Genomic DNA, 62,027 nt, shown 5'->3' on the forward strand with positions numbered 1-62,027 from the left:
TTTAAATATTATAATATCATTAAATTTAGAGTTTTTGCTGAAGCTGCTTTTTACGCATGAATTTAAAATGCGGTCAATTTACTGATAAATATATAGCTTTGATTTGCAATTTAACACATGTATGTAAATTGATAAAGTTATATCAAACAAAATTTAAACTTGTGTGCATTATTTTTTGTACGTGTCAAAAGTCATCGGACAAAATAATCTTTTTTATATAATTATGATTCAAATATCAATATATGAAAATATGAAATTGAGAGCCTAAATTTCGAGATTTAAAATTAATACTTAATTATTCAATTACTATTAAATAATCAACAATATTGTATAAAGAAGGTGTATTGTACATTTAACTTGTGACGCTTCCTATTTTTGTATTAGTCTTGCGGCGGAATAAGCCTGATTAGATCCTCTAAAAATAGTTAGAGCGTTTACGGATTTAATGTATACAACAGTATTTCTAAGGTCGTTATCCTACGCACGTTTTTTATATTAGCAACCAAAATTCTTTAATTTGATATATATTCTTTAATTGAATATAGCTTACGCAACATCATTTATTTTTTATAAAGCAATTGATTTTTATACAAGCTTTACTACATTAAAAAAAATAGTTCTGATCAGTATTTATTCATTTATTTATTCATAAGCAAGCCGTAATCAATAATAATAGATATTATTTCAGGCTTTTGTCATGCTTATTCATAATTAATATTAAAATGATAGTAATTTTATAATAATCATAGTAGCTGCACGAATTTCGCTTCTGAAAAAAAAGAGCTGAAAAAAAGCGTTCGAACATTAAATATAATGTTCATTCATTATCATGGCTTATAGATTGTTTTTCTTATTGCTATTTAATTATTGTATCTTTGGCAACATCTCTTGTTTCAAATAAATATTTAAAATTGAGTTTCAATAAGAATAAAATGAAATGAAAATATATGTTGTGAAGTAAATCTTTTCAAGTCTTAACCTTTTAGTTTTCACTATGAGCAAATAAACCGCCCAAGTACACAAAATATTTTAAGATTTTCCAATCCCTATCGATAAAAATGTATTAAAAATTATACTTCTAACAAACTAAAAACCACAATAACAAATTAGAATCCTCAAAAATTAATTCAGAGTGTTAAATAATGAAGCAACATGTGTCACACTGTATGTAGTCTATAGAACATCGATCGAAATTGTTTCCATTTTTGTTCGTTATTTTGGCTAATATTTACAAAAAATTAAATAATATAGAAGAAATTATTTTAGCATTACTGAAAATGCTCCTAAATTTGTAGCTAATGGAGTGGTTCACGCACCTAAACAAATTTTTGCAATGTTATGATCGGCACTATGAAAATAAAAACAACTAATATAATTGCGTCAATGAGTTAGCGTGTGTTATACTAATAATTTATAAATAAAAAACATTTATAAATTATTCAATATAATATTCGTGACATAATATCGATCGTGACCATTGAATAATATTGCAAGATAAGTTCTTTAATTGTATAATGAGCTGTTAAAAAGCTTTAAATCAAGCATTGTATTTTATATCCATATATTTATTTACATGCTTTGTAACAATGTAGAGGTGTTCCAAAATATTATCGTGATAGCAAGAATGTTAAACAAATTTTGAACATTGCACATTTTTTTCGCGAAGGCTTACATAAATCGTATCGATTTTTTCAGGAAAATACTTATAAACAAAAGAATATATCTTTATAAATAACAATTCAAAGTCAACAAAAATTATATAATATTTCATAAAATTCAAATTAGCACGGCTAGTTAACTCATACAGCACTTGTATAAACACATATGTTTGGCACATGCTGATAATATTATTTAAACAAATGTACGTTATATTTATCAGATGTAGCAAAATTGTGTTTTTACTCTATTTTTAATGCTAATTCTAAAAAGTTTGAATATTTATTATTTTCGACGTGAATTAGAATAAAATCAAGGTGACAAACAAATGCTTAGTAATTATATTGAAAAATTATTATTTGACAAATTATTGACTACACAATCAAGTAATCGTTTGAATTATATTCTTGTTTTTATCGTTAGTCTTTAATAATTTATTTTATGCAGTAATGGCTTAATAAAAAAAACAATTTTTTATACATTTGATTACACGAAAGTATCCTTCATCCTTTATAGCATTTTACCATTGTGTCTATGCAATATATTTTTAAAGATTTTCCAACAACATTCAATATTTTTAATATTAGTTGTTTAAGATAGATATGTTGAAACGAATTATGTCCAGATAAAATTTTATTTTTGTAAATATTTTTTATTGGTACGTTAATATGTTGATCTATGCTAGATTTTACTATATTTATAGTAATTTTCCTTCTGTACTAATATTATTCTAGTACTTTCTGGGGCAAAAAGTGCTAAAAACGGTAACTCAGTTTTTAAGAGAACGGAGCGTCCGATTAGAATAATTCAAAAAACATTTTACTTGTATTGACAAGATGAAAAACTGATTTTTGGGAAGGCAGGTCCAGCGTTTATGGATTCTCAATAAAAATAAGCTAAAAATAGGTCATTTGGCGGTCAAAATTGTTTATTGGACATATGTATGTACATCAAATTATCAGATGTTTTATAGAGATTTTAATATTGTGTACACATTTTTTGTGTAAATTAGGTTCTGTACCAAGATTTTTTATTACGGTACGGGAAGTTCCAGCAATTTGCCTTAAGGGGCACAACTAGTGCGAAATTTTCAGAAAATCGAATTTTCAATTTTTCCTTATTTCGATAAGTTATATCTTTAAAAATAACATACGAAAATTTTAAATCGATATCTTAAATAGTTTTTGAGTTACAGTCATACAGAGTTTATATATAGTATATAATGTAATGATCATTTTATCTTTAAATGCGTTTTTCTCCAAACAGCATTTTCCGAATTTGCTGCAGCAATTACTCAAAAACAAATGATCCGATCACTATCAATTTTTTTTTACATGGTCTATATATAGTTCTCCGTAAAATGAACTATCGATTTTTTGATTGGATCAAAAATCGAATTTTGGCATTCCAAGAACGGCCAAAATTTTGGGTAAAATTCGACTTTTTTTAAAAAAAAAACGCCGCCATTTTGTCAATTTTTGATTTTTTTTTCTTTATCGTAGTTCATTTTACAGACAATATTATCTAGTTTAACGAGATTTTTTTTTTTAATTTCATCCACGTAGAAGACTGGAATTACTGCAGCTGTGAAGGGCCTTTTTTTGTCGCGCCATTGGAGTTCGACAATAACTTGAAAAATATTTAATTTTTATCTTCAAAAATGTCACTATGTATTCTTGAAGCATATATAAATATATTCATAATGATTGATAAAGTAGTTTTTTCAATATAAATTCCCAAAAATCACTTTTTTAGGCGGTTACACTAGTTGTGCCCCTTAAGGCACGATGCCATGCACCCCACTAGTTTTAACTTAATATTTAATTGTATTTTCTTATTTTATTGTTGTAAAACATTGGTAGTAATTAACTTTACATGATAACCATAGATAAACAAGAAATAACATTGCAGCCATTGTAGCCGCTTCATAATCGAAACGGATGTGCTTTTTTCTAATGTGACCCCTGTCTTTTGAATCTAGCGCGTTCAATGATTTTCAACGTTCCGCCGTATGTAGCGCGCGTGACTGTGTACATCGCACGCGAGTCATATACCCATGCATTCGGTTCTACACGCATCTATGCTCTGTTCACTGAAAAAACCGGCTTCGTGTAGTGCAATGCTTGAAAAATACTAATATTTTTCAGGAATATCATCATAATTTTGTGTTATCAATTCAGTGTTAATTTAACAAAGTATTTTTGTTTGTTTTACTTGTAAAAATCTTGTGGTTTATGTTGTAAATATCGCGAAGTAAATTTGCCGTGTGTTTCACCACGTGGTAAATTCCAATGCCTCAGCAATATGGAGTCGTAAATGAATTGGTATGATTTTTATTTGTTTTTCTTATTTGTTGGTAATTTTTTTGTTTCGCTTCTCGAAGTCAGCTGTTACGAGATTTTTGTACAATGTTGAATTGATATCTTAATAAGTATTTATTGTATTTTCAAAACAAGTTTTTAAGGTTATGGTTCGATGAAAAATTGATGACATGGGCATTTTAGTGTTTTGAACGTAATGTTTTGTGTTCTCTGCAAAATAATTACGGGTGAAACACATGTTGCTTGTAGATGAGAGAATTTGGAATTTGTTTTAATTCATGGATGTTATAACATATGCTCAGTATATATTGCATATGTTTATTACTAAACGTGTTATGTCGCCATCAGGGTCATTTGAATGAATTAGTTCTTTCCTCTAATATTGCGTATTCGATTATACCTTATGAAATCTGAACTATTAAATATCATCAGGCATATTATATATCCGTGGCCGTTTTTGCTGACACCGGGCATAGATATTTTGTGCGCAATTGCTACAACATAGTACTTAGATTACGTTCATGTATAAAATGTTTTATAGCTGTACATTTTGTTTATATGTGAGTGCTTGTAATCATAATAGTTGCGTAATCACGTAGCAATATCGCAACTAATAGAATAATGTTAGAATCAAATAATAAAATGGTATAAATAATTATTATTTATAAAATTCACCATTCTTTTGCACAAGCTGTATATAATACTTATGCATATTAATGTTGATATGCTAATAATCATTTAATTAGATAAAGATTGGCTTAGGCATACATCACCTTTTATATTATTAAAAATGTATATTTATTAAGTTATTTGTTGAAATTAGTATAATATTCTTTCTCATTATTCATGATATTAAATTATAATTCCAAAACTGATCTATTTCAAATGATTCGTATACAATATTCTATGAATTTTTGATGCTGGTAAATTTACTTTGATTTCAATATGTTTCAATTTTACAAACCAAAAGTAACATTCAATATATATATATATATATATATATATATATATATATATATATAATACTAATTTGCTACTCATGGTTGTATCTTGCAATTCACATAACTCGTATTACTAATTACTGTTCCTTTCATACATAATTCGAACACTTGCAAGTTTTGCTATGACCCTCTGAGTATGAATGTGTGTTATTAATTAATAATAACATTCTTTCTCATTATTCATGATATTAAATTATAATTCCAAAACTGATCTATTTCAAATGATTAGTATACAATATTCTATGAATTTTTGATGCTGGTAAATTTACTTTGATATCAATATGTTTCAATTTTACAAACCAAAAGTAACATTCAATATATATATATATATATATATATATATATTATATATATATATATATACATAATACTAATTTGTTACTCATGGTTGTTTCTTGCAATTCACATAACTCGTATTACGAATTACTATTCCTTTCATACATAATTTGAACACTTGCAAGTTAACCTATAACCGTCTGAAAATGAATGTGTGTTTCAATTAATAATAACATGCTTTCTCATTATTCATGATATTAAATTATAATTCCAAAACTGATCTATTTTAAATGATTAGTATACTATATTCTATGGATTTTTGATGCTGGTAAATTTACTTTGATTTCAATATGTTTCAATTTTACAAACCAAAAATAATATATATATATATATATATATATATATATATATATATATATATACATAATACTAATTTGTTACTCATGGTTGTTTCTTGCAGTTCACATAACTCGTATTACGAATTACTATTCCTTTCATACATAATTCGAACACTTGCAAGTTTTGCTATGACCGTCTGAAAATGAATGTATGTTTTAATTAGAATTAGTAATAATTTTTGTTATAATTTAGAATGCTTTATAAATACAGTTCCTATATATTATTTTGAAATATATTTGACTAGTTTATTTTCATTCTCAAGTACTTCGTAAAAAACATTTATTAGAAAAAACAAGTTTAACACATAATTATTATGCTATTGTTGAAAACCTAGGACAGTTTTATAGTTTATTAAGTATAGTATTTACCTTCGCAGCATAATTGATCAGTCATAATCATGTAATTTTTATTATTCTTTACAGCGACACCATAGGTCTCAATTACTATGTCTGCAGTGAGATCCATAATACTATTGGGATTGCCAGGCTTGGCTATTGTTCTGGGTATTTTGTGGTACAGGAAGAGAAATCCACATCTTTCAGATCCAGGTGGATCAAAGAAGAAACTTGACAAAGAAGTAGTTGAAAGCATTGCTGAAAAATCATTCGAAAGCGATAAATCTAAACAACTAGAGGTTATCATTGAGGAAAACTTAGGTAAAACTGAAAAACCAGAATTGAATAAGTCTTTGCCTATAGATATACCTGTTGGATCTCCAGTTGAATTGACTGACGACCAACTAGATATTGAGATCCTTAAAATTCAGTCACAAAAATCACAAGAAAAGGATTATTGCTTCAATCGTGTGCCAAAATCTATCAGCTTGGAAAAGAAGGAAACTTTATTTGAAAGACCTGAAGAAATGACCAGAGAAAAAACTAACAAATCTCAAGTAATTGATAAGGCTGAAGCGTCATCAGAAATTAATAAAGCAGTAGTTGAGGCCAAAATTGAAAATACTGACAATCAACCAGAAATTAAGGAAGAAGTGTCAAAAAACATTGAGAAAGAAAATCTTAAGGAAGAAGTAGAAAAAGTTGAATCAGAAATAGTTAAAAGTGAATCATTAAAACCTGAATTGAATATTCAGAAAGAACAAGCCATGGCTGAAGAGAAAGAAGATATTTTCACCAGCAAAACAATTGAAAGTCTTGAAAAAATCAATATCTCCGAAAAAATGACTTCTGTGGAATCTGAACCGAATAAAGTGGTTGAAGATAATGAGAGAAATGATTGGTCAGAGGAATTGTGTGAATTAGAATGCCAAACTGAAAACACTGAAAATATAAATACTGAGAACATTAGAGATTCAGCGTATCACAGCCCTACAGAAAATATGTCTAGCAGTCCTCAACTAAGTGCATATTCTGATAGACACAGCGAGGTAAGATACTACTATGATCTTTCAAAAGCGTTTCAGAGTGCAATTTTTATGTTTTTTATTTATTGCGTATAGTAATTTTATTGTTCTTATTCCAGCATTCTGAGGATAGTGGAAAAGGTTCTTCACCCAGAAGTGAGCTTGCAACAACTTATGAGTTTATTATACCACAGACTTGTGTTGGTCGTTTGATTGGAAGAAATGGTGTTTTTGTCAACAAAATAAAAAGTTTTACAGGAGCAAATATACTTATTAAAAACCATCCAGAAAACTTATCAAAATACAAGATATGTGCCATAGATGGTCTTCAAACAGAAATTGATGCTGCATTGGTTATGATTAGAGAGAAATTCCCTGAAAAGAAATACCCCAATCTTACTTTACAAAGAGTGAGTTTTCCTCCGGCAGTATTAACACCTGAAATATCACCTGAATGCGTTTCGGTAAGAAGATTTATATTTGTAAACTATGTATTGTTTGAAGTTAGATCTTATACTGAGAAAAACATTACTTTGTTGTATCGAATGCTATGTTTAATTTCATATATCATTTTAGTTGCAACTGATCGAGGGTGTAAATAATGACTGTACAGTGAGCTGTGTTTTAAATGGTGGAATAGTATCTTTGCAGCAGCCTTTACATCCATCATTTCCTAGTTTAAGTTTATTACAATGCTGCATGGCACAAACATATTCTCAAAATGATAATCCTAGACTACCTCTACCAGTTAAAGGTAGATATCAATTCCTTTTTTTTTTCTTGTTTTATATATCGAATATACCTATTTACATAAAATGACATATTTTTTAAATTACCTTATTTATTATGGGAATATCCTTTTTGAATTTTGTGTTAACTTGAAAATCCATTTTAATTCTATAATTTAATTTTAGCTGGTATGGTATGTGCTTGTCCATTAGATTGTCATTGGTATAGAGCTCAAATAACTAATGTTTTTGAGCCAAAAAATAATGATTTGAATGAAAAGAGTGAGCAGACTGAACAAACTGAGCAGACTGAAGATTATCAAGTTGAATTAAGATTAGTTGATTATGGAAGCAGAGTTGTAACGGAAGTGTCAAAATTAAGACAAATTCGAGCTGATTTAATGATGCTACCCTTCCAAGCTGTTGATTGTTTATTAGCAAATGTTCAACCAGCAAATGGTGAGTTGGATAAATAGCTTTTTTCATATTTATTATTAATATTAATATGACTCAATAATATATATATATATATATATATATATATATATATATATATATATGATTTAGTAGTTAATTTATTATAATTTATTGTAATTCATATATATATAAATATATATATATATATATATATATATATATATATATATATGTATTGTATTTTACGTTTTGTAACAATGTATTAAGTTCAGCATCTGTTTTCATGTTTCATGTTTTCTAATGGTATAATTTTGAAATTAATCATTACCACATATTTAAAGAGCTATAATTAATTGTATATCTAGTCATAATATTACTAACGAACATCTTTCTATTACAAGGTTCTTTACAATGGTCAAATGAAGCAGATGAGTGTTTGCGACATTTAACATATGGTCGCTTGTTGCAAGTTCAAATTTATGGTTTTCTTGATGACGTCCCACTTGTGCACTTGTATGTTACATTAGCAACAAATGTAAGTAATATTTTATTTTATCACACCTACTCTCTAATGATATTTAACTCTAATAATTTTATTATATAATTATTTTTTTCAATTTAAGAAGAATATTTGTTAAATTTCATTTGTTCACAATATTGAAGTAGTAATATATTTAATACTTTATACAACTATCAAAAATAATAATGTATAGTTTTTGCTATAATGGCTGGAAAAGCTTGATTCATTTCAATAATGAGATTATTTTACTTGCATAATAGTAGCGCTACTTTGAGTTAGTAAAAATTAGTTTGAATATTTCATTTTTTTTGTTACCAAATATTTTATAATTGTGTTTGTTTGATCTGCAGCAAGTGATGTTTGTAAATCAAGAATTAGTTGCTCGTGGCTTTGCAGAATGGGTTGAAACGGATGCATAAGAATTCTGTCGATTTTAAGGAAATTATTTATAACTTATTTTAAAACGCATTGTGTATGCTGAAATATGTTGATTTGTTACACATAAACTTTTATAAGTTTTTAGCTTAGGCATTTTTTGGAATATTTTACATTCTCAGAAAATGTCATAATTGCATGTTTGATACATTATATTTCTTATAAAATCAACAAGCACCTACACAAGAAGTCATGTAATTAAAATTGTATATATTTTAATGAATGTATAAATTAGGTAATATATTTACAAATAATATAATTAGTTATTAATCTGTAATTGAGTACCCAGTGAAAAATAGATCAATTGTAAATAACTTATTTTTCATAACAAAAACTATTTTTATATATTTTAAAACTGATGAAAATTCTAAGTAATGGTTTTGATTCAAAAAATGCAGTGAAGTTTCACATACAGCCTATGTATGCCTTCATTGCACAAAAAAATGAATGCTACCAATTATCAAGTTTAGTGGCAACATTAAAGTGAATTAGTTAATTTAAGATGAAATGTACATACATATTAGATAGATAAGGTTTCTGATTAAGGTTTAGTCTAGAGTAAGGCAGTGAGGATTTGTTTGTCATAAAATTAGTTTCTTAACCATAAAACATTTTAATATTCATCATTTGTTACTGGTAGGAACTAGCCTTTTATTAAACGGGTTGTAGTTTGTAGTTTTTAAAATTATCTTCAAATTTGACAGAACTTTCCACATATGTACATGTGTAACTAATGTTATATTTGTACTTATTGGTTATATGCTATGTTATTTACAAATCCTAACATTATTGACTTAGATTAAACTATAATTATGAATTATACTGTTATGATAATAGATTAGCGCAACTGTAAATATATTTATATACTATTTTGTTAATTTCATGATTTTATCCTATATATATAAGGTTATTGTAAAATTTTAGAATGAACAAAATCATATTTTATTACATTTTATACACAAATGAAACTGCATATACAGATATTAATTGCAAATTGATAGTAAAACAAGATATTAAAATTGTCCCTCACATGTCTATATCATTTTTAATAGTTCATATTTTGTTTTAACGAGCAGAGTTGTGAACTTTCTAAAGCTATGTTTTTGTGTTTATATTATTTAGTTCTAAAATAGTATTGTTTATGTATATGTGAGTGATAAAGTTCACTACTATTTGGTATTTTTATAATTGAAGTGTTAGGTTTTATTAAAATTGTTTTAATATATATATATTTCTTTTTATCATGTGTATCTAAGTCAATTTGCCATTCTTTAATTAACATAATTCTTTGTTTAATTTAGAAAAGTTGTGAAAAACTAGTATTAAGTGTTATTTATGTGAAAACTCGGGTAAAATGCTAATTCATTCTAAAACAATTCGTGCACTGCGTCATCCATATATACATAAATATATTTTAGTATAAAATTTTAATATAACATTTGTCATAGACTTAGTAATAATTTTAATATTTTTGTGAATTTAAAGATAGTAAATTAATGATAGTAATTCATGTCAGATATATGATAGTGTATTTTGGCTTGTTTTTCTGTGAAGTTTATTTTTTATATAGATTTTTGAGTTATATGTTAATAGACCTATAATGATTCATATATGCATATATAGCTTTTTCTTTATTAATTTGGATTGTAGTTTTTTTTTTGAAATATATCTTTTGTAAACCTACATACCATTGTTTTATAATCTAATACATTTCATATATTAAAGGTAAATTAAAATTGTGAAATTTCCAGCAGAATGATCGGCCAGGAAAGGAGAAAATATCTGCATTAACCAGAAATGCATTTATATTAATGTTACGGAAGAAACATTAGTGTTTTGCTTCATGGATTAAATGGATGGAATGCTTTTTTAGGTAAAAATGTGATCAGAATATATATAAATTTGCATTTTGATAAAATACATTTATCTTTAGCATTCATAGTATAGGTCTAAAAGCTACAAGTTACTTGATAATCATTAATAGATTTATAATGCTAAACAATGTATATTCGAGGTGTTGCTTTTTTTTATAGCTAATTAATTTCTCGACAAACCAAAATAGTTGTATATGGGCCAGAACCAATAATTGAGAAACTACTGCTACACGATTACTGGAAGATCACAGGGAATGGTGGATTTGCAATTTGGTTTCAGAAAAGTTGGCAACTGGTCTATCCCATGCATTCTAACTGCTTTGAAAAACAAAAAAGAATTGGCATTCCGCACTTGTTTCAAAGTAAAATCAAAGGTGAGACTTTCGCTAAATTTCACATTGCGTCTCTATGTTCATAAGAAATAAGTACTTAATTCTTAGTTCCAAAATTATCTGGTCATACTCCAATTATGGCTTTTACTCCTGATTTGATTTTATGGCATTGTCAAAGGGCTTAATATTATATTTACTTAATTAGCGCTTGCAAACTACGTAAATATAATTCACAGGCGACGAATCAAATTTTCACTTATTTTTACAAATAACACAAATCCATTTGGAACTCTGCCTAGTCCACAAGTAAATGACTACAGAAAAAACAGGATAATTTTTTTATTAGCTTTATTATTATTTTTTAATTGTACTATTTCTATTTAATACTCTATAATTGTTTTCTTTTATTTTTACTTTACTGTATAACTTTTTTAATTGACACAAATATTTTGTTACAACCTAAATAATTTCAAATCCTAAGATAATTTTAGAATCTAGTAATCTTATGCTTCAAATAAACAGCATGATCATGAAGTCCAATTTCAAATTCCAACAGAATTAGTAAAGATACCGCAGATCTAGAAACAAATCGTAATATTTGTTTATTAACGAAATCGAAATCATTTTATAATTATGAAATATATTCATGCAACTGATATTTTTTCGTCTTGTTACTGCAGTTATTTACTCGTAAAATTCGTTGTATTCATTATAGTAGCTGTTTATAGCGCATATAAAGTAGCACACAACGTGTAATTGAAAATTAATTATTTACAAATATTCGTACGTTTCGAAGAAGAAACTAAATGAGTCTTTTAAAAATTTATATAAATTCATTCGTATTTAGTATACTTGTAATAGGTTTTAGTTCTAACCCACAAAACGTTAGGAAATTCATTAACTGTTACATTTGAAATGGTTTGAATTAGTTGCTTTATCGTAAAGTGCAGTTAAATAAATATATTTGGTATAAAATGATTTATAAATTCGCTTTGAATGTCTCATTAACAGTCATTATAATATTATCAAATACAAATGAAATTTTTAGAGTGATCGGGTAAGCCTAATATAAGTAATTGAATAAAATATCGCAATCAATTGCGAAGGTAGTTTGTATACCAAACTAGCTCAGGTTTCTTCAACTTTTCAACATGTTCTACTTTGGAATAAGACAAAATTTTGGGAAGTATAAGAAAAAAATAGTGAATTTCGAATAATATTAACTAAAAATAGTCTAAACAACAGCACTGCCCAAAAATTCAAAACGAAAAATTATTTTTTCGCGCTAACGATAACTCAGAACGTTATTTGGTATGATGAATATAAGAACACCGTGAATTACAACCTTATATTTTTTTCCTAAATCGCGTTTATATATTTCAGGTTTCTAAAATTTAATCTAAAATCAGAGTGTGGGCAACGTAAAACTTTCATCAAATTACGATACTTTCACGAAAAGATCATGAAAAATTATTTACTATACTTCTTTTTTATTATTGTTTTTAAAAATTTTAAAAATATTAATAATACATTTCGAGCTAATATTTAATTCGATTGGTTTTTAGCTCATCCAAAAATAAAGTCAAATCAATATTGTCACAACTTGAACACAATTAAATTTTTTATCTTTATGAATTGCAGTTGCAGCTGTTTTCTACAATTCACTGAAGATTACTCTGAAATATTAAATAATTTGTATTTTTTAAACGTACGTTTACAGAGTATTACAAAAGTTCTATAATGTAACATTCTTAGAACGTACTAATATTTTAGAATATTACATTATAGAATTTTTATAATACTCTGTATTTTTCAAAGTAATATAATTCTAATAATATTAGTCGTATCAGTTCTGTACTATTATTTCTTTAAATATTTTATAGTTTCTTTTCTATATTATAGCCTTAAATTTTATTAATCAAACTATTTTATTATAAAAGTGGCTTTGAGATAACTATAGTATCTCATTATCGCGGATATATATCCGCTTTCATTTGCAGACAGTCTACGATTGATACGAATTTATTTTTGAAAAAAGAAAATAAAAGATTGAGAGAAGTAAGAGATTTATTAATTGATATTTCGCCAAAATACAGTAGAAGGGCACATTGTCTAGCATTATTAAGCGACAAACCGCATTCTCGCATTTTTACAAGAGAGCTTATGGATACTTATAGGAGGCACACTTACTTTATGGTAAATAAAATAGATAAAACGTTGAATAGAAAAAAAGATTACTTAGACATAAATTTATTTTGCAGATAGTTGTAAAACATGGTGAGGATCTTCTTTCTCCAAATGATGATACCGTTGACGCTATAGAAGGTGTTAGGCACGATGGTTGCGAAACTTATGTTATCTTACTTGGAAATCCGTACCAAGCCGTGAGATTATTGATGTTTGGAGACAAGTTAGTATACTTTAAAATTCAACGTGTATAAATACATTAATTATATTTAAAATTATGTTTGTTTTATTCAAAATTACAGAACCCGAGTGTTGGATACAAGTGCGCGATACATCATGCTGCATGATTACAAACTTTTAGCGCCAGATGCACATTATCTTTGGTATAGAATTGTTAGAGTTATTTTCATAAGGCGTTTTAGTAAAAAATCGAAGTCGCATTCCCAAGTAAGTACCTCTGGTAAATTATTTGATCTTATTTAGGTATTATTGTCATGTGATTATTTTTGCGGCGATATATATTTATTCGTTTTTATTTACTGTTAAACAAACTTAACAATTCTATAACGTAACATAAACTTCTTGAGAGAGATTGGCTAAGCCGATTTGACCAATCTTTGATTGATAGTAGAGGTCGATCATGTTCTTAACAAACGTTCAGAACAAAAATATTATAGGCCTAAATGTTTAAATATAAAAATTCAGTAAATTTTGAAGTAAATTTTGGCCATGTTAAAATTTCAAACTTGTAGCGTCGCAACTTTAAAATTCGGTAGAATCTGAGTCTCCAAGTCGATTGGATTATTGATTATTGATTATATTAACATGATTTTTGAAATTGTATTGCAAGTCATATATTTTATATTGTTTATTAATATAGTTAATTTTGTAGATTTCTGTATTTAATTATTTTTAGTCAGGAGAAACCAGCGCATGGTATGAATTGAGCACCGTACCTTATCCAGTAAAAGTCAAAGGAATATTGGTTTTGAAAAAGCTCGATTATTGGCGTAAGGGAAATGGTTTGAGAAACAAGTAAGTGTAAATTTAATCAAATTTTAAACAACCAAATTTGCAAAATTTCAATTTCAAATTTATAAAATTGTTTTTATTTATAGCGTGGATCTGTTTCGCGATAAAACGCGCAATTTATTGGGCTTACCAATGTCTGTAGCGATATTGAATCATTTACCAGCTGTGAAAAGATTGTCAAAAACTGAATACATAGGTGAGACATCAGTCAAATTACATTCAAAATTAATGAATTATAATTTAATTAAAATTCAATAACAAATATTATTATTATTTTAGTTTAAAGAGTTTGTTCAATGAATCCACGTGTTTTTACGATAATATTGTTGTTGTTTATAATACCATATTATCAAAAATAATTTGTTATATATCAATTTGTGAACATTTTTTTAATGATTTTAATCATAATACTAAAAATAAAGTATTTACTGAACATTATTTAATTTCAAGGTAACACTAGGGAAACAAAAACTATTACCGTTTATACGGGTTTGGAAATAGAGGTATGTATTATTATTTTGCTAGTAAAATAAAGTTGTGTTAAAATATTTAAACTTTTCTTTCATTATTTAGTTAGTGCGAGCTTTAGCAAGAGCAATGAATTTCACTTTGCAATTGTATGAACCCGCTAATGCAGACACTGAAATGTGGGGTAGAAAAGACGAAAACGGTACTTATTCTGGAATATTGGGCGAAATGGTAAAAAGAAAATTATTTATATTTTTTCAAAAAATAATTTATTTATTTTTTTATTTATTTATATTGTCTACATGTTCGAGATAGGGATATCCCATTCATCAGATACTATAGAAAAAATTCATTTGTATACATTCTTAAATTCATTGTAAAAATAATTTATATCTTTTATTTATAGTTTTTTCTTATTTTTTTTTACATTATAAATATGAGCCTTTATTTTTCAAAAAAAAATTCATTTTGCATTTTTCATCATATTACGGACATTATTTTCATGTAAATTCTATCCTTTGCACTCTTATTTATTTAAATTTATGTTATTATTTATCAACATTACTGGATGTTAATTATTTAACAGTTGTAATAATTATCGAAATTAAAAAAAATTGTATAATTATACCAAATATATTTTTTGTCTTATATATACTCGCAACCATCAACTTTAATTTTATTAATCGGAATTAACAAAAATCACACCGATAACAATGGATATTTATATCAAACATAAACTGAAGGGAACAATCGGCCCAGTTACTTTAATATTCTGTATTGCTTGTATTTCAATACTATTGCTATATATATTCTATATGTCTAGAAATATATTTCTAGTCAATTAGTAATTATAAGTTAAATTATAAATTGATCATTACACCTATTATAGATATAATACCCATTACCCATTTAATAATAAAAATATCATCTACGTCTCATTGTGGAATTATCATAGCATTTTATTTTAATATTTTATGCAGGTAGGAGGTTATGCTGATTTTGCTGTAGCTGATTTGCATTACACACAATACAACCTGCAATACATGGATCTTAGCTTACCTTATGGCACCGAATGTCTGACTTTTCTAACACCAGAAGCTCTTTTTGATAACTCGTGGATGACTCTGATTTTACCATTCAAGTTAGATTTTGTTGATAAATACAGTTATATAAGAAAATAAAATAATAACCATTATTTTTTTCTTTGATTTTGCAGGCCAATGATGTGGCTAGCTGTAATGATAGCTCTGTTCTTTTTGGGCTTTATATTTTTCGGATTGGCTAAATATCAAATGCATTTGCAAGTGTTTGTTCAAAAAATGGACGAAGACGAAAAAGTGGAACTGAAAGATGAAGGTATGCTAATATTATAATAGGTTTTTATATTATTAATTAATAGGGTAAGGTTGCAAGTAAAACGTACACGTACACGTAAGTTGAAAGAAAATCTTTGGCGTTTATTGAATCTTTATTCAGTTGGTTTATTATCAACAATAATTGAAATTTTCAGTTTAATATTAAAATCTTTGTATTTTTATACTTTTTAAAAATATGCTTTCGTTACTATTAATGCGCCTAATCGCCTTAGTCATACCACCTACAGCCTTAGTCGTATCTGCAATTAAAGCACTATATATATAGAAAATAGTCTTGGGTCAATATTATAAGTTACTAGTGGAACCTAATTAATAAAATAACATCTAAAATAAAATAATAATCTTTAAAAATAGCGGAAGTACTTTTAAAATTATGTTCTCGTTCTTTTATATTTAAGTAACATCGATTTTAAAAGCAAAGTGGTGATAATATTTAATACATGATAATATTAGAGTATTAAATTCGACTAAAATAGTAATACCATTTTTACTAATTTTAAGAGGAGAAAAGCAGATAAGTAAATTTAAAAGCAAACATTATAGATTTTATAAAAAGTTACTTAAGATGAAATCATATGTTTAAAATAAAACTTAAAAAAAGAAGCGTGTATTATAGAGCGTATATTTGTAAAATCTTCACAAAAAGCTTACATTTTAATTTCTCTATTTCACAAAGTTGGCAATTGTGAACGTTTCCTTTACTGGGCTTGCTGGTACTATTTAACTTTACCTAGGCAGTGGTACGACTTGAGCAACCTTACCCTAAAACAAAATCAAGCACTAAATATTTTAATAAAAGTAATCAAAACCCTTTCATTATGAAGAGGTGAGTTGATCGATTGTTCAAATTGCAGATGAATTAAGAGGACTTTATGTTTTTGGAGAAATGGTGAATAGTATTTTATACACATTCAGTATGCTTTTGGTAGTGTCGCTGCCAACTTTACCATCCGGATGGTCATTGAGAATGTTGACTGGATGGTAAATAGCATTTGTTAACATTTTAATGAATAATTTAATATACGAGTATATATATAATTTGATTATTTAAATTTATTTGCAGGTACTGGTTATACTGTTTTTAGTTGCTGTATCTTATAGAGCTAGTCTCACGGCTATATTAGCTAATCCAGCTCCTAGGTAATTGAAATATTTTTAGAATGTTCAGAATAAATTGTTTTTCAAATAATATTTTATATTAGATTTATATATATATATATATATATATATATTTATAATTGTTGCATATATTTCTTTACAACTGACATTTTTTCTCTACCTATTTTTTTCTTGTGCTCTTTTGGCTTTAATATTAGATATCACTACTTCTTAGTTTTGATTGATAATTTTCGAAATGTTCAAACCTTTGAAAACATTTAAAATTAATTTTTTTAAGAATTCGCATAGACACGTTGGAACAGCTATCAAAATCACCAATATCAGCCGGTGGTTGGGGCGATCAACATAAGCAATTTTTTGTCACATCTTTGGACGAATACGGCAGAAACATTGGTCGAAAATTTGAGGATGTAGACAACGCAACTGAGGTAATTGAAGTGCATAATTTCTTTATAGAAATATTTTGTGAATAATTTTAATTTCATTTTTAGGCTGTCGATCGAGTCGCACGTGGGGAGTTTGCATACTATGAAAACAAGCACTTTTTGCGTGAGCTGATCGTGGAAAAACAAAGATCTAATCGGGAGCTTGGAATCAGTAATATAAAAGAGGTATGTTTAGATAAAAATTATAATTAAGAATATTGCGTAAATGTTCTTCGAACCAAATTTTGTATTTTATAAAAAAAAACGATTTTAGTGTCCGAAAATGCTGCACTATGGTATTAAAAGTTGTATCAGTTTAGAATATGTTAGATGCACAATTTTATTAAAAATTCAAAAAATATAGTTAAATAATAGTCGGATTATAGATAGATCAAACCGATATGAATAACCATGATACTTTTTTTTAATTGGCATTTCCGTTGGAGACTGATTTTATGTTATTAAAATTATATATTTTGCAACTGTCTTTTACCATAATGAAGCAGCAAGCATACAAAATTCAAAAAATTAAATTCTCAAAATTTACATGGTAGAACTTTTATAAGCATTATCATTTCTCATAAGTAAAGGAAATCCGCAGAATGCTTTTGGAAATTTTAGAATACTTATATTTCTGTGTTAATTCAAAAAAATAGTAGCTTTATCGATCTTTACTAGAATTTAATTAACCTGATTACCAGCTGATCTCTTTAAAATACATTTTGATTTTTTTTTTAATTTAATCGTTAGTGTTAATTAATTACGAAGAAACAGTTTGTAAAATAGCCGTTCTATTACATTACAAAACATTTAAATGGTTGAAATAATTATTTACTTTTAATTACTTAATTAGTTGCAGCCGATTTCGAAAAATACTAAAGCAATGTATAATGTGTGCAATCACTTACAAACACATATTTTCCAATTTTTAAGTTCAAAATGATCATAAAAACTTTATCTAAAACTATTTTCATGATATTGTTTCGCAAATTGTAGGCAAATCAACGGTCGCTGCATATCATGGATAACTGCGTGATAAATATGCCTGTATCCATAGGTCTTCAGAAAAACTCACCTCTTCTTCAAAGATCTGATCGATTTCTGAGAAGAGCTATTGAAACAGGTCTTGCTGAAAAATGGTTGAGTGATGTAACGGAACCGCTAAAAGCAGCACAGGTATTTACAATAATTTTTATTCATTTTCATTATCGTTTCTTTACTTTAATAATATATAATATCTCGATGTGATTTTATATAGCGTGTGATATTGGTTAATTTATAATATTTTCAATTGCATTTAATTTAGGCTTGCAACTTGCAACGAATATTCAGACAAATACCGAACACTTAAGTAATATGCTTTGGTAATAGGGAGGCAATTGGTCGATTTAGTTTTTCATATATTTATTTTATGTAGTCATTGATACATATTGATCTTCTTTATAAGAATTTCATTTCTAGAAAGTAGTTTATTTCTTATTTTCGTAGACCATTTCAGCTTTAGAGAAATGCTATAGGAATTTAGAGCAATGCGCTCATCAATACTACATGTTTCATATTAAATTATTGCCCAATAGTATATTAAAAATATGTATAATCTTTTTTTGAAAAAAAAAACTTCCCAATCACTTTGCAATATATTTTTGAAATAATGACGACTTGTTTTAGTATACCGCTGCAATCAGAGAACTATCGCAAAATAATCACTTCTGTACAAGTTTGGCATTAAAATTTGGCCGAATAGTTTTACCTAATATGAATTCGGCTGAATATTTGGTATATTCATTGTACTACTGAATATACCGGCGTTCATTGCAAGTTTAAATAATAACGAATACCAACCAATTTTGTACAATATTTGTTTTCTTCAAAGCACCTTGTTGGGCAAAGTGCTCTTCGAAAATGTCGAATTTATGAAAAAAAGAATTGAGGTGTTATTTTAAACATATGATTTTATCTTTCCCAAAAAACTTTTTATAAAATATATAACCATTGCTTTTAAATTTACTTATCTGCTTTTCTCCTCTTAAAATTAGTACAAATAGTATTAACTAAAGTACATATTTCAGTCGAATTGAATACTCTAATATTATCATATACATATTATCATCACATTGCTTTTCAAATCGATGTTTGAATTTAAAATATAAAATTTGTAAAATAATTTAATAAACTTTTTAATATTTAATTATTTTTCTCAAACAGAAAACTGATGACCCACAAGAGGCTCTAATGGACTTAAAAAAGTTGTATGGAGCTTTTATAGCCTTGGCTGTAGGTTTTTCTATTAGCTCTATGGTATTAATTGGAGAATGGATCCATTGGAAATATGTAGTGCAAAAGAAACCAGATTTTGATAAGTATAAAATAAGAGAATACTATGCAAAAAAGTAAACGTTCCAAACCTAGTTGGACTATATATAGCAGGTATGAATTTAGTAATTTTGTAATTGTAATTATTGTAGAAGAAATTAATAAAATTAGTAAAATCATGAAATTCTAAATTTATTATAGAAATTAGGAAAATGCATTAACAATTTAGGAATCAAAAGTTTTTTTTATTAAAAAACGTTTGGTTTTACACCAGACTTTAGATATTTATAATTTTTTTTACAATAGATGATTCAACCTTATGTCTTAAATCCTGTAATTAACCAACGTATATAAGGTACAGAAAGTATTGAAATTATGTAGAAAACAAACAAGTGAGAAAATAATGCACATCAATCTTTTTTTCTTTAATCTTTTTTTTTTATCATACCATGATGTAATTCATATTTCATCATGGAATCATTTTTATAAAAATTCACACAAAAATAATTCATAGACTAATATTCTTTTATTAATAAGTTACATATAGTCAACAATATTATAAATTTTATTGCGGTGTTACAATGAATTTACCTTTAGCCTTTTTTTCTTTAATCTTTTTTTTTTAATCATACCATGATGTAAATTCATATTTCAATATGATGGAATCATTTTTATAAGAATTCACACAAAAATAATTCATAGACTAATATTCTTTTATTAATAAGTTACATATAGTCAACAATATTATAAATTTTATTGCGGTGTTACAATGAATTTACCTTTAGCCTCTCTTTTTCTTCAATTTCTTTTCAGCTTTTCATTTTCATCATGTAACCTACGTTTCTTCTTCAATAGCCAAATTTCCTTAGCTTTTTCTTGTCTACTTTGCATCATGCTCTTATAAAGATTTTTATGTTTCTTTTTGATCATTTTTTCACGTAAACGATATTCTTGCTTCTCTTGTCTTTTATTTTCCCATGGATCTTCTTTGTGGACCTCACCAGTTTTCACAGCCATTTTCTTTTTCTGTTAAAGAAAATTTCATATTTCATAATCACTTAAATAATTATTTATATGTGGTCTTAGTTGAAGTCAACTTAGTTGTATTTTATTACAATTACAATTATTAAATAAAAACAGTGTTGTATTGACACTAAAAATGTAATAATGTTGGGCTTAATTATTTACCTTTTCATTTCTCAATTCTTCAGGATCTAAAATCTGCTCTTCAGACTTGGTTTCTTCTTGGTCTTTAATAATATTTGGAGTTTGTTTTTTATTTTTTTCTTCGACTTTGTATTATCTACCAACTTTTTATTAGATGTTTCTTCTTCCTTTTGGTCTGCATCTGAATCCTCTGATTCACTTTCAGAAGCATCTTCCTTTTCTAAAGGGAATACAATATATCAAATATGATTATAACATAAGCTTATAAATATTCAACAGATTTAATATATTGAAAGTAAAAAATATGTTATTATTTGTAAGTATATTTACCTTGTTTTTGTAATAACTCAGGATCCAACATAGCTGCTTCTTCTGGTGGCACATAGTCTCTTTCTCTATTTTTATCAATAAATGGAGACAAATGAGGAGGTAATTTAGCACCCATTAAATAATCACTTGTTGGAAGCAAAGTTCTGGCATTCACACAATCGAAAATCCACTGTGGTTGAACATAGTATCTCGAAATATATTTTTTATCAATCGAAGGCCTATCTATTATTTGGTGAGTGATAGTTTCATCATCTTCATCAAATGTGCTTCCAACAAAAAGTAATTTATCCCAACTTACTTCACCTGCAACAAGGATATAAGACCAAAAAATTCTGCAAGTGTAATTATGTAATGAATAAATAAAAATACATACCGCCAAAACTTCTTATCAGGAATACTAAAGGCTCCCGTGGTACCTCACGATTGATATATATTTTTAATCCTTTGAATAAAGTTTTCAAATTTTTAACTTTTTCAAATTCTTCTTTAGCTTCTTCCATTTTTTGTGGATCTTCAATTTCAGGGAAAGTATCAATATCCACCTCATCAGTTTCATTTGAATTTTCACCAATTTTAGATAAAGGTACATTTAATGCTGCTACTCTTTCAGCAACAAAAACATCTTCATCAACAAGTGATAGATCATTATCCGAAGGTGACATATTTGAAAACTTTGGTGGATAAAACATATTCAGCATATGGTATAAGTGGAAATTGACAAAACCGAGCATAACGGTATAAAATTCAACAAATGTGGACATGACTTTGAAATCTACTTCATTTTTGTGCTGTGGCTGTAATAAAAGAAGAGTAGTTTGAAATGTTGATCTGTGACCGTAGACTAAATGTTTTTATTATGTAACAATTTCATTAATATATTTATGTTCATACAAATTCATAAAATATGAGTTGATTAAGTGAGAATGTATGCTCATTAATTTAAGATGCAATTTTGCATGTTGAAAAGTTTTTTTTAGGCAAATTGTTTATTATTAAAAGTACTAAATGTGCATCTAAAATGTTTGGAAATGTACTGAATAAAAAGCATAATGTGAGACAGTCATCTAAGTCACGCAATGCATCCACAAATGTCGGATATCTCTCCTTTACAATGTGATCTAATTTTATAACTGGATGATTTGCAAGGTATCTCTTCATTGCCGCAAAGTCACGCATAGCTTTTGCTCTGCCTACTTTGCGACTGAATATCTGAAATAATTTAAGATATTATATAGCACTAGTTGAAAACAGTTATTTTAAATAAAACTGAACGTAATATACCAAGCTACTTCATGTTTACTTGAATATGTCATGCATTTTATGAATAATTTAAAGAACATACTTTATATTCACGTAATTTCCATATTATAGGTTCGTGCATTAAAAACTGTATGTCCTTCTTGTGATATAAGGTTTTGATGCCAGTACTGCCTTTTTGTGCCCTCTTTCTGTTTCTTGGCTCTCTTGGGTAAATACCTTTGATTATGCATAATCTTCTAAAGTCTTTCAAAGTTAATTGTAATTTCCTCAAAGCAGCTTTCTTGATATAAATAAGGAACCCTCTCCTGATTCGTACTAAAAATAATATAATCAACGTAAACACGTGTATCCAAAATATAACCTATAATTGTGATGTTACCTTTTTTTTTCGATTTGCCACCATTTTAAATAAATAGAAAAATTACGATTATAATTGTTATTTTGTTAATTAGCAGCTATAACTTTAAAGATCACTATTTTCACATCAAAAGTTGTCTATCAATTTTTCGGTACTGACAGCATGTGCGTATCGTGTAACCCCAAGATAAAGCTAAAGGTCGAAATGACTGATGTCTTTTGTCACCAATAAATAGAAATTGCCATATTTAGTTTGTAATGCAGGCAATCAATTTGCAGTCTCCTTTTAACATCCAGTAATTATATTCATTAACTAATGGATTATTAATAAATTGATGTAAATTTATTAAGGAAAATCTAGTATATTTTATCTAGTTGGTGTGCCTTACTTTCTTTTGTTCTACATTGCAATACTTACAATACTTTGTTTTTACGAAATGCAAAACTATTTGATTTTCTACATTTGTAAAAGTAAAATGTGAATAATATTTGTAATTTGTAATAATTTTGTTTAACTTAAGCTTGCATTATTTTTTTTAAACAAAAGTTCGGGATAATTTGCTTTGGCAGAAATCACCGGTGAGTTAGAATCTAAATTTAATTTTTCAGTTTCCTAACCTGTGCCGGTATTAAGAGCTTTCTGCTCTACAAAATTATATTTTTGTAAGTGTGTGCATCATTATTTATTCCATTAAAAATAGTATTTGACAAATGTTTAAAAGTGAAGCCAAACAAAAGTAATTTTTTATTAAAGGTGTGTATTCAAGTATTATTATATAATTGAATAAATGATGGGATTAAATATAAACTTTATCTAATTCTTTTGTAAATTTTATAGTGGCCATTTTTTCTAAATAGTTTGTCTGCATTATTATGTTATTATCGGCTTTCCTCAAAAGTAGATGCTTGCAGATCAATGTTTTGCTTTATAAATAATCATCAATTTGTGAAACTAGAAGAATAAATAATTAATTATAAAACATTTGACCTCTCAAGATAGTTATGAATTTTTGATTAGGGAGTAGTTGTCAAATTTATTTAGTAATATTTAATGCATGCCAACCAATGACTTCATCAAATATTTTGTAATTATTTAAGGTAATATGAAAATTTAAATTGATGAAAATGACACTATTATATATTTAATTCTCATAATTAATCGGGTCAATTTTTGTATGGCTTTGTACTATTGCTTTAAGAGCTGCTTGATTTGATTTAATATATTATTGTTTAGTTTGTTGCGTTATGCTGAAAATTTATTCAGTTTATTTATAAAATGCATGAAATGACCTAAAATCACTTAATGCTGGGATTCATAATCATATATATCATTATTGATACAAGTTACGATTATAATAATATGTTTGTTTATTCATATATAACGTCAAATAATTTGTGTTATAATAAGTTGTGTTATAAAATAGTTAAAGTCTCAACTGCCATATAAGAGATCCCATAAAGTTGACAAGTGAATCATGTTGTGAAAGTGAAATGCATCAGTCCAATATTTAGCAGAAACAACAAGATACATTGTCTGCCTTTATAAAATTATATCAAATTATTTATATTTTTAACTGGTTCTGATCTTTTATGGATTTTTATTTATTCTCATATATATATTGAATTACCTAAATAATTCATTTGATTTGATTGATGTTTTGATCATAACTTTTCAATGTTAATGTTTTGTTCAGATGAGGGTCTTTTTGTATTATAAAAAATTGTTGAAAAGTAAGGCACAAATTTTTAGTTATTTCTTCTGAAGTGCTACTTTTATTACAGAGAAAAAAACAAGCGGAACGATGTCTTCGAGTGCAGGATCGAGCGGCAGCTCAGGAGGTGGCCGTGGAAGTGGTGGGGGTGGAAACGCAGGCGGACGTGGAGGCAATGAATCTAATGCTGCACCGGTAGCGCCCAAACCTGAAACAAAAGAGTCTAAACCTAATCCTAAAATGTCAAAGGTAAACTTTTATTTACTTATGTTCTATTCAAATTTATTACAAAACTCGAAGCCAGTCAGAAATGTTTGCTTAGGTTCTATTTATTTAAGCAACTTATTTAACAACTTAGCAAATAAATGACGGAAAAACCAATAATGAAACAATTTGCAATTTAATCATGTCTGTTCGTAAAGGTCTGTTTGCTATAACATCTGTGAACATTATTATTAATTTTAATACTTTAATACTTTACGTTTACATTGTTACATATTTTAATATTACAAATTTATTTTTATTTTGTTTTACTATCATTGTACATTACAGATATAGATATAATTTATAGTTTATAATGACATTTTGACAAAGAATATTTCAAATGTTCATTCTGCTCGTTGATTTCATGTTTGTTTCTTCTCATATTTTTTCTGATTTTCTGCTGCACAAAGAGTTTTCTTTCTTGTTGTATTACATTAATTGCACATATGTTAATTGAAGTTTTTTGCTGTTTGTGATATAGTGTAGTGATATAATTAATTTTTATATTAGTCATTTAAAATGACTGATGAAATAAAAATTGCATAACGGATATTTAAAGGATTTTTTTATAAGAAGACTCTCAAGATCTACAAGGCTTAATTAAACTATTTGAATTTTATCACATTTTTCTCTTCAAGTTATTGTATTAGATATTACTAATGTTAGGCTTAATATTGTTTAATAGTTGTATTTTACTGTAATTAATTCAATTAAGATAATTTATTTTCTGTAATTATTAAATTTATTCCTGTATCCGTAATATAAATATAAATATATATAAATATAAATTGAATGCACTCTGCAAAGAAGCAGCAAATAGCAATTCATGAAATTATCTGTTGTTCTGCCTTTAATTTTATAAGCATAAATTTTTTATTTAACTTATTTCCTTACACAAAAGGCTCTTGGAACTTCTGCTAAAAGAATTCAAAAGGAGCTAGCTGAGATTACACTTGATCCTCCTCCAAATTGTAGTGCGGGCCCGAAGGGAGATTCTTTGTATGAATGGGTTTCTACTATACTTGGGCCACCTGGTAGTGTGTATGAAGGAGGGGTGTTTTTCTTGGATATTCATTTTTCACCAGAATATCCTTTTAAACCACCTAAGGTAAGGTTTTTTTTGTTATTAATAAGGAAATTCAAAAAAATAGTTTATGGATTACTTCCTGTAATGATATTTTACGAAAATTGACTAATTTGTTTCTTGGTAAAATTAACATACACACACATACATAAATAAAATCTTCTTGTTCTTAGGTTACATTTAGGACAAGAATTTACCATTGTAACATAAATAGCCAGGGAGTAATATGCCTGGACATATTAAAAGATAATTGGTCACCTGCTTTGACTATTTCAAAGGTTCTGCTGTCTATTTGCTCTTTGCTAACAGATTGTAATCCAGGTAAGATCTTATTACACATGTTTTAAATAATAATTTTAATGCCTAAAGGCAAATATTTATTTTATCAGAATTTTTCACCATTATTTTTCAACCTTTGCTTCTATGCACCTATATCCAAGTTTCATGCAGAGGACAATGATGTATTGAAAACTGGTTTCTTTTTATTTTAGAATGCTTTATTTATGTCAGCATTGTTTAACTACATAAATTTTTGACCAAATTGCTCTTGCGATACTTTGATTCTGCACTACTAAGTTATAATATTTTTTTTCTATGTTTTATATATTATTATATTTGCTGATAGTAGTTTTTCAATTACATTATAATTTTTTAAGATTTAATTGGCTTTAACTACATTGGTATCTTCAATATTAATTTCACATAATGTTTGAGGCAATCTGGATTTTTATTCATATCACTTGTGTATACAATATGAGGTGAAAGTGATATCTCAGCTTTATAAGGCACCTAATGTTTTTTTCTTGACAAATACTTTTATTTATATTATACATATTTTCGTTTGTGTAACATTTCACGCAAATGATTATTGCTTTACAGCTGATCCTTTGGTTGGCAGTATAGCCACACAATATTTACAAAATCGAGAAGAACATGACCGCATAGCAAGGTTATGGACGAAACGCTATGCTACGTGATTGAATAGATTTATGATATTAGTTCTCGTGTTTTTTTTGGTTACTATGCTTTTTAAAGTTTTTTCTGACATGTGCAAAAATAATTTTGAGTTCAAACAAATAAAGCAGTTGTTCATATCTAGAAATTTGATCACTTGTATATTTTTTTATTATTAACCTGACCTTATATTTCTTTATTATTTGTTCCTTGCCTTTTTAATTTAGGATCATGATTACTAAGTGCTATATTTCACATATATAATATATAACCTCAATAATTAAAATATTTTTATTATATTCACCTTGTACTAGATTTTAAGTTTTTTGTTACATCTTATAAATGTGAAATGTTTGATATTCTTGATTCTAAAGGCTGTGAGAAAGGCATGTTAGATAGCTGACAAAGATATGAACATTTGTCAATCATAAATTAAAACTTTTGCCGCTATACAAAAATATAACTAATAACTAATATTGGTCAATTTTCTAGAAAAAGAACTCTTTATTTTGCAAATATATATGTTTGATTTATCGTCTGTTCGTGCTTGTATGATTGTGTTTGTCAAAACACACTGGTAATAATTTTACAATTGTATGTGTTTTTTTGAAAAGGTTCGTATACCTTATAATGATGATACATTGTAAATTGGAAATATTAAGGTTTTATTTAAGACCTATTATCATAATTGTTATTCAATCTCTGTGTGTAATGTCATAAAATATTTAGATATAGTGCAGTGATCGATACATAATAGCATATTAACATTTTAATGTTATATATGTTGTTTACATATAACTATATATTAACTATTATATTCATACTAAGCATTACATACGAGTATGTGTTCAAAATCTGTCATTTTTAATAAAAACTATAATTTCATTGATCAATCAGTTTTTTGCCTCTAAAGGCTGTAATATTTAGTGTGTTGCTCCAGCTACAAATAAATGTTTTATACTGATATTATGTATATTCATATAGAATTTAGCTGATAAACATATATATATATATATATATATATATATATATATATATATATGTATCGGTAATTTATTAATGAATTTTATTCTTTCAACACTAAATTTAAAGTTTTAGGTAAAATTTTGTGATAGATATACTACTGATATAGTAACACAATAATATTCAATGAGTTTAATAGTACATTTTTATTTTAAGAATTATGTATGTTAAAAAGTCCTCTTGGCGCAAAAAAAAATCTGTGTCAAAATTAATATTAATTTTATAAGTTAGTTTTTATATTTTAATGAAACATATCCTTGTAAGTTATATATGTATGTGTTAAATAATAAACGAAATATATATAGCGTGATTTTGTATTTTTGCCATCAACTGCCATTTGCTAATTTTGTTTTCTCGACATTTTAATTTATTCTGAATCAGTTGATCCGTTTTCTTAGAAAATTATTTAACTAGTGGGATGGGTGGCATTGTGCCTTAAGGCAAATTGCTCGAACTCGAAATGGCTGGGCCTACCTTTGCCAAAAACTAATAAACACTTCTCCCAATCATTACTAATTGAATGTTTTTTAGATCATTCAAATCGGATACTCCGTTCTCTCAAAAAGTCGATTTCTATTTTCTGCACTCTTTGCTCCGTATCCCCGAAACGGCTGGACCTGCCTTTGCCAAAAACTAATCAGCTCTTTTCCCTATCGATAGGAATCGAATGTTTTTTGAACCATTGAAATCGGTTGATCCATACGTGACTGGAAATTTGTATCCATACATACATACACACACACACACATCCATTTTTTCTGAGGTATGCCAAAATGTTCAGAAACCTTCAAAATGTCGAGAAATGTAAAAATTTTCAATTTCAATTCCGATTTTTGGCCCATTACAATAACTTACCCTACGGGAAGTTAAAAATTCAAATATTGTTCGATCTCGTAATTTATCTGTTAAAAATCGTGTTGATTAGTTTTTGGTAAAGATTGAGCGGGCGGTTTCTTTGAAATTAATTGTAAAAAAAAATTTGATTGCTACATATCTTTTATGTGATGATAGAGGGAATTTTCTTATAAAAATTCTAAACTTTGGAATAATACAAGAGCGTGTTTGCGCATTATAATTAATACAATTACAAATATATTGCTGTCTGTTAAATCGCATTGATTAACAGTTATTGGTGAAAGGCGGGAACTTTTCGAAATAAATAGTCGCAAAGTTCGTGCAGTTTCCAACAACCCTCACCAGAGGGTCGTCAGTGCTCAAGTTCAATCGCTCGTTTTAAAGAACTGATCTTATAATTATAATGCATCATGCATAGTGCTCTCATTCTTTCTGTATATGTATATCTACCTGTGTGTATAATGTTTCCAGAAATTGTACAATAATAGTGTTTATAAAGTTTTTTAGTGTAGTATTTGTGAAGCCGAGTTTGTGCGTAGACAATATGTGCTTGTGATTTATTTGAAAATATATTTTATATATTCTCATCGCCGAAAACAAATTGAAATAATGGCAAACAACGGGCTGGAGCGGATCGTATGGATCTGGTGAGTGCTTTCATTTTAATTCATTTCTATTATAATTGTAAGAACGTTTTAGAAAATGAGAAAGATTTATTTTTGTGTTCTTTCTCGATTTTTATGCACGTGCAGACGTTTGTCGATGACAGTTGACTGATGATATTTTTTGCCGCCAATAATATAATAATGGATCGGTTTTATCGATTGTATTGTATAGAATTTTCATAGTTTTTATTAATAGTCGCAGGAAATCGTTGTACAATTCTAACTTTTCGATTACAGAATAGAGATTGATACCAATATCTTACATTTGTAGTCAATAAAGATAAATTCATTTGGGCCGTGAACACATAAGAAACTCTTAATTTAGAAACACCTGCAACTGAAACTGACTGGTAGGCTAATTCAACTTGGTGGAAATTACAAGTTTCTACAAAAAATAAATTTTTGTCAAACAAAACATTCATAAAACCAATATGTTCTTACGGCCCAAGGAAATTGTTCGTTCTTATTTTTTGATGACAGAAGAGAGATTTGTACGATTATCTAATATTTAATTTAAGACAATTAGTTTATCGTTTAAAATTTTGATTTATTTGAACTGAACTGAAATTGTGAACACATAATTAGGAACTACTAACTACACTAGCAACTGGAACTGACTCGTAGGCTCTTTGTATTGGCTGTAAATTACATACTACAGAAAATAAACTCCTATCATACAAAACATTCATAAAACCAACATGCTCCTAAGGGCTAGTAAAACAAATATAACAATTTTGCGGATATATCAATACAAAACTTAAAACAGAACATCCCAAACTCTGTTCGGAACTCTGAATGTTGTTCATATGAACTTTTTGTGTATTCAATGGCATAATTTAAATAACTTTATCATAGTTAAAATTATGAAACGATTGCATAAATATCATTTAAATCCATTTAAATGTTTTAATACCCTAATTCTTCTCATTAATCGTTATATATTACGGATACAGGTTTGAATTTATTGTTTAAATTACATTTCGGTAATAGGTTTTAAAAAGTAAATAATTGTAATTCAAAGATTATATACATATTATGGCGTATGGAACATTTTATTTTAATTTTTTTGAAGTTTCATACTGTAATTAATTATTATTACTAACTATTAACACTTACAATAAAGATACGTAGCTACAATTTTAAAAAAGGAAAAGATGAATGATTTAATTCTCTCAGTTAAAGAAAACTCCAGACTATAGTATATAATGACTATTGCTTATAATGATATAACTGATTATTGTTTATGTTTACATCCATACTGAATTTAATCAATCAAATTAAATCACTAATCAATTTCTATCACTAAATCAATATTATAATATTCAATCATTAAATGAATGTTTTTGCTCAAAATGAGATTTTTAACAATTATACTCTGTAATATAATGGAACTAATATAAAGAATGGTAAAAAATTTAATCATATTATTATGAAGTATATGCTCAGTTATCTGAAAATCTATGCATTACTATTATTCAAGAAAACTTTGAATTAATTATTAACTTACCCTATGGGAAGTTAATAATGTAATAATAATTTAAATTAATAATAGGAATTCATAATGCATATTCAAATAATATATATTCATTCAAAAATATTGTACAGCTATTTTGTATTTGTAAACTAGCAGGCTAGTTGACTTCAGCCTTTGATTCAACTTCTTTTTCTATGACACCGGCGTCATCTTGTTTATTTGGTTTTTTTAAATCATATTCTTTGCTGACATAATTAAAAGGATTGATTTGGAATGCTTCAGCAGATGGCGGACTCGAAACCAAACACCTTTAAAAAATGAATTCAATTAAGTCCAATATTTTAATAACTGATTAAAATTATTCATTTATTAACCTTGTAATAAAAAGACCATCCCTTTTTGGCCTCACACTGTTGACGTCTTCTAATAAAGCATGTAAATTTTCTTCTAATTTTTTTTCATCCATATCTAACTGAAATAATGAATATGTGTTTAGTAAGGTCTTCAAAATTGTTGATATATTTCATTTATAGGTGAAGTTTTAATATACTTTTCCAATACAAGTATCTATATAGCCATAATTCATTTGGTATTCATCTTTTAAAGCATAATATTGTATGCCTGTGTAGAATTTCCTTACTAATTCTCCTACTTCAACTCCCAAATTTCCTGACTGGATATTGGGAAATTTTCTTCTCATTAAACCTAAAAATTGAATAAAATAAGATCTGGTAAAAAAATGAGTTTAACTCAAATTTTGGAAGAAAAGTGTTAAACTTACCTCTAATAGCTACAAGTTCTGGTAGAATATTTGGATGAGCTATTACATAATTGAAATTAGCCAAATTGACTTCTCCACTTTGAATATCTTTGATTAATTCAGGTCCCCCAACGAGGGTGGCACCAGCTTCAGTGGCTTGTTTCTGTGGGGCATCTCCTTTGCAGAATACAATGATAGTTCTTTCAACATTTTGATCGAAAGCATGTGGTATCATTGCAATACGTTGAAATTTATCCATAAATCGGGTCTAGAAGTATTTTATGAATTTACAATAGATGTTTTTATGACATTTTTGTTTCTATGTGATGAACTGAATAGATTCACAATTAATGTTTGTTCAAATAAGTGTTGACCAATCTATTTACCAAAGTAGTAAATGATAATCAGTCAACTGATATTTGATTTCTTAAATCCCATCTCAAATATTTAAGTTTAAGTTTAAAATAATTGAATTAAATTTTTAAATTTAATATTTACTCTTGGTTATTTATAATATAAATAAACTACAGTTTTTATATAGATATACTAATCATTTGTTTGTAATATTTACTTGAACTGTTGCTTTCATAAATATGTCACGTAACCCATTTAATTTATTTGTGATCATTTTTGATCAGTAGAACCCAAATTGTGTTACACGAATAAATAAATATGGCATACTTACAACTTTTTCACCAGTCATGTTTAGCTCAATTTTAACATTTAGATTTGCATCTGGAACATTGTACACTGTAGGATGATGTGTTTGCCTATGAGCAGCTATTGCTTCTGCAAAATCGTAAACTTTCATTTTGTAAAACTTAGAGATGAAAACATTGTCGCTTGAAACATGTTTGTAGCTATCATTGAAATGCTTGTCTATTGTGCTCACGGCTAACCTGAATAATTAAACATATAAATCAATTAAGACAAAAGACAAAAAACTGTTCACTTTATTGGAAAATATGAATAAGCTGATTTTGATTACAACTGAAACCCCAGTAAGAATATTCTATATATTTATATATTTTTTTCAAATTAAGTAAATAAGAGACCATAGTTCAGTGACTGTAAAGAGAAAAAAAGGCAATTTCTTACTTCATCGAGTGCAGTATAAGTTGCAACTGTGAAATACAGTTTTGAAATACTGTTATGCTCCTAAATTATGTTATGGACAATGTGATATGCTCAAATAACCTTTTTCTTGAAAAAAAAAACAAAAAGAACTCGATCTTCATAAGAGAATTTGGTTTATCAGGCTTGGAGTTAAAGATGCTTTACTCCGTTATATAATTTTTGTTAATAATTTTGATGTGTTTAATTAACAAGACGTAAAATTGTTACAGCAGAAGTCAAAGTTAATGCCAAACATAATATTAGTAAAAATATACAATCCTCTTTTGGGCACAGGATTCCGACTAAGTTTAAGTATGTCCTATACATTTATTGTTTTTTCTATAATGTTTAGCAGGCGTGTATATGGATTGTATTCAAGCTAAACTAGATAAATAATGAACACAGTGCTTTTTGACCTTTAGTATGCCAAAAAGCATTTGGTTCAGTGTATCTCCTCGAACACATTTTAAATTTGCCAAATGCTGTATAGTTCATAGTACGTGAAATTGTGGGGCTACTAAGGACTTCTATAACATCAAATTATGGCGTAAATGGTTGGTCCAATAGAGGGTTAATGAGTGCCAATGAAAATGTTAGTTAATTAACATTAACTTATTACATTTTACTTGTTAATTAACACTTACTTATTTTTGGCACGAATATTATGTGGGATGAAACCAACTTTTTTTTCTTCGACTTTAACTCCTTTCTTCTTTCGTGCCTTTTCTCTGGTACCTTTTCTAGCAGCAAAAGTAACACATGATTCATGGAAAGATCTCTTATTACTTAATTTATTTAAATTCGTTGATATTGCATTTGCTCGAGCTATGCTTGTACATACTGATAACATTACACTGAACATTTTTAGAATTTATTATATTGTTACTATTATTATAAATATCTCTATTTTTTATGTTAAAACAGTTGCTTCACATAGCTTTTATATGGGTTTATTCTCAAAATTTAACATAACCTCCAAAATCGATGTCAAAATTAGATCATTATAAAATATGTTCGCTTTATCATTTTTTATATAACAGATGGCACTAGGGTAAAACCGCGCCGTTTTCAAAAGCCCGAATATTGTACGTTTACATGTTTTTTTTTTAACTTTAATACTTTTTCTTACATGTTAAGATACTTATCACTTTTACTAAATACTTTATCACTTACATACATAATACTTTTCCTTACATACATATTACATGATTATTACTTTTTCCATTTTATTACTTGAATTTTAACTTTTCCCGAAGGTAGAAGTCGGTGTATTAACTTATTCTCCAACTCACTCTCGGTGCACAGTGTCAGAGTCCTTGTTTTTTCTTTTTGAGTAAAGGGATACAATCCGAGTACCTCTTACTTGTAAGAGGTATGCTGCTACGACAACTATTGCCCCCTCTGCATATACGTATGCTGCAGCAATGCCCACGAAAGGCCATTTTCACTTGAGATCATATTCGAAATCTATGATTTCAAGTGAAAATTCAGTATCAAGCTGCTTTGATACCGAACCGACCGCAGTTGGATTGTTCAGATCATGTTGAGATTGTCTTAATAATGATTTAAATCAAATATACATAATCAGCAATATACATTTGTCAAATTTGTTTTCTCGACGTTTCAATTCATTTTGAATCGAATGAGACCAAATTGGACAAAGCATGTGTGTGTATATGTGTATGCATGGCCGGTCATGGCGGGCACTGAGGACCGCATGCCATTTTTTTTTCTAGCGCCCCCCCTCCTGTTACATTATTTCTTTAAAATACATTTTAATAATTTTGGATTTAGTATACACAAAATTACATTGTACATTGTACATTGAGTTTAAAGTATTTAGAAGGTCGAGGCGATTCGCGGGTGCTCATAATCAAATTGTTGTCGCATAATCAAATTGTTGTCAACTTTTTAGCACATCCAAAAATGACAGCAAGTTTATTATTGTATGCAAGACTATTTTTAAATTTTTAATTTAAAAATTCTGACCTTCCATTATCAAACATAAAACTCGTAGGTACTTCACGTTGGATTTTTTACATTTTGTTTTTCATTATTTAAAACATCAAAAATTGCATCGTAAATATCTCCTAATTGATATCGTTAGGGCCGAATTGTATGTATTCAGTTTTACTTTCACATCGTGTATAAGATTGTTGTTTTAAAGTTACATTTTTAACGTATTTTAAAATATTGTCCAAAGATGAGTAAAAGATGCAAAGAAATTATATATTCCTTGAAAGATATTGAAAACACTATATTATAAATTTTATATCCGAATCCCGTATTGGCGCCCCCTAAAGCGTGCGCTCGCATTTTTCGCATGCATCGCATTCAAGGTTGGACCGGCTCTGTGTGTGTATGTATGTGAACCGATTTTCGTCGACGTTTTTTCAAAAACGGCTGGACCGATTTTAACAATTCAAGCCATTCGGTGTATCTCGACAAGGACTAGGATCCTAGGATTAATTTTGTGCTACGATCGGCCGAGCCGCTTCTTTGTAATTAGCACAAAAGGGTAAAATTTATCGCCCACAATATTAAATCGATTTTAAAAATTCAAAAACTGTTCAAAAGATATTGATTGGGAATCACTTTGATTTGTTTTTGGTAAAGATCGGACGAGACGTTTCTTCGTAATTAAATGATCTGAATAACATACTAAAATGTTTTAGGCCTCTATAGGCGATTGAATTATAAAATTTTATCAATGTTTAGAATTTCGTTGGATTCTCAAGCGATTCTAATCAGAATTCTATGCCGAAGTGTTCTGTGCTGTTTTGTTTGTAGCTACAGCAGTGATTTCCAACCTGTGGGGCGCGCCCCCCTGGGGGGCGTCTTACCGTTCCAAGGGGGGCGCAAAGCTGTTTCAAAAATATTATTTTTAAATGCTGAGTAAGTGTCAAAAACAAATCAGCAAAATACTTAAAGTACTTTTAAGAGTGTTTGAACTCAAAAAAGAAATTGCTATATTTCTTGCTGATAACAAAAGAGACGGAGCAATCTTGTTTTAGGACACAAAATTCCTCGCAAAATTTGCCTATTTGCGTATTTAGTTGATATTTTTCAAAGACTTAGCAATTTAATTAAATCAATGCAAGGATCTCAAATTTGTGCTTTTGTTCAGAAAGACAAGATTACGGCTTTAATGAAAAAATTAGAACTGTGTATAGCTAGTATCAAATAACTTTATAACTTTAACATGTTTCCCACTTTTAAAATTACTTGTGTTACTGATGAAATAGAAGTAAGTAAAGATCTTATTATTATGTCAGTCATATGACTAGTCTACGAAACCAATTTTCGCATTACTTTGGTGATTTTGGTCATTCAAAAGCAGAGCAGAAAATGATAATTGATTTATCTAGTGATAGCACATTGAAGCAGATGTTTCAGGATGAAAATATATTGTTAAGTTTTGGTTACCAGTAAAGGACGATTTTCCTACTTTGGCAAATAATGCTTTAGACATTTTATTACCATTTATGAGATCTTACTTATGTGAAACAGAAAATTCTTATAATAAATAGTTATGTTTGTATGTATATTTTTTATAATACTGTGTATTATTTGGCATAATTTCAGTTATATTAAGTATATTTAAATTAAATTGTTAGAAAAATAAGAATGGGAGGGGGGCGCAATATTTTTATCATTCGAAAGGGGGGCGCAAAGAAGAAAAGGTTGGAAACCGCTGAGCTACAGATTACCACACATGGTCCACACTCAAATAAAATACATTTTCAGAACACGAAAAAAATGAAACGAAATATGTCAACAAAATAATTTAATTTTTACCATTACAGATATTATGTTTCAAAGATATCCATTGAAAATCGTTTTTAACCCCTTAACTTAAACTGTCGGGCCAAAGTTGTTCAAGCTGGCGCAGCGTTTGTGACTGTTTTCTTACATAGTGTACAGTTTATTACATTTTTTTTTGTTATTATTTTTGAACAGCAATCAGAACCTTACGTCCTATGAGCTGTTGGGCTGAAACTTCTCTTTACTTCGTATTTTTTAGATGGTAACATTGGTAACCCAATGGTTAATCCATCAATATTTGATGATTTTTTGTTATTAGAATTAATCTGATGAGGCCGACATTATTATTGGTACAGTAATGCCGGGCAAGGGCTATTTTCACTTGAAAACATATTGCTATCTATAATTTCAAGTGAAAATCGTTGTCACTGCTGCCTGACAACAGGCTGTTCGAAGTATGTATCGAACCCGGGCCTCTGAAACAAGTCGCGTCTATCTATATGTTAAAATTTTGATTTTGTTTCAATGTGAACTCACAGTCTGACGCATGTAGTCTTGTTAAAAATATTCACTCGTGTAGCTGAAGATCAACTACTGAACAGAATATATTTTTGGAGTTATACTTCTAATTCAACATTCAAAAGGTTGCCTTAAAAGTCATGTTTTCCATAAACCATAATCGATGGTATTTTGCTTATTAAAGTGATATTTCTAATGAGACTTAAATACAACCAGTGAAGTAACTATGAGGTGGCAGATTTTAATCGACATCGATTATTTTACTTTATTGCGATTAAATTCAGAGTGATAATTTGTTTTAAAAGAACTCTCGTAAAAGAGAGTAGGCCTATGTTTAATAGTCGGACATATATGCAGTATAATTGAGTACGTTAAAAATCTCCAAGTTTATTGAAATTAAATCTAGAACAACTTGAGGGTTTTCGCTGATAGGGCCATTGCCAGCAACCATGTTCGACATTTATTGCTACCAAAACAAAGAATAGAAAAACAAATATTTTTTTTGAATAATTGTTAATTTGACTAAAGTTATAGCGATAAAGTTTATGGCCTTAACGAATTAATTATAAAAATTCATTAAAATTTGGAATGAATAGATACGCTTTTAGGACATACACCGTATATCATAAGCATTTTTGTGCAGTTGATTAGATATAAGTGTTTACGGAGGAACATCCTTATGGAGTATTATTATTTCCAAATATTGGGAAGTTCATGCAACATGTTTGAAGACAAAATGCAACGTACAATTAGTATTGATATGGAAAGTATTGTAATACTATTATTTTATTGTTAAATTAGGCAACAGGGCGCTGCAGTAGTTTGGTATGGTTTAGTTACGTAATTGTATTAGGTAAACTAGTATTTCTCCAAAATAGGTATTTTGAAAATACCTGTTATGCCTCTAGTTTATTTTTTTGAATATTTTTTGATATATCTAGTCATAGAACTTTATCAATTTCAATTCTCATTTTCGACATCATCTGCAATTTTCGAAAATTAATATAGATTAAATAAAACATCTTATCGACAGTGACGCCCCATGAAAATGGCATTTGATTCAAGTAAATTATTTTCATTTATTTAAAAAATGAATAAATGAATCAATCAAACAATAATAAAAAAATAATATATTTGCAATAATAAAATGAATTGAATTCCGTTTATTTTATAAAAAAATGTATCTAATTCATCAGAGGTGTATAATACAAAGTACACAACATTGCGAGTTTTCTCCTCCACGATTCATGAAAGTTGTGTTAAATGATATTGTCACGCTGATGACACATCTCCAGCGCGAAAATAACAAATTCCGGTCTCCCATTATTTTATATATTATAGTTATTTGCTATTTTATGGAAGTATTTTAAATTATATTATTAATTTACTTTTCATTCAATCAACGACGAAATAACTACAAATGGTACAATAATTGTAAGTCCGAATCGAGAAATATGACGTCATAATTTTTTGTATAGTAAACTTTTTAAATGCCACTTTTTAAACTTTCTTATGATTTTTATTTTATTATATTTTAGTTTTTATTTGCCATATTACTCCTATAATCGGTGTTGTACCTTCTGGTGTAATTACATAACATTGCTCGTATATTAAAATTTTTTTCTATTTATAAATTTAATAGCAATTCTATAAGTATTCTATAAGCTTTTGCGATCTACTTGAACTCAAAATGTAAAAAAAAATGCCATCTGGCGGTCAAAAATGATCATTAGACATATGCGCATCAAATTATCAGATATTGTATAGAGATTTTAACAATAAGTATAAATTTTGTTTACATTCCTATGGGTTCCGTACCAATGCTTATCCGTTTACGGGCGGCGCGGCGCTTACGCGCTTCGATATTTCGTCTCTATGCATTTAAAGCAGTACGATTGCTTTGAAAAAAAGTTCAGAATTTCCAAAATACATATTTCAAAATACACTTTTCTTCAAAAAGTATTTTTTTCAAAAAAAGTAAATTTTTGTCAAAAATTTATAGTTTCTCAAAAATCTAATTTTTCAGAGCAATTTTTTTCAAAAATGTTAATCTTTTTTTGCCTTAAGGCACGATGCCATGCGCTCCACTAGTTAGTATTATAATTTATAATCGTAGTAGTAATGAACATGAACTAGTAATCTCTAGTCTGGATTCGAGTTTCAGAGGAAATCTTGTGATTCATGTTTTTTGTTTTTTTGACATTTAAAAAATAGCACGATTTTTACTAATGAATTTTGCTCATAATCAGTTTAATTACTGACTCTGAACGAAATGCACTAGTTAAAAATTGTGTTATTTTTAGTTTTTATTTTCTACCCGTTTTTTTTATGAAACTATAGAGTTTCAACAAACTTAGTACATTATTCTTAGAGGAGGGTCTCTAGAAGTCGAACGAACAGTCTTAATTATAGAAAACTTGGGGCACTTGTGTCATTAGTTTTGACTGTGGTTCTAAAAATGTTACTTATGATTTCGAAAGTAAAAATACAAAGCCTAAATGATCAATCAATTAATAAAACGTAACTACAATAATCGAAAAATGGTTTTCTGATGCTCTGGGTACATAAAAAACAGCATCTAGTTTTCAAACTAAACGGAATAAACTTTTTTCCAATTTTTTTCAAGATGGTTCCAATCAATACTATTACCTGTTTCGGCTTGACGTTGAGTTGTGGGACACCTTGCACCTGCATATATACAAATATATATAAATATATATATATATATATATATATATATATATATATATATATACAATAAGTATATATAATAAATATACTAGATGACCCGACAGACGTTGTCCTGTACAATTTGCCTACAATTTTTTAATATCCTATAGTATAGCATAGGACCTATACTAATATTTATCATTTACCTAAAAATAATTGTTTTTTAAATTAGTCTTTACATCAAAATGCATATACATCAATACGAGCGATGTTAAATGCAGAACTGAATTTAAATAAAATGATGAGTCTCAATTCCTACACTATATTGGAAATTGAAGTCTTTTAAATGGTTTAAAAATTATTATATAGTATCCGCGGTAAAAGTACAGTATTACTTTGGATTTTTTCACCCAAAATATTAAAACTGGTTTTTAGTAATTATAATATCTAAATTACATTTATCTTAGTAATATATTAATATACATTATTACCAGGGACGCTCCTGGGGTCCTCAGCGCCCGCATGCCTTTTTGTTTTCCAGATGACAGTTTTCATTTATTTTCAATGCCAAACAATGCCTGACATATTTTCAATGTCAATGACATGTCGTTTTTTGCAATTTTTTCAATTTATTTCTACAATATTAGTACTATATTTTTATAATCACATACACTCTAAAAAATTCCCTTAACAAACTTCAGAAAGATTTATCAGAATTCGAATAATCTTATAAGAGGAGTTTATTTACATTACAGTAGAATTTTATATAAAAGATAATATATATATATATATATATATATATATATATTATATGTATATATATATCAATATTTATGCTAGCAAAAATCAACATAACTTTCAAAAAATTACAGATCGTTTTCATTTTTCGCATTTACTTTTGTGTGAAAATTTTCTTTATCGCTCACTTTTATATATATATATATATATATATATATATATATATATATATCTGTAGCATTCACCCAGACTTTTGAATCCGCACACAATCTTACGTGTGCATATGTATACTTAACAAATAGTGGGTAAAATTGGGGCCAATATGTGATTAGTATATATATTATAATTGGACTTTGTATGTATGTATAAGTAATATATATAAATATAAGAATTTTGTGAAAATATTTTCAGTTTGACTCGAAATAACAATTAGATTACAATGTTTTATATTTTTGGTACAATTTCATCTTTAATGGAATTTCACTTTGACCTATAATTTGGACTTGTTAAAAGTGAAACTTAACAATTCTTAAAAATAATCATTTACTTAAGAGCTAAAAATAATTATAATTTGAAAACCAATATAAAACATCGCCTTGTATGAAAAAGTGTTCATTTAGTTTTTACGTTTTATCGTTCCTTTCTATGTTACTGAAGTGAAGTGAAAACAAAAATTTTCTTTGAAAATAATACTGTAAAAATATATGAAAGTTACATATTTGTAAAACATTATGAAACAAATTCTGATAATTCTGTGTTGGGCGACTTTATCAATAGCACAGGATCTTACATTGGACAATATAAATGAACTGATATCACCTTTAGATGATGATGATGATGCGAGAAGAAGGAAGCACCACTTATGTAAGTTGAAAATTATAATAATAAAAATATAGTTATGCATTTTTAAAAAATAATTTTCTGTTTATTGATTTAATAAGAGCAATTGCACGTTTTATATGAAAAAAAAAAGATTAAAGATTAAAGAAAAGAACTTTTATTTAATACCGTTATGTGGGCTTTGCTACAGTTAAATAAAGAAAACTGTTCTTTTATAATTTTTATTTATTAATTGTTTACTTGTGTTTTGAACTGAACTTGAAAATGCCATATAGATTTTTAATGTTTCTCAAATATCATGGGAATATGATGGATATCAACAGCGTGGTGATGTTTGTTTTCATTTTTCAATAAATTTGCTAACGGTATACTTCGTACCGTTTAAGTTCGTAAAACTTTAAATAATCTATTAAATTATTTCATAACAAATGCAAATGAGAATTGATTTTCACATACACATACACACACACATATATATATATATATATATTTATATATATATATATATATATATGTATATATATATATATATATATATATATTAAATTTTATTGTATAGATTTAATAGTATAGATTACTATATATAATTATAACAAAATATTAACCACTTCTTATTCTTATTATTTGCAGTGTTTGGAGGTCTGAAAGGTCTTAGCAAATTTCTTTCAATAAAGCTAAAAGTGCTTTTAGCATTAGCATCAATAGCTATAATTGTCGTGGTAGTAATTAAAGGACTGGGTGCGTTCAAATTGCTTGGATTGGGTTCCTGTCCGGAACCAGTTATATTGACACACGAAACTCCAACTTTTTATAGGTAAGTGGTCACTACGGGTAAAATTTCTATAAATACCTAATCAATAAATAAACGCTCTTGCTGCTTCATTTGAATTCATTTTTACGCAATTTGTATCAAAATATATCAAAGACCTTAACTAATATTTATGTGATACATGATTACAGATTTTTAATAGTTTAAATTACTTCATATATCATTATTTCTATAGTATTTTAATTTTTTAAATTGAGAATTGAATGAGTAAAATGATAATCGAGAACTGCCACGAAATTCTTTATACGCAAAATGTAACATTTTCTTGTTGAAAGATGCACTAATAAATTTTGATGCAGCAACAATAATTAATCACGCAATATATATATATATATATATATATATATATATATGTATATTTATGTATATATATTAGGGTGATCTTTAAAATGGTCATTTTCGAATTTCCTTGCTCCCAGGGGCTCAAATGGAACCATTAGAGCGCAATTCAATCAAAGTTTTGTATGGAAATAGCATGGAAAAATTTTCAAAAATTTTAAAAATGTTTTTTTGATATAATTTAGCGAACAAATGAATGAATAAAGCTCATTCATTTGTCGCTAAGTTATATCTAAAACATTTTTTTTAATTTTCAAAATTTTTTCCATGCTTTTTCCATACAAAGTTTGAATTGCGCTCTATCTAAACGTTAATATTAAGAGCTAAAACTTTCAGAGAATTGTTTTTTATCAATTTGGAACCGTTTGAGCCCCTGGGAGCAAGGAAATTCGAAAATGACCATTTTAAGGACCACCCTAATATATATATTTCTTTATGATATAAATAGACAAGTTACATTTACAAAGACGGCATAAAAATACTACATATAAATATTTTAACCCAAATGAATCATAAATAGTTATAAATCCAAATAAATTAAAAATTATAACTAGAAATTTTGCTCTATATTCGATATAATTTGATCAATTCAAAATTGCTACGAAAGTTTTGTGTAACTGCATTATTGGTTTTATTTTTATTATCTTTTCTTAATGTGATGGCACGGTTTCGAATTATCTTTTGCCATAAATGCAAAATGATTTGTGAAACAAGAATATAGCTAAAATAATAGTAATTGGATGATATATATCTGGGTGTATTTGTAGTGTAGAATTTTTGTACACTAATAATTGTTGACCAATCATTGTTGTGTTGTTACATTTGCAAAAGCTGGCAAAGCAAAGACCAAAGTGGATACAAAAGTTATTCGTTTTTTCTGTAATACTTTCTATTTAATTGTAATTTCTGCCGCAATAAAATTGTGGAATATAAACAGAAAATGTATCTAAATTCCTCGAGTGAATAATTATTAATCATTTCCTTTTATTTTATTTTCAGCAGTGAGCCCCATCACCATCATGAACACCATGAGCATTTTTCGCCTGAATCCTATTCCGGCCCTGTTTACACTGAATACCCGTCAGAAGGTGGGCCCTACCCAGCTGCAGTAAAGCGAACCCAGAATTTTGATATGAGTGGTGGAAGACAAATGCCAATACGGTGAGACTACATATCTTCTTATTGTTAGTTGATTTTTTTTGCCTATGCTGATTAAACTTTGTGTGATAATAAAATACATAAAATTTCACATACAACGGAAAGTTTTAGCAACCTAACTACCGTAGGGTAGTTATAGTAATTGGCCAAAAATCGAAAACGAAATTTTTTGCATTTCTCGTCGATTTGAAGGTTTCTGAACAATTTGGTTTCAGATACCCCAGAAAAAATGGATGTGTGTGTATGTGTGTTTTGTATGTCCCCATTTTTTTGTCCACGTTTTCGAGCGCACGGATCAACCAATTTGAATGGTTCAAAAAACATTCGATTCCTATTGATAGGGAAATATGCTCATTAGTTTTTGGCAAAGGCAGGTCCAACCGTTACGGAGATGCGGAGCAAAGAGTGCAGAAAATACAAATCGAGTTTTTGAGAGAACGGAGTATCCGATTTGGATTATCTTAAAAACATTCAATATGTAATGATTGGGAGAAGAGGTGATTAGTTTTTGGCAAAGACAGACATTTCAGAGATACAGAGATAAATGGACAAAAAATGGCAATTTTTGGAGAGAACTAAGCGTCCGATTTGAATGATTCAAAGAACTTTCTGCTTGTTTCAACAAAATAATTGCTTTTGGAAAAAATAATTGTTTTTTGTATATTGAAAATAATTCAGATTATAATTTTAATTCTGACTAAAGTTCTAACATACTTTAAACAAATAATTTCAACGTTGCAATTCAGTTTATATGTCTCTTATAAATATTAGACAATGTTACAATATTTATAATAATCTATTTGAAAACATTTAATATTTGTCGAATATTTCGTTACGGTACGGAAATTTCCAGCAATTTTCCTTAAGGCGCGATGCCATACACCGCTAGTTAATTTTTAATTACTAACCATGGTCTAAAATATGAATTTGCATAAAAAATGTTGATAGGAGTCTGTGTTTAGGAGAACAAGAGAATTTTTCTGGAGAACTGTTCGACCAATTTAAATAACTCAACACATATTCGATTTACATCGAATAAGTAGTCTCACACTTCATCCTTTTTTAAATATAATCAATATTTTCAAAATGTCAATATTTTCAATAAATCCAAATTTTAAAAGCTCCAAATTTGTTAAACAATGTAATTTAATTGAAATGTTTTATTGTCATGATCTGTTTGAACGGTTCATATTATTTTTTTGTAGATTTAATATAATTAATAATATAATTCATATATAAAAAATACGTCAAAGCAACTTCTTAATTCTGGGTCATTTAACTATAAAAATTTCAATATATTTACAGAGTGGATATAGAAGATTTAGCATTCCGGGTCCTTGGTGTACACAGTGATGTCTGCAGAAGACGATTTGTTTGTGAGATGGACGAAAAAACGAACGCCAGCAGCTTCTTACAATTTATGTTCAAGATGATCAGGTAAAAATCAAACAATTTTTTCCTGAAAAAATCCTGAAATTAACATTCATGTCGATTAAATTAAAATAGAAAATATTAATTGTCATTACTGAAAATCTATGTAAAAGATTTTCAATTTATATTAAAGTTATAAGCTTCATTTTATAATATTCACAAATTCGGCTGACAACTTTATTTTGAGAGAAATGTGTTCTAATTGGCCTGATACAGTTATAATTAGCATTACCATAAAAATATATTTATCAGTTATTCAACAGAATTTTAGTGCTGAATGTCATTTTCTACCAAATTTAACCAAGGTTTGCTGAAATTCTTTTCAAAATTCTAATGACATCAACAATGATTTTATCATCGATAACCCCTAATGATTTTCATTATTTTCTATACTATCTATTTGTATCATTATTTTCATTCGGATAAAATATTAACTACACAACCAATCTATTAATTAATCAATAGATGTTAATTAATAGTTAATAAAAATATAATATAAAAATTCAAGACTAGTATCCGTCAATATCGGATGAAAAATCTGGGTTTATTTTATAAGTTTGAAATTTATTACATTTGAATTCTTTATTTTAACATAAGCAGATATTACATACGGTTCTGTTTCTACACTGTATTAAACAAAAAACATAATAAATTCAATAAAATATTTTACATCTAAAAGTGCGAATTACAGACCTACGAAAAGTTCTTTAAATAAAAAAGTTGATGTCTGGAATTAGTACTTTTAGTACCGGTACTGTATAAGTATATTCAGTTCTTTGTTATGTACTGATCACCGTTGGCGTCCATACTTAAATATAATGAATATTTAGAATACAAATTAGAATCAAATATAAAATTATTAAATTGCATTATTAAAATTACATATACTATAAGTTTGTTTAAAATGTATCAATTCTAAATAGCATTGATTAGGTTTTAGTGAAAACTAAAAAAAATAATTTGAAATAAGCATTTTCAATTATATATATTGGGGGAAGTAAATGCAAGGAAATTGCTACTCACAACTATTTATTTTATAATCCATAGCCTCGAAGTATTATAAACAACTTGAAATTTTAGAACATATTGCTTTTTCTTTAAAAACTTTTAATTTAAATATAAAATCACATGACTAGTGTATTCGTCAATCACAGATAAGTACTTAATATTTTACTAATCAAAATGTTAGAATTATGCTAATTGAACTCTGTAAAACTGTCTTACAAAAATGTCACAAAATAATCTACTTTTTTGCTAATATTACTTTTTAAAATTTAAATATAAATACAGTTTTTAAAGAAATATCGTTCAACCATAAGATGGATACTATTCTTAAATGTTCGTGGTTAAAAAATTATGAAAAATCTTCACATGATATTTTTTTATATGAAAGTTTTTCAACTAACAATAAGCAAAAGCAAGTTACGGAAGACTAAACGATCAACATGAAAATTATAATATTTTGCATATGTTCACCATAATTTTCCTTATTTTTTCAGTAAAGGAATGTTTGATAGATATCGTGACAAAAATAACAAACCCAAGGATTATGAAGATTGTCGAAGATTATATTCAAAATGTATGGGAGATAATGTTTTTACATACGAAACGGGAAATTCAACGACTACATACGAACACAATGTCAACAAAGTTGATACAGAGATTGAGAATGATATTATGCAAAATCAAAATACAACCACTGCTAAGTAATATAAGTATCGACTGACTATAATTAGTGTGAATACTACTACTAATACACTACACTTAACCTCTTAACTTAAAATGACGAGCATAGCCCGCGTGCGATTGCTAGGCCAAAAGTGAATATTACGGGCATAGCCCACGTACGATATTCGGGCCAGGAGCAAATATTACGCATTTCGGGCATGGGCCGGTATGGTGAACGCACGTACTATAAAATATTTATTCATACGAAGCTATAAAACACAAAATTATTTCTATTTTTGTGATAAATCGTACGCTTTGAGGGAAAATGGTCACAAACGCCGCGTCAGCCTGAACAACTTTGGGCCGACATTTTCGAATCTAAATTGTTAGTTAAGGGGTTAACTAATCACCATATTGCAATGAAAATGTAATTAATGGTTAAGAAATCTACATTTTCAAAATGCTCGTTTTAGAATAAAGCGTTTTTATTTTAATATTATATTCAGTACTAATTATTTTTAGAAACTTCCCAACTAGTCACTATTCAAATTTAGTCGCTTACGGCAATAAATCACAATATTATAATCTATCGGCGAAAATAATCTTCATTTATAAAGAAAGTTCGCAATTTTTTTTCTAAAATCTAAATTACAATAGCACATTTGAATTCTAATATCAAAGGTTACCAGGACTTTCTAAAAAAAGCTCTTAGTTTGTTTTAAGGCACAATTTTTTTTTTGATAAAATATCTGAATATGTTTAAATATCTAGATATAAATTATTTCTGGAAGTTTTTGAATCAAGTTTAGAATCACTAATGGAAGCATTAATATGTATGTTTGAGCGTGCGTATCTGATTAAGGAACAATTTTTGTTATTGAAATTGAACAAAATATCTTTATTATTAAAATTGATCTGTTATTGAAATTAACATATTTATCAGAATGTGACAGATGGCTTACTTATACAAATTGGTTTTATTTATTTCGATTTCATTCAAATTTGAAGCCATGAAAGTGAAAGGCATGTTTAATTAATTTAATCTTCTAAATGAAAATTTATACTTTTTGATAAAAAATGAGTTTAATAATCATGGTTTAAATTAATTGTCTTTTCTTTCTTACTTTATTTTTATGGTAGAATGTAATAGTTATTTTAAATTTGTAAGTATTTATGTTTAGATGTATTTATATTTATTTGTAAATTTATTTATTTTATTATATTATTTATTCAATATAACTATAACAAATAAAAAAAAACATTGTATTTATAGTAATTATTTAAATAATCGAGAGCAACCTAGTTTTCATTTTTTAATTAGAAAATTTTGTCAATTATTTAAGAGAATTTTATTTTTATAAGATAATTTAAACTTACAATCGAAAATAAGCTTTTGATTTATAAAATTATGATAATTTCTACATGTATATGTAGACACAAATGTTCCAAAAATTATAAAGCAAAAGAAAATAATTATAATTGTAGCATAATCATTTGCACCGTACGTAATTATTTATTTCAAATAGTGATATTTTCAATTATAATAATAATATTAATTAATATATAATTGTTAATTTTGATTAAAGAAACGTATAGGCAAATTTTACTGAACTTATGAAATAACTTTCTTTAAGTTTCATGTCTTTAATAAAAGCTATTGTCAATAAAAATGATTTACTAATTTTGCTGAATTTAGTTAAAACAATTGATTTTTTTTATTACATTTTTTCAAATTTTTTTTGAAAAATGTCAATATTCAAAAATTTAGGATTTTTTTTGCCGAGTGAAGAAAATATAAGTAAAGAGGACCTTATATGACCTAATATTTTTATGCAGAATTTTATATTTTTAAAAATATCGTTTTTATTTAATTGATATACTTTTTATGCTGTAAACGCACTATGAGGTGTATAACTATTTATTATTAAAAATTTACTATTAACATTTAATAGGAAATTATATTTCTATACTTTAATATATATTAACCCTAGTAGAAATGTATCGTGGCTAGAGGGGTAAAATATCGTGGCGCAATATTCGAATCTTGTCTTTAGATGGACCGGGCAATATTTGTTTTCAAAATTATGGAAAATTTGGAAAATTCATCGGAAAAGTGTTTTATATGGTTTATTACAAATAATAAACATGTTTACCATCTGATTTACGCCTCTAATTTTATATTTACACGAATTATACATGATTTTTAAATGTGGGTTTCATGCATTTTTTTTCTGGGCGACCAAGATTCGTGTTTTCAGTATTATCGAACTTGGGAAATACATGGTATTTATAAGGGTCACGAAAAAAATTAACTTTAAATAATTAATTAGCCCCCAAATCATGATTAAGGCTTTTAAAAAGTCATATGTTCGATCGCAATTAATAGTTTGATACATTTTTCTTATAAATTCAATATAAATTTTAAACGTGGGTTTTATGCATTTTTTTCTGGGCGACCAAAATTTGTTTCTCCAGTATTATCGAACTTGGGAAATACATGGTATTTATAAGGGTCACGAAAAAAATTAACTTTAAATAATTAATTAGCACCAAAATCATGATTAAAGCTTTTAAAAAGTCATATGTTCGATCGCAATTAATAGTTTGATACATTTTTCTTATAAATTCAATATAAATTTTAAACGTGGGTTTTATGCATTTTTTTTCTGGGCGTCCAAGATTTGTTTCTCCAGTATTATCGAACTTGGGAAATACATGGTATTTATAAGGGTCACGAAAAAATTAACTTTAAATAATTAATTAGCACCAAAATCATGATTAAAGCTTTTAAAAAGTCATATGCTCGATCGCAATTAATAGTTTGATACATATTTCTTTTAAATTCAATATAAATTTTAAATGTGGGGGTTATGCATTTTTTTTTTGGGCAACCACGATTCGTTTCTTTAGTATTATCGAACATGGAAAATACATGGTATTTATAAGGGTCACGAAAAAAATTAACTTTAAATAATTAATTAGCACCAAAATCATGATTAAAGCTTTTAAAAAGTCATATGTTCGATCGCAATTAATAGTTTGATACATATTTCTTTTAAATTCAATATAAATTTTAAATGTGGGGGTTATGCATTTTTTTTCTGGGCAACCACGATTCGTTTCTTTAGTATTATCGAACATGGGAAATACATGGTATTTATAAGGGTCACGAAAAAAATTAACTTTAAATAATTAATTAGCACCAAAATCATGATTAAAGCTTTTAAAAAGTCATATGCTCGATCGCAATTAATAGTTTGATACATATTTCTTTTAAATTCAATATAAATTTTAAATGTGGGGGTTATGCATTTTTTTTTTCTGGGCAACCACGATTCGTTTCTTTAGTATTATCGAACTTGGGAAATATGTGGTCTTTATAAGGGTTACGAAAAAAATTAATTTTAAATAATTGATTAGCACTGAAAACACGATTATAGCTTTTAAAAGGTCATATGCTCGACATTCACATTAATGCCTTTGTGTAAGTGTCAATATTAAAACCAATTTGGGCTCCATATAATATATTGATAAACAATATTTAAATCCCATTCAAAACTAATATAAGCTCAATATTGAAAATCAATATATGATTAATATAAATAAACAATATTTACTTCAAATTCAAAATTATTATTTAACCCACATTTAAAAATATTATTTAATTCATATAAAAAACAGAATTTAACTCATTGATAATATCTTAGCTAATACATAGCTAATCATTGATCCGCTCGATCGTAATTAACAGTTTGATATAAATTTTATATGAATTCAATATAAATTGTAAATATTATATTCACATTTATTTTTTCTTTATTATCGAACTTGGGAAATAAGTAACATTTACATTGGTCAAGAAAATAATCAATTTTAAATCATCAATTAGCACCAAAAACATCAATGGCGACTCCTAAAAAACACATTTTTGATCAGAATTAATTAATTAAAGCTAAAATAATTAAATCCATTATTAAACGTGAAGATATACAAAAATCTTCATTTTCGATTTTCGTCTCATTACTATAAATACCCTAGGGGAAGTTAAAAAAGCAATAAATAATTTAACTATATTGTATTTATTTATTAACTATATTATTTAACGACATTGTAAGTATGTCATCATTCAGTAAACAAAACAAAAATAAAATTATACAAGATTATAGTAGTACAAAAGTACCAGAATAATTAACAAACTTAAATAATGTCAGTACGTACCGCACTGAGAAAGAAAAATTAAACAAAATGTTTGATAAAAAAAAAAATCAAAACTTCGAATAAAATAAATGTTAAATAATGAAATTTTGTAGTTAGTCACATGACTTGCTTAAATTTGTTTTTTTTCTAGTTTGGTATGTATTAATATTATTTAAATCTGTTATCATCTGTTAAATCTGTTAATATATCGATTTATATTTATAAATATAGACGTTTTAAAAATATTCTGAAATTGCACTATGTACATGTATATGGTTTATGTATGAACATCTGGTTTTTGAGAATGTCTCTTCTTTCTTTCATATAACCGATATTTGTATAAGGCTATCTCACTTCGTGTACGGTCCTTCGTACGAATCGTTGTCCTTCGTCCTCGGTGTTTCTAGACGACTACCTAACTATATGTCAGTTGTGGTCAAAATTATTTTATACGTATTTTATGAACTAATATTATATCATTGCACTTTTGTTTTAATTATTTATTCTTACATTTTTAATAGCAATTATTATTTATATTACTATACTAGTTTATTATTTACATTAATGTTATTTAAGAGTAAAAGTTTAATTAAAAAATTATTTAAAGGCAAAAGAAGTCTTCTTTAAATTTATTACTGTGTACATAGTAAATAATGTGATTATAAAAAATGCTTGTTGGTTAGTTCTTGAAGAAGGAAAGAATCCATAAGCCCATAACGTAGGATAAAATAAGTGAAATATTATTATGTTTTGTGAAGATAAAATTTATTTACTATAACTCAGCAAAAAAAAATTAATAATAAATATAAACATTAAAAAATTTCTAAATGTAAACATATTTGATATAATGATAATTAATAGCAATTTTATTAATTTTGTTTTGAATATTTTCTAAGTAACGTTTCACTGATTATGCAATTTACTAACTCTCTTATATTGAAATGAATGAAAAGGGAGTTATGGATATACTTTATTGACTACTACACTGAATAAACTAATAACAACAAATTAATGAGCGTATACTTTGTAACATAAAATGATACAAAAACATAAAAATACATAAAAATATGTTAGAACCGCCCTTTGATTAACAATGCTCTAAGTGTATTGCATCACCATCGAACAAAGCGCAGAACCTCGCGTTTTTCAATAGTATGAAATTCGTTACGCAGTGCATTTAGCAATTCTTGTTGAATTTAGAATTTATTATAATATTAAAATATATTCATAATATATAATAAGTCTAGAAAAATGTGAATATTTAGTGAAAAATAAAATGATCTATAATATCAAATGATAATTGGCTAAAAACATATTTTGTGAACAGTTTATAATTAAAATCAAGCGGTTAATTAACATAATTTTGAGTTTTATGTTTAAGGTACGTAAGTATATTCATTACTTATATTATATAAACAACATACATATTTAGTAAACAATGATGTATTTTATATATTCTAGATTGACTAAATTGAAATGGATGTAAAATCAGCTGTAATATAAAAACTATCATATAGCAAAAATGGATTTGATAAAAGGTGATAAAAATATTAACAAACTTATTAAATGCAGACTTTTCAATAATTTATTATCGCTTTTGAATATTTGATATTCGTATTTCCATCAACAGTTTTTTGTTTTAATTTAAAATTATAATTGTACTGTTTTAAATTAATGTTAAAATTTTATATTAACTGTATTTTTAATTATTTCAGATTTAACTGTGATCGAGTTCTAGAAAATAGTAGTTTTCAATAAACTACAATGCCAGAAATGTTTTTTCTATTAAAAGCTAAGTAATTGAATTTATGATGAGTTTATAAAATCAATATATTCCAGAAATATTGCTATAAAATATTAATAAATTTTATCTTATTTCAGGTGTAATCGTGATCGAATGCAAGAAAATGGTAAAATATGTGTGAAAATATCCAAATAATATAAGAATTTTCATCACTAATTAAAATACTTATAAATCGACAATTAAGGCGATAGGATCAACAAAGATGAGATTATGATTTACCATTAAGATCCTCCAAATTATTATAACGACTGAAAATATTTTGATTATTAAGATTCAATACATAAACTATTTAAAAATGTATGTATTCATTTAGAATAAATAAACTTTTATTATCAATGAGTTAAATACTGTTTTCCTATATAAATTGAATAATATTTTTAAATGTGGGTTAAAATAATAATTTTGAATTTGGGGTAAATATTGTTTATTTATATTGAGCTTATATTGGTTTTTTATGTAGGGTAAATATTGTTTATTTATATTAATCTTATATTGGTTTTCAATATTGGGCTTATATTAGTATTGAATGGGATTTTAATATTGTTTATCAATATTGGTTTTATATGGGGCCTATATTGGATTTAATATTGGATTTATATGGGAAAATGTTAACAGAATAATATTGTAGCAATATTGGTAAACAATATAGAGCCCATAAAAAGTACAATATTGCGCCACGATTCGTTTCCACTAGGGAATATTTTGATATATTTATTAAATATAACATTACTTACAAAACAATGTTGTTTTTACTATTATATAATATAAAAATATACAACATATAAAACACAATATTGTAATTTCAACATATTTAATAAAAGAAATTAAAGTTCTCTACATTCGTCTCTTACATATCGCACATCATCCTCCGCTCAGGAAAGCAGAAAATCGATTTTTTTGTACCAAAAAAATATTTTTTCCAAAAAATTTTTTGACCAAATGTTTTTTCCCAAAATTTTTCTGACCAAAAATTTTTTTCTCAAATTTTTTTTCCAAAAAATTTTTTTCCCAAAAACTTTTTTCCTAAAATTTTTTTCCCAAATTTTTTTTCCAAAAAATTTTTTCTCCAAAATATTTTGACCAAAATTTTTTTGACCAAAAATTGTTTTCCCAAAATTTTTAGGGCATTCGTCTCTTACTTATCGCACATCATCCTCCGCTCAGGAGAGCAGAAAATCGATTTTTTTGTACCAAAAAATTTTTTTTTCCAAAAATTTTTTTGACCAAATATTTTTTCCCAAAATATTTTGACCAAAAATTTTTTTCTCAATTTTTTTTTCCAAAAAATTTTTTTCCCAAAAATTTTTTTGACCAAAAATTTTTTTCTCAAATTTTTTTTCCCAAATTTTTTTTCCAAAAATTTTTTTTCCCAAATTTTTTTTGACCAAAATTTTTTTGACCAAAAATTGTTTTCCCAAAAATTTTTTCCCAAAATTTTTTTGACCAAAAATTGTTTTCCCAAAATTTTTTTGAACAAAATTTTTTTGACCAAAAATTTTTTTTGCAAATTTTTTTTCCAAAAAATTTTTTCCCAAAATTTTTTTCCCAAAATTTTTTTTCCCAAAAATTTTTTTGACCAAAAATTTTTTTCCCAAAATTTTTTCCCAAATTTTTTTTTCCAAAAAATTTTTTTTCCAAAATTTTTTTTCCCAAAAATTTTTCTGGCTAAAAATTTTTTTTCCAAAATTTTTTTTCCAAAAAATTTTTTTCCCAAAATTTTTTTTCCCAAAAATTTTCTTGACCAGAAATTTTTTTCCCAAAATTTTTTTACCAAATTTTTTTTCCAAAAAATTTTTTTCCCAAAATTTTTTTGACCAAAATTTTTTTTTTCCAAAAATTTTTTTCCCAAAATTTTTTTCCCAAAATTTTTTTCCACATTTTTTTTCCAAAAAAATTTTTTCCCAAAATTTTTTTGACCAAAAATTGTTTTCCCAAAATTTTTAGAGCATTCGTCTCTTACTTATCGCACATCATCCTCCGCTCAGGAGAGCAGAAAATCGATTTTTTTGTACCAAAAAATTTTTTTTTCCAAAAATTTTTTTGACCAAATAATTTTTCCCAAAATTTTTTTGCCCAAAAATTTTTTTCTCTAATTTTTTTTCCAAAAAATTTTTTTTCCAAAAATTTTTTTTCCAAAAAATTTCTTGACCAAAAAATTTCTTGACCAAAATTTTTTTCCCAAAATTTTTTTCCCAAGTTTTTTTCCAAAAAATTTTTTTCCCAAAATTTTTTTGACCAAATTTTTTTTTCCGCAAAGATTTTTTTCCCAAAATTTTTTTCCCAAAATTTTTTTCGAAAAACTTTTTTTCCCAAAATTTTTTTTTCCAAAAATTTTTTTGACCAAAAATTTTTTTGACCAAAAATTTTTTTCCCAAAATTTTTTTCCCAAAATTTTTTTCCCAAAAAATTTTTTTCCCAAAAAATTTTTTTCCCAAAAAATTTTTTTCCAAAAAAATTTTTTTACCAAAATTTTTTTGACCAAAATTTTTTTGACCAAAAATTGTTTTCCCAAAATTTTTTTCCCAAAATTTTTTTTCCCAAAAATTTTTTTCCCAAATTTTTTTTCTCAAATTTTTTTTCCAAAAAATTTTTTTCCCAAAATTTTTTTGACCAAAATTTTTTTGACCAAAAATTGTTTTCCCAAAATTTTTAGGGCATTCGTCTCGTACTTATCGCACATCATCCTCCGCTCAGGAGAGCAGAAAATCGATTTTTTTGTACCAAAAATTTTTTTTTCCAAAAATTTTTTTGACCAAATATTTTTTTCCAAAATTTTTTTGACCAAAATTTTTTTTCTCAAATTTTTTTTCCAAAAAATTTTTTTGACCAAAAATTTTTTTCCCAAATTTTTTTTCCAAAATTTTTTTTTCCCGAAATTTTTTTGACCAAAATTTTTTTGACCAAAAATTGTTTTCCCAAAAATTTTTTCCCAAAATTTTTTTGACCAAAAATTATTTTCCCAAAATTTTTTTGACCAAAAATTTTTTTTGCAAATTTTTTTTCCAAAAAATTTTTTCCTAAAATTTTTTTTTCCAAAAATTTTTTTGACCAAAAATTTTTTTCCCAAAATTTTTTTCCCAAATTTTTTTTCCAAAAAATTTTTTTCCCAAAATTTTTTTTTCCAAAAATTTTTCTGGCTAAAAATTTTTTTTCCAAAATTTTTTTCCCAAATTTTTTTTCCAAAAAATTTTTTTCCCAAAATTTTTTTTCCCAAAAATTTTTCTGGCTAAAAATTTTTTTTCCAAAATTTTTTTTCCAAATTTTTTTTCCAAAAAATTTTTTCCCAAAACTTTTTTTCCCAAAAATTTTTTTGACCAGAAATTTTTTTCCCAAAATTTTTTTCTCAAATTTTTTTTCCAAAAAATTTTTTTCCCAAAATTTTTTTGACCAAAATTTTTTTTTCCCAAAAATTTTTCTGGCCAAAAATTTTTTTCCCAAAATTTTTTTCCCAAGTTTTTTTCCCAAAAAATTTTTTTCCCAAAATTTTTTTGACCAAATTTTTTTTTTCCCAAATATTTTTTCCCAAATTTTTTTTCCCAAATTTTTTTTCGAAAAACTTTTTTTCCCAAAATTTTTTTTTCCAAAATTTTTTTTCCCAAAAATTTTTTTGACCAAAAATTTTTTTGACCAAAAATTTTTTTGACCAAAATTTTTTTCCCAAAATTTTTTTCCCAAAATTTTTTTCCCAATTTTTTTTTTCAAAAAATTTTTTTCCCAAAAAATTTTTTTACCAAAATTTTTTTGACCAAAATTTTTTTGACCAAAAATTGTTTTCCCAAAATTTTTTTGACCAAAATTTTTTTGACCAAAAATTGTTTTCCCAAAATTTTTTTGACCAAAATTTTTAGGGCATTCGTCTCTTACTTATCGCACATCATCCTCCGCTCAGGAGAGCAGAAAATCGATTATTTTGTACCAAAAAATTTTTTTTTCCAAAAATTTTTTTGACCAAATACTTTTTTCCAAAATTTTTTTGACCAAAAATTTTTTTTCCAAATTTTTTATTCCCAAAAATTTTTAGGGAATTTGTCTCTAACTTATCGCACATTATCCTCCGCTCAGGAGAGCAGAAAATCGATTTTTTGTACCAAATTTTTTTTTTCCAAAAATTTTTTTGACCAAATATTTTTTCCCAAACTTTTTTTGACCAAAAATTTTTTTCTCAAATTTTTTTTCCAAAAAATTTTTTTCCCAAAAATTTTCTTCACCAAAAATTTTTTTCCCAAAATTTTTTTCCCATATTTTTTTTCCAAAAAATTTTTTTCCCAAAATTTTTTTGACCAAATTTTTTTTTTCCCAAGAATTTTTTTCCCAAAATTTTTTTCCCAAATTTTTTTTCCAAAAAATTTTTTTCCCAAAATTTTTTTGACCAAATTTTTTTTTTCCCAAGAATTTTTTTCCCAAAATTTTTTTCCCAAATTTTTTTTCCAAAAAATTTTTTTGCCAAAATTTTTTTGACCAAAATTTTTTTGACCAAAAATTGTTTTCCCAAAATTTTTTTCCCAAAATTTTTGTCCCAAAGTTTTTTGACCAAAATTTTTTTGACCAAAAATTGTTTTCCCAAAATTTTTTTCCCAAATTTTTTTCCCAAATTTTTTTTCGAAAAAATTTTTTTCCCAAAATTTTTTTTCCCAAAATTTTTTTTCCTAAAAATTTTTTTGACCAAAAATTTTTTTGACCAAAAATTTTTTCCCAAAATTTTTTTCCCAATTTTTTTTTCCAAAAAATTTTTTTCCCAAAAAATTTTTTTACCAAAATTTTTTTGACCAAAATTTTTTTGACCAAAAATTGTTTTCCCAAAATTTTTTTCCCAAAATTTTTTTGACTAAAAATTGTTTTCCCAAAATTTTTTTCGCAAAATTTTTTTCCCAAAATTTTTTTGACCAAAATTTTTTTGACCAAAAATTGTTTTCCCAAAATTTTTTTTCCCAAAATTTTTTTGACCAAAAATTGTTTTCCCAAAATTGTTTTCCCAAAATTTTTTTCCCAAAATTTTTTTGACCAAAATTTTTTTGACCAAAAATTGTTTTCCAAAAAATTTTTTTCCCAAAACTTTTTTGACCAAAATTTTTTTGACCAAAAATTTTTTTCTCAAATTTTTTTTTCAAAAAATTTTTTTCCCAAAAATTTTTTTCCCAAAAATTTTCTTGACCAAAAATTTTTTCCCAAAATTTTTTTCCCATATTTTTTTTCCAAAAAATTTTTTTCCCAAAATTTTTTTGACCAAATTTTTTTTTTCCCAAAATTTTTTTTCCCAAATTTTTTTCCCAAATTTTTTTTCCAAAAAATTTTTTTGCCAAAATTTTTTTGACTAAAATTTTTTTGACTAAATGTTTTTGACCAAAATTTTTTTGACCAAAAATTGTTTTCCCAAAATTTTTTTCCCAAAATTTTTGTCCCAAAATTTTTTGACCAAAATTTTTTTGACCAAAAATTGTTTTCCCAAAATTTTTCTTCCAAATTTTTTTTCGAAAAACTTTTTTTTCCAAAATTTTTTTTCCCAAAATTTTTTTTCCCAAAAATTTTTTTTCCCAAAAATTTTTTTGACCAAAAATTTTTTTGACCAAAAATTTTTTTTCCCAAAATTTTTTTCCCAAAATTTTTTTCCCAAAATTTTTTTCCCAATTTTTTTTTCCAAAAAATTTTTTTCCAAAAATTATTATTATACTATTATACTATTATTAAAATTATATACCAGTAGTGTTGTTCACGTTGTGGTGTTTACTTATTGTTGAATAACATAAAGTTAATATTTAGATATAACGAACTAACAAGTCATAAGGCCGAAAAAAAGCACAGTCGATGTGGCCTGTGTTGGCGTAATTGGTAGAGTGAGGGCTTCGTACCAAAAGGGTACCGAGTTCGAATCATGCCTCAGGACAAAAAACACTAGCGTCGTTTACGTTGTGGTATTCACTTATTGTTGAATAACATAAAGTTAATAATTAGATGTAACAAACTAACAAGTCATAAGGCCGAAAAAAAGCAACGTCGATGTGGCCTGTGCTGGCGTGATTGGTAGAGTGATGGCTTCGTACCAAAAGGGTGCCGAGTTCGAATCATGCCTCAGGACAAAAAACTCTGGCGTTGTTTACGTTGTGGTATTTACTTATTGTTGAATAACATAAAGTTAATAATTAGATGTAACAAACTAACAAGTCATAAGGCCGAAAAAAAGCACAGTGGATGTGGCGCGTGCTGGCGTAATTGGTAGCATGATGGCTTCATACCCAAAGGGTACCGAGTTCGATTCATCCCTCAGAACACAAAACGGAAAACAGCCGATCTGTGTTGACGTTGTGGAACGAGGCATGCACGGGTTCACAATCCGTTCGAATTTGGAACCCCGGGTTATGCTCTCTCGATCGAGAGGAGAACAACGGGGGTGTGGGTTCGCGAACGCGCGCCGCTATGGTCCTACCCCCAAAAAGGGAGAGAGAATAATCCGATAATCCGACATTCCGAAGTCCGATAATCCGACATTCCAGTAATCCGATAATCCGACATTCCGAAGTCCGATAATCCGACATTCCGGTAATCCGATAATCCGACATTCCGACATTCCGACATTCCAGTAATCCGATAATCCGACATTCCAGTAATCCGATAATCCGACATTCCGATAAACCGACATTCCGACATTCCGGTAATCCAATAATCCGACATTCCGACATTCCGATAATCCGACATTCCGGTAATCCGATAATCCGACATTCCGAAGTCCGATAATCCGACCTTCCGATAATCCGACATTCCAGTAACCGTTACATAGCAACGGTTGCTAGGCAAAGAAATTCGCGAAATAACTGTGCTGAAAATTTGGCGATGGTTGCTAGGTAACCGTTACATAGCAACGCTAGGCAAAGAAATTCGCGAAATAACTGTGCTGAAAATTTGGCGACGGACATAGCAACGGTTGCTAGGCAAAGAAATTCGATTCTGATAATCCGACATTCCAGTTGCTAGGCAAAGAAATTCGCGAAATAACTGTGCTGAAAATTTGGCGACGGTCGCTAGGTAACCGTTACATAGCAACGCTAGGCAAAGAAATTCGCGAAATAACTGTGCCGAAAATTTGGCGACGGACATAACAACGGTTGCTAGGCAACCGTTCCGTTCCGTTCAATAATTCGATTCCGATAATCCGACATTCCTGTAACCGTTACATAGCAACGGTTGCTAGGCAAAGAAATTCGCGAAATAACTGTGCTGAAAATTTGGCGACGGTTGCTAGGTAACCGTTACATAGCAACGCTAGGCAAAGAAATTTGCGAAATAACTGTGCTGAAAATTTGGCGACGGACATAGCAACGGTTGCTAGGCAAAGAAATTCGATTCCGATAATCCGACATTCCAGTAACCGTTACATAGCAACGGTTGCTAGGCAAAGAAATTTGCGAAATAACTGTGCTGAAAATTTGGCGACGGTTGCTTGGTAACCGTTACATAGCAACGCTAGGCAAAGAAATTCGCGAAATAACTGTGCCGAAAATTTGGCGACGGACATAGCAACGGTTGCTAGGCAAAGAAATTCGCGAAATAACTGCAAACCGCCTAGCAAACGTCGCCAAAATTTCAGCACACGGTTACCTAGCAATCGTCGCCAAATTTTCAGCAGAGTTATTTCGCGAATTTCTTTGCCTAGCAACCGTTGCTATGTGACGGTTACTAGGACTTCGGATTATCGGACTTCGGAATGTCGGATTATCGGATTACCGAAATGTCGGAATGTCGGATTATCGGAATGTCGGATTATCGGAATGTCGGAGATTATCGGACTTCGGAATGTCGGATTATCGGATTACTGGAATGTCGGATTATTGGGACTTCGGAATGTTGGATTATCGGATTATCGGATTATCGGACTTCGGAATGTCGGATTATCGGACTTCGGAATGTCGGATTATCGGATTACCGGAATGTCGGATTATAGGAATATATAGGACTTCGGATTATAGGAATATTGGTTTATCGGATTATCGGACTTCGGATTATCGGACTTCGGATTATTGGATTATTGGATTATCGGATTATTGGAATGTCGAGAGAGCATAACCCGGGGTTCCAAATTCGAACGGATGTGAATCCGTGCATGCCTCGTTCCACAACGTCAACACAGATCGGCTGTTTTCCGTTTTGTGTTCTGAGGGATGAATCGAACTCGGTACCCTTTGGGTATGAAGCCATCATGCTACCAATTACGCCAGCACGCGCCACATCCACTGTGCTTTTTTTCGGCCTTATGACTTCTTAGTTTGTTACATCTAATTATTAACTTTAGGTGAACAACACTACTGTTTTTTGTGCAGAGGTATGATTCGAACTCGGTACCCTTTTGGTACGAAGCCATTACTCTACCAACTACGCCAGCACAGGCCACATCAACTCTGCTTTTTTCGGCCTTATGACTTGTTAGTTTGTTATATCCAAAAATATAACTTTATGTTGTTCAACAATAAGTAAATACCACAACGTAAACGACGCTAGTGTTTTTTGTCCTGAGGCATGATTCGAACTCGGTACCCTTTTGGTACGAAGCCCTCACTCTACCAATTACGCCAACACAGGCCACATCGACTGTGCTTTTTTTCGGCCTTATGACTTGTTAGTTCGTTATATCTAAATATTAACTTTATGTTATTCAACAATAAGTAAACACCACAACGTGAACAACACTACTGTTTTTTGTCCTGAGGTATGATTCGAACTCGGTACCCTATTGTTACGAAGACATCACTCTATCAACTACGCCAACACATGCCATACCAACCCAACTTTTTTTTGGCCATATGGCCTGTTAGTTTTTTTT

At 27.5% G+C, this 62,027-nt stretch overlaps 6 protein-coding genes across 8 annotated transcripts; 4 read left to right on the top strand and 2 right to left on the bottom strand.

Annotated features, from left to right (window-relative positions):
* The first annotated feature begins 3,832 nt into the window (after positions 1-3,832).
* Positions 3,833-10,270, top strand: LOC113385411 (KH domain-containing protein akap-1-like). The gene is made up of 7 exons (XM_026623259.1): positions 3,833-3,980; positions 6,076-7,037; positions 7,133-7,477; positions 7,590-7,767; positions 7,928-8,200; positions 8,560-8,693; positions 9,029-10,270. Exons 2-7 carry the CDS (start codon positions 6,099-6,101, stop codon positions 9,095-9,097), a joined length of 1,938 nt encoding a protein of 645 aa, XP_026479044.1. The 5' UTR covers positions 3,833-3,980; positions 6,076-6,098; the 3' UTR covers positions 9,098-10,270.
* A 2,023-nt stretch (positions 10,271-12,293) lies between these two features.
* On the top strand, positions 12,294-20,320 carry LOC113385889 (glutamate receptor 2-like). The gene is given in 17 exon segments (XM_026623713.1): positions 12,294-12,376; positions 13,320-13,515; positions 13,581-13,729; positions 13,809-13,953; positions 14,423-14,541; positions 14,625-14,734; positions 14,989-15,041; positions 15,112-15,237; positions 15,987-16,147; positions 16,223-16,343; positions 17,209-17,363; positions 17,446-17,459; positions 17,462-17,522; positions 17,779-17,929; positions 17,993-18,112; positions 18,923-19,102; positions 20,132-20,320. Coding segments are annotated over 17 exon segments (2,133 nt in total).
* A 672-nt stretch (positions 20,321-20,992) lies between these two features.
* LOC113385890 (pescadillo homolog) lies at positions 20,993-23,544 on the bottom strand. Its single transcript, XM_026623714.1, is given in 9 exon segments — positions 20,993-21,265; positions 21,428-21,517; positions 21,520-21,626; positions 21,737-22,039; positions 22,110-22,715; positions 22,759-22,945; positions 23,079-23,281; positions 23,284-23,311; positions 23,376-23,544. Coding segments are annotated over 9 exon segments (1,821 nt in total). The 5' UTR covers positions 23,400-23,544.
* A 256-nt stretch (positions 23,545-23,800) lies between these two features.
* LOC113385065 (ubiquitin-conjugating enzyme E2-24 kDa-like) lies at positions 23,801-27,930 on the top strand. 2 transcript variants are annotated; one of them, XM_026622870.1, is made up of 5 exons: positions 23,801-23,932; positions 25,136-25,314; positions 26,231-26,437; positions 26,587-26,734; positions 27,293-27,930. In XM_026622870.1, the coding sequence occupies exons 2-5, from the start codon at positions 25,156-25,158 to the stop codon at positions 27,388-27,390; spliced, it is 612 nt and encodes a 203-aa protein (XP_026478655.1). In that variant the 5' UTR covers positions 23,801-23,932; positions 25,136-25,155; the 3' UTR covers positions 27,391-27,930. The 2 variants fall into 2 exon arrangements, with proteins under 2 accessions (XP_026478655.1, XP_026478654.1); XM_026622869.1 differs by lacking the exon at positions 23,801-23,932 and adding an exon at positions 23,978-24,107 and having other exon boundaries at positions 27,293-27,929.
* A 1,770-nt stretch (positions 27,931-29,700) lies between these two features.
* On the top strand, positions 29,701-47,343 carry LOC113384888. Of its 2 annotated transcripts, none has more exons than XM_026622657.1 (6): positions 29,701-29,892; positions 41,610-41,816; positions 42,423-42,606; positions 43,960-44,121; positions 45,424-45,555; positions 47,049-47,343. In XM_026622657.1, exons 2-6 carry the CDS (start codon positions 41,684-41,686, stop codon positions 47,257-47,259), a joined length of 822 nt encoding a protein of 273 aa, XP_026478442.1. In that variant the 5' UTR covers positions 29,701-29,892; positions 41,610-41,683; the 3' UTR covers positions 47,260-47,343. The 2 variants fall into 2 exon arrangements, with proteins under 2 accessions (XP_026478442.1, XP_026478443.1); XM_026622658.1 differs by having other exon boundaries at positions 43,963-44,121.
* On the bottom strand, positions 31,525-34,228 carry LOC113384887 (50S ribosomal protein L1). Its single transcript, XM_026622656.1, has 6 exons — positions 33,905-34,228; positions 32,830-33,043; positions 32,166-32,412; positions 31,935-32,089; positions 31,759-31,856; positions 31,525-31,692 (listed from the first exon to the last, which is right to left on the bottom strand). The coding sequence occupies exons 1-6, from the start codon at positions 34,120-34,122 to the stop codon at positions 31,542-31,544; spliced, it is 1,083 nt and encodes a 360-aa protein (XP_026478441.1). The 5' UTR covers positions 34,123-34,228; the 3' UTR covers positions 31,525-31,541.
* Positions 47,344-62,027: the final 14,684 nt, after the last annotated feature.

The sequence above is a fragment of the Ctenocephalides felis genome, unplaced genomic scaffold (assembly GCF_003426905.1).
Source record: "Ctenocephalides felis isolate EL2017-DRISC unplaced genomic scaffold, ASM342690v1 CF-g0.4_SCAFFOLD_03571, whole genome shotgun sequence".
NCBI classification, from domain to species: domain Eukaryota; kingdom Metazoa; phylum Arthropoda; class Insecta; order Siphonaptera; family Pulicidae; genus Ctenocephalides; species Ctenocephalides felis.

Excerpts from the sequence above, each read along its gene's own strand:
- LOC113384888 (XM_026622657.1), top strand. The coding sequence starts at position 41,684 with ATGAAACAAATTCTGATAATTCTGTGTTGGGCGACTTTATCAATAGCA. Across the intron at positions 42,607-43,959 it reads GAAACTCCAACTTTTTATAG|CAGTGAGCCCCATCACCATC; the intron begins GTAAGTGGTCAC and ends TTTTATTTTCAG. Across the intron at positions 44,122-45,423 it reads GGAAGACAAATGCCAATACG|AGTGGATATAGAAGATTTAG; the intron begins GTGAGACTACAT and ends ATATATTTACAG.
- LOC113385411 (XM_026623259.1), top strand. The coding sequence starts at position 6,099 with ATGTCTGCAGTGAGATCCATAATACTATTGGGATTGCCAGGCTTGGCT. Across the intron at positions 7,038-7,132 it reads ATTCTGATAGACACAGCGAG|CATTCTGAGGATAGTGGAAA; the intron begins GTAAGATACTAC and ends TTCTTATTCCAG. Across the intron at positions 7,768-7,927 it reads ACTACCTCTACCAGTTAAAG|CTGGTATGGTATGTGCTTGT; the intron begins GTAGATATCAAT and ends ATTTAATTTTAG.
- LOC113384887 (XM_026622656.1), bottom strand. The coding sequence starts at position 34,122 with ATGTTCAGTGTAATGTTATCAGTATGTACAAGCATAGCTCGAGCAAAT. Across the intron at positions 31,857-31,934 it reads TAGATACTTGTATTGGAAAA|TTAGATATGGATGAAAAAAA; the intron begins GTATATTAAAAC and ends TCATTATTTCAG. Across the intron at positions 31,693-31,758 it reads GATGGTCTTTTTATTACAAG|GTGTTTGGTTTCGAGTCCGC; the intron begins GTTAATAAATGA and ends CATTTTTTAAAG.
- LOC113385065 (XM_026622870.1), top strand. The coding sequence starts at position 25,156 with ATGTCTTCGAGTGCAGGATCGAGCGGCAGCTCAGGAGGTGGCCGTGGA. Across the intron at positions 25,315-26,230 it reads CTAATCCTAAAATGTCAAAG|GCTCTTGGAACTTCTGCTAA; the intron begins GTAAACTTTTAT and ends CTTACACAAAAG. Across the intron at positions 26,735-27,292 it reads GCTAACAGATTGTAATCCAG|CTGATCCTTTGGTTGGCAGT; the intron begins GTAAGATCTTAT and ends ATTGCTTTACAG.